Source organism: Phoenix dactylifera, unplaced genomic scaffold (assembly GCF_009389715.1).
Source record: "Phoenix dactylifera cultivar Barhee BC4 unplaced genomic scaffold, palm_55x_up_171113_PBpolish2nd_filt_p 000583F, whole genome shotgun sequence".
NCBI classification, from domain to species: Eukaryota; Viridiplantae; Streptophyta; class Magnoliopsida; order Arecales; family Arecaceae; genus Phoenix; species Phoenix dactylifera.
In genome coordinates this window covers 119,972-192,060 of record NW_024067983.1, presented here as the reverse complement: position 1 = coordinate 192,060, position 72,089 = coordinate 119,972, and the positions used below count along the sequence as shown (strand labels likewise).

The 72,089-nt window shown below is 39.7% G+C and overlaps 2 protein-coding genes across 3 annotated transcripts; both read left to right on the top strand.

The window, feature by feature from the left end:
* The first annotated feature begins 46,572 nt into the window (after positions 1 to 46,572).
* LOC120106622 lies at positions 46,573 to 54,556 on the top strand. The gene is made up of 6 exons (XM_039119608.1): positions 46,573 to 46,635; positions 48,016 to 48,093; positions 49,293 to 49,370; positions 53,596 to 53,969; positions 54,049 to 54,348; positions 54,544 to 54,556. Exons 4-6 carry the CDS (start codon positions 53,689 to 53,691, stop codon positions 54,554 to 54,556), a joined length of 594 nt encoding a protein of 197 aa, XP_038975536.1. The 5' UTR covers positions 46,573 to 46,635; positions 48,016 to 48,093; positions 49,293 to 49,370; positions 53,596 to 53,688.
* A 2,620-nt stretch (positions 54,557 to 57,176) lies between these two features.
* On the top strand, positions 57,177 to 60,465 carry LOC120106623 (ABC transporter G family member 44-like). Of its 2 annotated transcripts, XM_039119609.1 has the most exons (4): positions 57,177 to 57,543; positions 58,180 to 58,239; positions 59,262 to 59,391; positions 60,173 to 60,465. In XM_039119609.1, exons 1-4 carry the CDS (start codon positions 57,541 to 57,543, stop codon positions 60,367 to 60,369), a joined length of 390 nt encoding a protein of 129 aa, XP_038975537.1. In that variant the 5' UTR covers positions 57,177 to 57,540; the 3' UTR covers positions 60,370 to 60,465. The 2 variants fall into 2 exon arrangements, with proteins under 2 accessions (XP_038975537.1, XP_038975538.1); XM_039119610.1 differs by lacking the exons at positions 57,177 to 57,543; positions 60,173 to 60,465 and adding an exon at positions 57,848 to 58,032 and having other exon boundaries at positions 58,114 to 58,239; positions 59,262 to 60,043.
* The last annotated feature ends 11,624 nt before the right edge of the window (positions 60,466 to 72,089 follow it).

Below are 72,089 nucleotides of genomic sequence, written 5' to 3'. Positions count from 1 at the left end.
AGGGTGATCGACGGAGGAGGTGCTGGGATTTTGATGGCGTAGAGGAAGGAGATCACGGCTTTGGAAGGTGCAAGCGGACAGGATTGGAAGGAGTTGGGAATCCGGAAGAGGAACACGGATGGGATGAATCCTTTCTTCTCCCCTTCTTTCGCACGGATGAAGCTGGGTGCTGTGCCGTTGAGGTGCGCTGATTGCGCGTTGGGGACGAGCTGGCAGCGACGCGGATGGAAGGTGGGGACGCGGGCTGAAGAGGAAGGATGTGGCCTTGCTTGGATCACGAGAAGGAAGGAGACGCGGGCGTTGCGGACGAAGCAGGGACGCGTGAAGGCTGATCCGGCGGGAACACTGCGAGAGGAAGAAGAACATTAGTATATTTTTCGTAACACTGTTCATATGAACAGTATTTTCTCGTAACACTGTTCATATGAACAGTGTTTTCACGTAACACTGTTCATATGAACAGTGTCATCTCGAACACTGTTCATATGAACAGTGTTTTCAGCCATGAATAGAAATTTTGGGAATAAATAGTAATTTCAGCTTTTGTTCATGGGATTGGAGGTTAAAAAGTTCTTTTTCTTTGTGATGAAGTGAGAGTGGGAATCACCAAGTTCCGTCCAATCAGTCATATAGATAAAATAAATAATGTGATATGAAATTTGGGTTGTAGACGGATTCGTCACGGGTCATCTATTCTCACTGGAGGTCAATTGCAAATCTTTTAAGTCATGGGTCACCCAGCACCTTATAGTTATGATATAGCCAATTTAGATTTGCCCAAAATTATTTTCAAAAAGCACAAAAGAAATGGACCCGATTCGGACCCAAACCCGACTCGGACCCGACCGCTCTTCAAACGGGTCAGATCTGGGAAGGGATCCTTTTTTAGTCAAATTTGTACTTAATGTGCATTTTTATCTCTAATTTATGAAAATCTGTGCCAAACCCAAATATAATATTAATCCAGTGAATTTATCATTATCGTTAGCAATAATACTAATTTAGGTGACATGTAGGTCGCACTTTTGTGCTCTCATCACACCCCCAACTAGCTTATTGCTAGTCTCTAGCAATTTAGTGTGAAAATGATAAAATGAGAGTGCAAAAGTGTAATTTATTATTTAAAAATAGTAAGATAAATACTCATTTTCGTAGAGCATTACGATTGCACTTAGCACGTGCAACAAGCCTTTAAACCCCTAGGTTACCCTAGTGGACGAGTGTTGTCTCGTGAGGGTTTGCAGTGAAGTTACCTACAAACTTCAATCCCAAAATAAAATTTATTTTATGAAATGAAAGTCTAATTTCAAGTACATAACTGATAAGAATTTCGAAAGCACACAAGGTTTTAATTACTAAGTAGCCCAAATTCTAGGTTAGTATGCAATTTAAGTTGAAGTCATTAAGTTTTCCGTTAGGGAGTTGTAAACCTTATTTATACTTGAGTGCTCAGTGAAGTTTGGACCATGCACAAGCTAAGGTTTTGGATCTCCAAATATCGCTAATATTCAGTAGTTTCCAGAATTGGTCGGACAAGACCTATTTGCTGAATCAAAATCATCTTTCTGCAGGATTTCGAGAGCTGTGGATGTTTACTTTAAATACCTCATGGGCTTTATATGTAATATTCCGGTTTTACTCGAATTTTACAACGACGGGCTTTCACACTATTGGTTTTTTTAAGGTCAATATACATTTTTTTGTTTTTTCATTTTTTTTTTCTTCTCTCTTTTTTTTTTTTTTTGAAAGAGAAATGATAATGTATATATTGTGCACTTTTTACTCTGTGATGATTCCTCCATGTAGCGAGCAATTAGTCGACAATTATCACACCCAGTTGGCATGAGGTGTCGGGCATCAAGACTCCCCTACGGACCTATGCTCGGTTCCTCATCACAACGCCCGCTGACCTTTGACAATAGGTAAGCCCTTTTCGATGTACCTGACTAAATCATTTTTTTTTCTTTTTTTCTTTTTTTTTTATGGATCAGGAAAAAGATGTTCATCAGGATTCGAGATTGCTACCATATTCTCAACACAATGTCGAACCTATACCTTAGAAAGTGCAGGCCAGATGTGTTGTGAAATTCAAAGCAATTAATTAGCTTACAACTCACTAAAAGAAACTTAATAAATAGAACTCACTTTGCACTACTTCCAACTAGTCATTGGGCTCTTTAGATTTATATACCTTGTGTGTTGTAAATTTTTTTTTTTTCAAAAATTTTACCTAAAAACTCTTTTTTTTAATTTTTATAAAAACTCTTTTTTTAATTTTTATAAAATTTCAAATGCTTAAAATACCCCCCAAACCTAAATCTAACATTGTCCTCAATGTTAAAGAAAATTTAAAGCAGTAACGAGGACAGAGGAGAAGTACCTGATATGGGTGGGTAAATTGAAAGTTGGGGCAAAATCTCCCAAACCTGCATGTTAGTAATTTATTGATGATTTTTTTTTTAATAAAAGAAACTTACATGTTGGGTTGCCTCCCAAAGAGCGCTAAGTTTTATGTCTTCAGCCAGACAAAATGTAAATCCTCCTTTTTTCAATCATTATCTAAGAATGGTTTTGGAAGAGTCGATGAAGAACAGTCGGCTGATGACGATCTATGCTCATAAGGGGAACAGAACTAAGAGGCGCATGCTTGACCCTTTCCTCGGAATGGGCAAGGTAAGCTTCTAAAGGGTCTTTATTATAAGTTTGTAAGAAAGTCTCCTGAACCAGACTTTCAATCATATCAACTTCATTGATTTCTTTGTCGTCTGGTGGTTGTTTACTTATGTTGAAGACATTAAGCTCGACTTTCATGTTGCCAAAAGATAACTTCAGCATCCCATTTCGACAGTTGATCACAGCATTTGCTGTGGCTAAGAAAGGTCTACCTAAAATTATAGGTGTGTGACTGTCTGGATGTATTGCAGGTTCAGTCTCAAGAATAACGAAGTCCACAGGATAGTAAAACTCATTTACTTTCTGAAAGAGTAGAATGCCCTACAAGCCAATCGGCAATATGTATTGCGAAGGATTTTTCTTTTGATTTGTCCAAATCATGTACATGACATTTAAATATGAATAAAGGCGTTATGTTTTATCATATGCTGTTGATTATATTTATGATAAACTCCTTAGATTAGGGCAATGGTTTTAAGACTATGATGAGATCATACTAGTGAGACTTAAAATCCTAAAATCCTAATCTTAAATATTCCCAGTCATTGGTACATTGAGTCGGGGATCAATGATTACCGAAAAGACTGCGCATGTCTTATGTATGCTCGATGCAGAGGATGATTGATCTCACAATCATTTGTGTGGAGACACTAATACAAAGATATGGGTGCTCATTAGAAGAATGAGTTCACTGAATTGACCCTACAAAAGAGAAATCTTATGAAGTCTTACTACATGTCAAAAAGATGATTCTCTTAGTGGGAGTTGTGCAACTGATCCTTTGACCTGAGATCACCATGGTATCTTGTGCACATGAACCTATGTTTCGGTTTACACTCATTCATGACAATAAGTTATGTACGAGGTCTTCTGGATCATGGTGGATTGTGTACGAAGATTATGAGTAGATCAACAAGGAATTAATCACTTCTAGTAAGAGAAGATAGCATGCCTATTTATTCTAATCATTATGATAATTCAGGAAGCCTTTGATCAAAGCAGAATGAAAATTAGAAAGAGTTTCTAATGTTCATTATTTGAATTATCATTAAAAGATTGAGAAAAATATAAATATGAAATTGAGTTTGACATATATTCATACTCATATACATATTTGGGATGCAGTTTGATTAAAGGATTGAATTGCCCCATAGTAACTTGCCACTGAAGGGTATTTTTGGTATTTCCACCAAATTCACATATTTTCCGGATAGACATGACACGTTGCTAGACGTCAATCTTGTCTTATAGGTTTGATCGAATTAAAGAGTTTAATTCGATCACCCAATTAGAAAGGATTCTAATTGTTAAGTTCGGGTTCGCGAGTTGGACTTAAATCGATTAGAAGAGTTTCTAATCAAGTTGGGTCAACTCGCACTCACACCTATTGCTGGCTAAGTATGGAACCCAATGGGTCACACACAAGAAAACTTATCAAGGGTCTAATTGGATTAGATCATGTTTGCAAGATAAACATCCTAGCAGGTGTTGCAAACCTTAGCTCCCTGATTCGAACTGGATTCGAATCTGATTCGAATTGAATTCGAATCTGATTCTTAATTGATCTAATTTGATTAGATCATATTCTAATATGGGTTAGCCAAGAGTTGGCTCCTAATTGGCTTGGTTTGAGTCTAATTGGGATTAGATTTGATAAATCATTCATTTTTGACCGTTGGATCAACATTTGGATGAAGAGATGGATCAAATGGATGGCACCATGAATTGGAGCCATTGGATTTTCATCATAGGATGATGGGAGATCATGATGACGTGATGGATATCATTGGGAGGCGTGGAGATGAAAAATAGGTGAAGGAAAGAGAGAGAATACGTGAAGATTAAATGGATAAGGATGAACCATTTATTTGATCTTATCCATTCTCTCTCTCTCTCTTCATCACGCCTAAGGGATATATGGCGCCTTCTTTCATGGCCTTTGGCTCATCATCAACCCTTGATGAATGGATAAGGTTGGTTCCTATTTTTCTTGCGTGAGAAGAAGTGAAAAAAGGGAAGAGTACGGCGCATTTTCATGAAGAGGTGCTTAGGGAATCAAGCGCCACATCATAAGCGCTTGATCTTATCATAACCACTTTTGATACGCCTCTCCCTATTTTTGTGGCGCCTTCTCTCCTCTTATCACGCCCCATCTGAAGGATGTGTGGATGGGATGCATCCTTTGGTGATGCATCCCCACGCCATCTATAAATAGGAATGCTCCCGATGTTTCTAATCATCGAAATCAATCCAACTCTCTCTCTCTCATATCCCTTCTTTCTTACATTAGTTTCTTTCTTTTCTAACATTGCTTCTAGTGTGTCCTAAGCCAAGACAAGGTGGTCTTCCTTAGGACAAAAGGATTAGAAGTGATTTTTAGAAGGCTAAAGAAAAATAGAAAGGAAGGAAAGCAAGCCATTAGAGTTCTTTAGAAGAATTCTGCATTAAGGATCAAAAAGTCTTTGGAGCTAAAGTCTTGATCAAGTTTTCATGTGGATCACCATTGGAGGGGCGGACACTTGGACGCCTCGTGGAGATTGTACACTTTGGATTAGCGTTTGAGGTATTCTACTAATTCTGTATTTATTTTATATTATTTGATTGTAATCATTAAGGTGATCTAGGCTTAAAAAGGGTTTCATGCATAGGGACTTTATTAAGAAAATTTTAAAATCCCTAGCTTCCGCTGCCCCATTATGACATGCTAGAACCCTACAGTGGTATCAGAGCTATCCTTAATTGGTTCAATCAAATAATAATGCATGATGTATGATTATTAATTTACTATGAGATAGTAATGTCATATGCTTAATGAAATGCTGAAATATATGATTCATATATGATATGATATGTAATAAAATGTCATGATATGAAATTTTCCATATGAAAATATGTTGAAGCATGTTAATTAGTTGCTTATGATTTATACATGCTATGAGATAGCTATGATGCATGATAACTTATTTTAGATATGTTAAATATATGTTACAATTTGAGAATGTGCTAGAGACTAGTAAGCCCTCAATAAAAATTATATTAAGTCATAGTGTTAAAAATTTTGAGCTAACCCATTCTAGAACAATTAATCTAATTGGTGTCTAAGGAAAGCACTAAAGGTGGTTACTTAATTAGGACCTTACTCTTTGAGTAAGGGGAGCCTCCCACCTGCTTACCTGGCCAATTGTTTGATTGTCTATTATGGAGAAGCTTAATATTGATATAACACTATTGATAGCCTTCCTTCATGCCTCGATATTATTATGTCAAGATTCATGCTAGTTTGTTGTGCTAACACAAAACTTGCAATGGGACTGATGTTATACTGTCTTGGTGCATTAAGATGCTTATGGCATATTTTTAATATATTGCCTTGTTGTGTAACCACAAGGGCAATATTATTCGAATATGACTATATGGAAATGAAGGGTTTGACTTAACTAAAATATTATTGTTTGTTGTGCTAACACAAGGCAATAAGTATTTTAAGAGGACAAGATAAAGTTGAGAATTGCATGAGATGCAATTGGAAAGAGTTTTCTACCTTTGAACTCATAAGAGTTTGTTGTGTAAACACAAGGCTTTTTATGATGAATTAGGATCTCAACCCTACTAAGAAAAATTATATTTTCACGTTTATCATAAGAGAGGGCTATGATATTCGATAAAAATAGTAGGAGACAAATTAGATTAAAGTCCTTATCTAGTTGCAAACATGTCATCATGATTGGTCTGCTTATATTAGTTATGTTCTTGCATATGTAGAATTATTAAATGGCTTCACTTTCACTAAAAGGCATCTTAGATGCCAACAAGTTGACCGGACCAAATTATGTGGACTGGTTGAGGAATTTAAAGATAGTACTCACTCAGGAGAAAATTTCCTATATACTTGAAACCCCTGATCTTGGAGATCTAGGGGATGATGCTACAGAAGAGGAGGTTGCCACACATAAGATGTGGAAAAATGACAGTTTGACTGTCAAATGTATCATACTTGCCTCTATGAGTAATGAATTACAGAGGCAACATGAAGGCATGGACACTCAATCCATACTTCTCAATCTAAAAGAGTTGTATGGAGAACAAAGCAGGACTGCTAGGTATGAGATATCTAAGCAGTTGTTCCGTGCTAGAATGAATAAAGGAACTCCAGTGCAAAACCATGTTCTTATGGTTATAGACTTAATCACTAGATTAAGTCAATTAGGTTTTGCTATGGATAGTGAGCTCAGTCAGGATTTGATCCTGCAATCACTGCCTGATTCATTCTCTCAGTTTGTTGTGAACTTTCACATGAACAAGCTGAACACCTCCCTGCCCGAGCTGTTAAATATGCTCAAAACAGCTGAAGGCCATATTAAGAAGGATAAAGGTCCACTCCTTCTTATAGATGGCACCTCTAAGAGAAAATCGGACAATAAGGGTTCTAAGAAACGATTGAACCCTAAGAGTAGCATCAAAAAGAAAAAAGGAAAGAAAAACTCCGGATCAAGTACCTGTTTTCATTGCGGCAAAGCTGGCCACTGGAAAAGGAATTGCAAGAGTTTTCTTGCAAGTATGAAGACCGATGCAAGAGTTGCATCAAAAGGTATGTTTATGTTACATGCCAACTTGTCATTAAGTTCTTCAAATTCAAATTCATGGGTATTGGATACCGGCTGTGGTTTTCACATTTGCAAATCTTTGCATGGACTACAGAAAATTAAAATTTTGAAGAAAGGTGACTTCGAGCTGTATGGCGCTGGAGGAGAGTCCATCCAGGCTGAAGCTGTTGGAACCTACAACTTGGAGTTACCTTCGGGAGAGCTCCTACAATTAGAAGATTGTTATTATATGCCCAAAATTATTAGAAATGTAATTTCCATTCCTTTGTTGTTAAAGAAAGGATTTGAAATTAATGGAAAGGGCAATGGTTGCTCTATTTATTTTTCTAATAAGCATCTTTGCAATGGCATTATGGAAAATGGTCTTCTTGTTTTATTACTTAATGACAATGTCTTTCATATTAATAAAAGCAATAAAAGAAAGAGAGAGGAAGTAAATAACACCCTTCTTTGGCATTGCCGACTTGGTCACATAAGTGAATCAAGAATCAACAAGTTATACAAAGAAGAGTTCTTTGATCCTTATGATTATGAATCATTAGGAACTTGTGAATCTTGTCTTATGGGTAAAATGACTAAGTCTCCATTCACTGGACATAGAGAAAGGGCAAGTGAGTTATTAGGACTTATACACACAGATGTATGTGGTCCTATGACAACTCCAGCTAGAGGTGGATACTCTTACTTCATCACATTCACTGATGATTTATCAAGGTTCGGATATGTGTATCTTATGAAACATAAATCCGAAGCTTTTGATAAGTTTAAAGAGTATCAAAGTATGGTTGAAAAACAAACCGGAAAGTGTATTAAAATCCTTCGATCTGATCGAGGAGGTGAATACCTTTCTAGTGAGTTTTTAAATCATCTTAAAGAAAAGGGCATTCTCTCCTGAATGGACACCTCCGTATACGCCACAATTAAATGGTGTAGCTGAACGGAGGAATCGTACTTTATTAGATATGGTATGGTCCATGATGTGCTTTACTGATCTTCCTATTTCCTTCTGGGGTTTTGCCCTAGAGACTGCTGCACTAATATTAAACAGGGTACCTTCTAAGTCTGTACCTAGCACTCCATATGAGATATGGAGAGGAAAGAAGCCTAATCTTAAGTATCTTAAGATATGGGGTTGTCAAGCTTATGTCAAAAGAAATTTTGGACACAAGCTAAGTGCTAGATCAGATAAATGTATTTTTGTAGGTTATCCTAAAGATAGTATAGGATACATCTTCTATCATCCTACCGAACAAAAAGTTTTTGTAGGTAGGCATGCCATTTTCTTAGAAAAAGAGTTTATCTTAGAAAAGGGCAAGGATAGAAAAATTGAACTTGAAGAAGTTCAAAACCTACAAATAGAAACACAAGAAATTCTTCAACCAGATGTACCCATTGATGAGGTACAACCACAACACACATCTCCTCTCCGAAGGTCAGATAGAGTGCGAAGAGCACCTGAGAGGTATGGGTTCATCATTGAGAATGATGAAGCCCACATTGTTCAGAATAATGATCCTCTGACCTATTCGGAAGCTGTCATGAGTAGTGACTCTGACAAATGGCTAGAAGCCATGAAATCCGAAATAGATTCTATGTATACCAACCAAGTATGGACTTTGGTTGATGCACCAGAGGGTGTAAACCCTATAGGTTGCAAATGGGTCTATAAGAAAATGATTGGAGCAGATGGCCAAGTAGAAACCTACAAGGCTAGATTGGTGGCAAAAGGTTTCAGGCAAAAGCAAGGAATTGACTATGATGAAACTTTTTCGCCAGTAGCTATGCTCAAATCTATTCGGATTTTGCTTGCAATAGCTGCATACTATGATTATGAAATCTGGCAGATGGATGTCAAAACCGCCTTCCTTAATGGTTATCTTGAGGAAGAGGTTTACATGACACAGCCAGAAGGATTTGTCTCAAGTAAGAGAGCAAATCAAGTATGCAAGCTTAAGAGATCCATTTATGGATTAAAGCAAGCATCGAGGAGTTGGAACATCCGTTTTGATACAACAGTCAAAGAGTTTGGTTTTATCAAAAATGTGGATGAACCATGTGTGTACAAGAAGACTAGTGGGAGTGCCATTGTCTTCTTAATATTGTATGTAGATGACATACTGATCATTGGAAATGATATTCCAATGTTACAATCGGTCAAGACTTGGCTGTCAAAAAGCTTTTCCATGAAAGACTTGGGAGAAGCATCCTATATACTTGGTATAAAGATCTATAGGGATAGATCTAAAAGGATGCTAGGCTTGTCCCAGTCTAGGTACATAGATAATGTGCTGAAAAGATTCAGCATGGAAGAAAGTAAAAGAGGTTATTTGCCTATGAGTCATGGCATACGTCTCTCTAAGAAGATGTCTCCTAAGACATCTGAAGAGAGGAATAGAATGAATTCTATTCCCTATGCTTCGGCAGTAGGATCGATTATGTATGCTATGCTATGTACTAGGCCTGATGTTGCTTATGCCTTAGGCATAACAAGTAGATTTCAGGCTGATCCAGGAGAGGATCATTGGATAGCTGTGAAAAATATTCTTAAGTACTTGAGAAGGACTAAAGATATTTTTCTAGTTTATGGAGGATCTGAGTTGAAACTAGAAGGATTTTCTGATTCTAGTTTTCAATCAGACCCAGATGATAGCAAGTCCACTTCAGGGTATGTCTTTACCCTAAATGGTGGTGCAGTGAGCTGGAAGAGTTCCAAACAGCAAACTGTAGCTGACTCAACTACTGAGGCAGAATACATTGCTGTAAGTGAAGCCGCTAAGGAAGCTGTCTGGATGAAGAAGTTCATCTCTGAGTTAGGAGTAGCTCCCGAGATTGCTGGACCAGTCCCAGTTTATTGTGATAACACTGGAGCAGTTGCTCAAGCGAAGGAACCAAGGTCTCATCACAAATCCAAGCACATTCTAAGACGCTTCCATCTTGTTCGAGAGATTGTCGAGAGACAAGACATAGTCATTGAACGAGTAGACACCAAGAACAACCTAGCAGACCCGTTCACTAAAGCTCTACCACAACAGCAGTTCGATCGCCACCTCGATTGTATGGGGATAAAATATAAGAGCGATTGGCTTTTGTGCAAGTGGGAGATTGAAAGAGTAGATGCCCTACAAGCCAATCGCAATATGTATTGCGAAGGATTTTTCTTTTGATTTGTCCAAATCATGTACATGACATTTAAATATGAATAAAGGCGTTATGTTTTATCATATGCTGTTGATTATATTTATGATAAACTCCTTAGATTAGGGCAATGGTTTTAAGACTATGATGAGATCATACTAGTGAGACTTAAAATCCTAAAATCCTAATCTTAAATATTCCCAGTCATTGGTACATTGAGTCGGGGATCAATGATTACCGGAAAGACTGGCATGTCTTATGTATGCTCGATGCAGAGGATGATTGATCTCACAATCATTTGTGTGGAGACACTAATACAAAGATATGGGTGCTCATTAGAAGAATGAGTTCACTGAATTGACCTACAAAGAGAAATCTTATGAAGTCTTACTTACATGTCAAAAGATGATTCTCTTAGTGGGAGTTGTGCAACTGATCCTTTGACCTGAGATCACCATGGTATCTTGTGCACATGAACCTATGTTTCGGTTTACACTCATTCATGACAATAAGTTATGTACAAGGTCTTCTGGATATGGTGGATTGTGTACGAAGATTATGAGTAGATCAACAAGGAATTAATCACTTCTAGTAAGAGAAGATAGCATCCTATTTATTCTAATCATATGATAATTCAGGAAGCCTTTGATCAAAGCAGAATGAAAATTAGAAAGAGTTTCTAATGTTTCATTATTTGAATTATCATTAAAAGATTGAGAAAAATATAAATATGAAATTGAGTTTGACATATATTCATACTCATATACATATTTGGGATGCAGTTTGATTAAAGGATTGAATTGCATAGTAACTTGCCACTGAAGGGTATTTTTGGTATTTCCACCAAATTCCATATTTTCCGGATAGACATGACACGTTGCTAGACGTCAATCTTGTCTTATAGGTTTGATCGAATTAAAGAGTTTAATTCGATCACCAATTAGAAAGGATTCTAATTGTTAAGTTCGGGTTCGCGCAGTTTGGACTTAAATCGATTAGAAGAGTTCTAATCAAGTTGGGTCAACTCGCACTCACACCTATTGCTGGCTAAGTATGGAACCCAATGGGTCACACACAAGAAAACTTATCAAGGGTCTAATTGGATTAGATCATGTTTGCAAGATAAACATCCTAGCAGGTGTTGCAAACCTTAGCTCCTGATTCGAACTGGATTCGAATCTGATTCGAACTGGATTCGAATCTGATTCGAACTGGATTCGAATCTGATTCGAACTGGATTCGAATCTGATTCTTAATTGATCTAATTTGATTAGATCATATTCTAATATGGGTTAGCCAAGAGTTGGCTCCTAATTGGCTTGGTTTGAGTCTAATTGGATTAGATTTGATAAATCATTCATTTTTGACCGTTGGATCAACATTTGGATGAAGAGATGGATCAAATGGATGGCACCATGAATTGGAGCCATTGGATTTTCATCATAGGATGATGGGAGATCATGATGACGTGATGGATATCATTGGGAGGCGTGGAGATGAAAAATAGGTGAAGGAAAGAGAGAGAATACGTGAAGATTAAATGGATAAGGATGAACCATTTATTTGATCTTATCCATTCTCTCTCTTCTCTCTTCATCACGCCTAAGGGATATATGGCGCCTTCTTTCATGGCCTTTGGCTCATCATCAACCCTTGATGAATGGATAAGGTTGGTTCCTATTTTTCTTGCGTGAGAAGAAGTGAAAAAAGGGAAGAGTACGGCGCATTTTCATGAAGAGGTGCTTAGGGAATCAAGCGCCACATCATAAGCGCTTGATCTTATCATAACCACTTTTGATACGCCTCTCCCTATTTTTGTGGCGCCTTCTCTCCTCTTATCACGCCCCATCTGAAGGATGTGTGGATGGGATGCATCCTTTGGTGATGCATCCCCACGCCATCTATAAATAGGAATGCTCCCGGTGTTTTCTAATCATCGAAAATCAATCCAACTCTCTCTCTCTCATATCCCTTCTTTCTTACATTAGTTTCTTTCTTTCTAACATTGCTTCTAGTGTGTCCTAAGCCAAGACAAGGTGGTCTTCCTTAGGACAAAAGGATTAGAAGTGATTTTAGAAGGCTAAAGAAAAATAGAAAGGAAGGAAAGCAAGCCATTAGAGTTCTTTAGAAGAATTCTGCATTAAGGATCAAAAGTCTTTGGAGCTAAAGTCTTGATCAAGTTTTCGTGTGGATCACCATTGGAGGGCGGACACTTGGACGCCTCGTGGAGATTGTACACTTTGGATTAGCGTTTGAGGTATTCTACTAATTCTGTATTTATTTTATATTATTTGGTTGTAATCATTAAGGTGATCTAGGCTTAAAAGGGTTTCATGCATAGGGACTTTATTAAGAAAATTTTAAAATCCCTAGCTTCCGCTGCCCATTATGACATGCTAGAACCCTACACTTTCACTATTACATCCTCTACAATCCCCTTGGGGTACTTCACTGTCCTATCTGCTAAGGAAAGGGTAATATTTGTAGGCTTTAATTCCTCCAAACCTAATTTTTGGTACACATAGTAGGGAAGTAGGTTTACACTGGCTCCTAAATCTAATAGAGCTCTCTGGATGATCGTCTCTCCTATTTTTATTTCAATAGTTGGGCAACCAGGGTCTTTGAATTTTGGGGCAATCTGTTGTTGAATGAGAGATGAGGCTTGTGCAGCCATAACAGCTTGCCTAGGAATACTGGTTTTTCTTTTGACCGTGGTGAGGTCTTTCAAGAATTTTGTATAGGAGGGAATTTGTCTTATGGCATCGAGAAAAGGTATATTTATTTGAACAGTTTTAAAGACTTCCATAATTTCATCAAAGTTAGATTGTTTCTTGGAGTCCTGAAGTCTACTGGGAAAGGGAACCTTGGGTTTGTATGTTTCTATGGGTTCTTTCCTCTTTTCCGGTTTGTCCTGTTCTTGACCCCTCTTCTGAATAGGGTTCTTATCGGATTCAGTTTTATTTTCTTTTTCATGTTCAGGAAGTTGGACTTTATTGTCCACTTGCTTGTCAGACCTTAAAGTGGTAATTGCCTGGACTTCATAGGTCGGATTTTCATTAGAATTGATTTGATACTGACCTATCTGACCTTGATTTTGTTGTCTACTAGGGTTAGGCACTGGTTGACTAGGTAGTTCACCTTTCTTCCTATCCCCTAGAGAGTTAGCTATTTGGCTCAGACTAACCTCAAGTTTTGCAATTGCTTGCGCATGGAATTGGTTAGTCTGGGCTTGGGCTGTATTGGTCTGTTGTTGTTGCTTGATAAAATCTTGTTGTTGTTTCATCATATTAGCCATCATGGTTTCTAATTGTGAAGGTTGCCGTGGGATAGGGGCATTATAAGGCGGTACAGATGGAACCAAAGGTTGGTTCATTTGTGGTGGACCTATCCTGGGGAAGTTGTTCTGAAAACCTGGTGGACCACCTTGATGCTGAATAGGTTCATTTTGCTTGTATGAGAAATTTGGGTGGAACCTATTATCAGGGTGATAAACTGGGCTGAACGAGTTGGGAGTGGGCTTCTTAAAGGCACTATATGAATTTAGAGCATTTGCTTGCTCGGCCTTTATGGTGGGCAGATTAGGGCAGCACTCCACTAGATGCTCAGGACTGTTACACAAAACACATAAACTATATGACTCGTGATCCACTTTCATGACGGGATTTGACTCTTTGTATGAACTCGAACTAGTGAAAATAGTGAAAGCATCAAACTTTTTACTTAAGTTGTTCATTCCAGTCACCAGATTGGACATGACATTTTTGAGTTCTGGATCTGCTTTCATTTCATAATTACCTGGTTTTCTAGACCCGAACTCATCTCTATTTACTTCCTCACCATAGCTACTCCAATTTTGGGCATTTTCAGCTAAGTCAACAAGAAATTCATAGGCTTGATCCGGGGTTTGGTTCATGAACCTACCCTTGTGCATGGACTCAATCATGTTTCTATGTGCTAGAGGTAGTCCTTTATAAAAGAAGTGGACCAGATCAGCCTTATCAAGCCCATGGTGTGGGCATTTGACCAACAAGTCATGGAATCTTTCCCAAAGTTGGGAAAATTCCTCCTCAGATTTGCCTCTAAAAGTTCTTATGGCATCCTTAATTTTTTCAGTCTTTACCATAGGATAGAACTTAGCCATGAACTTCTTAGATAGTTGTTCCCATGATGTGATGGAATTTGAAGCAAGGGAATACAGCCATGCAGCAGCACGATCCTCTAAAGTCATGGGAAACAACCTAATTTAATACCCTCTTCATCTAAGTTTTGGTTTCTAAACGTTTGACAGATTGTCAAAAATTTGTTCAGATGAATGTAGGGTTGTTCACTCTTGAACCCATGAAACTTGGGTAACATATTTATTGTTGCAGCCCGAATCTCGAATTGGGCTGCATTATTGATTGGTAATACTATGCAAGTAGGGGGACTAGCAGATGCGGGTGCGAATAATTCATTCAGGGTTCTAATATGTTCACCCATTGTAGAGATCGACGGTTGGTTTACAGTTCGCAGGTTATGATGAAAAGTTTTGTCAATCTCAGGATCAAATGGGGTTAACTTATCCCTTAATGACCTTCTACCATGCATATATTTTCCACAACTTAATTAGACTCAATTTTTTTTAAACGAAATCCTAAAAGATAAGAAGAAGGGCTAGACCAAGATGACCACAATCAACACCACACAACAATTTGACCCTATTAGTCTTAGAGCTAAGTGAGGTTTAGTAGGTTCTTAAATCTAGTTGCATAGAGACTTATCAGGTTAAAAAAGTTCTTGAAATTCTCTCTAGATTAGACAGCTCCTAATCTCCCTTTCAGATTAAGCTTGAGCTTACCAGTTAAGTGATCTAGTAACCAGTGACCAGGAAAGTCCCGGGGTGTGCAGTGGTCCCAGAAGGGATACACCGATACCACAATACCCGTAACAGTTCTCACTGTTGTAAAACTTTCCTAGATATCACCAATTACTAAATCCTCACTGGAGTGGCTTTCAGCCGCTTCTTTCCAAGAGCCTAATTGAGCTCGAAAATCCTAAGGCCGACGTCTAATTTGATTTTAATTTAATTTGGCTTAGGATAAGTATGCAAGGTGGCGATTTTTGGGCTAAGGACAGGTAATGACTTCCCGACCTTATCTTTTTAATGGGTTTTGCCCTTAATTACTTTATGCAAATGCTTAATACTAAATGTAGCAAATAATCAATATTTTTTTTAAAGTTTATGCAATGTCATTAGGTTGTACTGATTAAATGAGCAAGCAATTTTTTTTATTTTTTTTATTTTTCTTAATTTTTAATTTTAATTTTATGTTGTTTTTTTTTAATTTTTAATATAGGAATAACTTGAATGTAAACTAAAACTAATCCTTATGTGTCAGTCAATCTCCGAATGCCCGTTGAATAAGCTCTGGAGATTACTCCGTGAGGAGTCCCAATAGAGGTATGATCACCTCGGGGGATTGCACCCTATCAATTACTAGCAAAAATAATATTTTTTTTGAATTTAATTAATTTTTTTTTATTTTTTTTTTTAAATTTAAATTTCAAATTTCGAATCACAGAATTCAAATTTTGAATTTAAATTTTTGAATTCTTGAAAATTTTTTTTAAATTTTTTTTTTAATTTTTTTTTTACTTTCTTTTTTAGAAAACTTTAATTACGAATTTCAAATTTCAGAATTTAATAACTACGAAATTACTAACTAAAATAATCAAAATAAGAAAAATTAATTAAAATAAAAACTTACTACCGGAGTGCGTTCACTCCGGGCATCCAAAATCTAATTTGATCTTCGTGATCGTTCTTGCTTCTCGATTTGCCTCCCCGGCAACGACGCCAAAATTTTGTTCGTCCCTTTCCTGTCTACCTAAAAATATGCTAGACAGATCGTTGTTAGAACCGACAAACAAAGTTTAAATTTAATTCTACTCTTACCTTTCCTACTCGAAGAATAGTGGTTGTAAGAGGTCGATCCACAGGGAGGCGATTGGAGTTGCTTAAAAATAAAAACGTTCACTCGGATTCAAAATCGAGTTTTTGAATGATCAAAGGAAAATATTACGTCGGGGATGTTTGAATTCTCTAGTCTACCGGAGAATATTTTTTAATTGAAATTAACTAAAAGACAGGTATTTAAATTCGAAAAGCATTTATATATTTAACTAATCAAAGAAAAGCTTTGGCATGAATTAAAATGGATGGAAACAAGAAGATTGAAGTGAACACAAATTGCATAAAGGAAGATTTAATGTATTGCATAAAAAGAAAAATTAAAAGATTTCATAAAAAGAAAACAGAAATTAACTTGAACCTAGAACAGGGATTGCATGAAAGAAAATTGCTAGGTTTCATAAAAAGAAAATTGATTACAAAAATAAAATGAGGATTGGAAACTTAATGCTTCCTCCCTTCTACAAAACAAGACATAAAAACAAAGAGAGAAAAAAAAGAATAACAAAACAAAACAGAGCTTTCTTCACTCCCCGTTCAAATTAAATATGCTTTCTTCTCCGAATGAAACAGAGCATGGCTCTGTTTCCCTTTTTTTTTTTTTCCTCTCTCTTACAAACAAACAGAGCTTTCACTCCCCACCGAGAGCTCCCCCTTGGACCCGCCGGCCACCACCCCTCTCTCCCCTCTCCCCGATGGCCTCTCCCTCTTTTTATAGGCCCTTGGAAATGTGGTGGAGGCGAGATCAGCGGGATCGGCGGAATGCTTGATGCGGAAGGTGGGGACGCGGATCCGGGCGCTGGGAGGAGCTGATCACGGAAGAGCTGGCACGGACGTTTGGATGCGGAGGAATCCGGACGGGATGATGGCGGGATCCGAGGTTTGGATGCGATCTGTGAGGTGGCTCCTTGATGGCTGCTGATTTGGGAGGCTCGGGATCGACGGGATGCTTGAAGATGGCTTGAGATGCGGACGGGCTGATGCGGAAGGAAGGCGCTGGGATCTCGAATCCGGCTCGGCCGCGATGCTGGGAGCTGAGATTTGCTGGCTGTGAATGCGTTGATGGCGTGGGATAGCTGATGATGAGGCGGAAGAGGAAGATGGCTGCGTGATGCTGGGGATCCGACGGGAGCTGGCACGGTGGCTGGCACGGAATCAACGGGAGGACGTGGATCCGTGGGTGCAGAGGCGGAGGCTGCCGTGGGACCACCGCTAGCATCACGGGAGGGTGATCGACGGAGGAGGTGCTGGGATTTTGATGGCGTAGAGGAAGGAGATCACGGCTTTGGAAGGTGCAAGCGGACAGGATTGGAAGGAGTTGGGAATCCGGAAGAGGAACACGGATGGGATGAATCCTTTCTTCTCCCCTTCTTTCGCACGGGAAGAAGCTGGGTGCTGTGCCGTTGAGGTGCGCTGATTGCGCGTTGGGGACGAGCTGGCAGCGATGCGGATGGAAGGTGGGGACGCGGGCTGAAGAGGAAGGATGTGGCCTTGCTTGGATCACGGGAAGGAAGGAGACGCGGGCGTTGCGGACGAAGCAGGGACGCGTGAAGGCTGATCCGGCGGGAACACTGCGGGAGGAAGAAGAACATTAGTATATTTTCGTAACACTGTTCATATGAACAGTGTTTTCACGTAACACTGTTCATATGAACAGTGTTTTCACGTAATACTGTTCATATGAACAGTGTTTTCAGCCATGAATAGAAATTTTGGGAATAAATAGTAATTTCAGCTTTTGTTCATGGGATTGGAGGTTAAAAAGTTCTTTTTCTTTGTGATGAAGTGAGAGTGGGAATCACCAAGTTCCATCCAATCAGTCATATAGATAAAATAAATAATGTGATATGAAATTTGGGTTGTAGACGGATTCGTCACGGGTCATCTATTCTCACTGGAGGTCAATTGCAAATCTTTTAAGTCATGGGTCACCCAGCACCTTATAGTTATGATATAGCCAATTTAGATTTGCCCAAAATTATTTTCAAAAAGCACAAAAGAAATGGACCCGATTCGGACCCAAACCCGACTCGGACCCGACCCGATCTTCAACCGGGTCAGATCTGGGAAGGGATCCTTTTTTAGTCAAATTTGTACTTAATGTGCATTTTATCTCTAATTTATGAAAATCTGTGCCAAACCCAAATATAATATTAATCCAGTGAATTTATCATTATCGGTTAGCAATAATACTAATTTAGGTGACATGTAGGTCGCACTTTTGTGCTCTCATCAAGAGTCCTAATTGGATTAGGACTAAAAATTGAACAAATCCTAATTGGATTAGGATTCCTTAAGTTCTAATTAATTATTAATCTAATGAATCAACATGACTCCTAATTGGATTAGGATTGAAGAGTTCAATTGAGTCATGGTTCATTCAAGTTCTAATTGGATTAGGACTAGCATAGATTGAACCCGATTGATTCAATCCTAATTAGATTAGGACTAAACCATGAGAAGGGCACCTAATCCTCCTTGGAAGAGGATTGGGTTAACCAAGTAAGAGGGGCATAAGCCCCTCTCATCTTGATTAGGTGCGGCATGAAGAGAGGGGGCCGGCGCCCCCTCTTGGAAAGTAGTCAAGGGCTCCTAACTTGTAGGAGCCCTTCATGCTTATAAAAAGGAGGCTAGGGCCGGCGCCCTAGGTGAACTCTTCCTCTCCTTCCAAGCCGTGGCCTCCCTCCCCTCCTCTCCTCTTGGTTCAGCCGCAAGCAAGGAAGAACTCTCCAAGGTGTTGGCGGCATCCTCTTCCTCTTTTCTTCCTTCCAATGCAGGGAAAAGAAAGAAGGCTGCAGGGGCTGTGTTCTTCTTCCTTGGTTGCTTCTTCCTCTTCCTCTTCCTCCTCTCAAGCACAATTAAGGGTTGATTGAAAGAGAGGAGATCAGCCATCAAAAGAAGTCTTTGCAAGGGAGCTAGCACCCCGGGAAGACAAGAAAGCTTTGATCGGTCCTCTGCTTCGTGTGGATACCCGTAGAGGCCGGGCACTTGAACGGCTTCAAGCGAACCTTCATCCAAAACCACGATCATCAGTTTGTGGTGATCATCTACCCGCACAAGGTGAAGATCTGATCTTCCTAAAGGTTTTAAAAGTTTTTAATTCTTGCCTAACTACGAACGGTTCATGAAACAACGTTCATGCGATGAACGTCGATCCCGCACATGCCTCTTCCGCTGCCATCTGATTTTTTTTGAAATATCAGCGGCATGGGCGGGTTCCCAATAGTCCCCTCCTTGGCAGCCATGATAGAGATGATTGCACACCTGAAGGAGGAAATATTCAATGTACGAAGCCTAGTTCAAGCTCAATACTGGAACATGAGTGACGTCAAGGACGACACAAGAAAGATGCGAGACAGCATCAGACATGAGCTAGGCAACCAGAGTCAGGGTGCAGAGCGGCTAGCTAATGCGTTGATCTTCAAGCTTGACACCCTCCAGGAGAGTGTGAACGAGATTTCCTCGACCCAGTCTAGGGATACCTCGGAGATCATAGCTCAACTAGGGAACGTTTCAGAGGGGCTCAGCTTGGTCTTGAAACACACAAGACTAAGTACGGGAACCACATCCTCCAAGAAACCTTAGTGTAGCTCTTTTTTCCTACTTTATGATGTATTTCTTTTGCTTACACTTGTATTATGTACTCACATTTGTACTCAAATTAACATTAATACAATGAGTAGACATTTCTCTTTCACAATTATGCAATTGAATTTTTATACTTGTATGCCTTCTGCCTTTTTGCTATGATGACAAAAAGGGGGAGAAAATATGATGAATTGAAATGTAAAGGGAATCACCAAAAAGAAAATCCTTAAAGCAAAAAGTAATTTGTTCTTACTGGATTCGATACCTCGAGGCTCATTATCTCTCTGTTGGGGCTCCTCAAGGAGTAATCTCCAGAATCTATTCAAGGAATATTTGGAGATTAGTTGAATCATACTCAAGAACAAATTGTCAGATTTTCCCTCTAAAACTAAAAATTTAAGCTTAAAAGCTTCAAGACATTAAAAGAAAATTCAGAGAACCTAAACAAAATTGAATGCATATGTTGAGGGGGAGAATCTGAAATCTTAAGAAAGCAAATTCATTAAACACATATAAGCCAAACAATTGATTGCATGATATGAAGGCTTATATAATTCCAAATAAAAGGGGGAGCTTTAATTTCAGGATTTACTGTTTCATACCTTTCAATTTTGGATAAATTAAAAAAACTAGACATTTAAATTCATTTCAAAACCTTACTATGAATCACTTCTTGGTTGAGCAATTCACTTTACAAATACTCAATGTTTTGTCATCATCAAAAAGGGGAAGATTGTGGAGTGATTGATTATAACCCTATTTGATTTTGATGAGCTCAAAGCATTTGAGTATATCTTATGTTAGACTAATGAATTCAATCTAGTGTTTCAGGCAAATATTTGTGAATTTATGTTTAAGTATCTCTAGCTTTGGTTCAATATATTTTGGCTAAGTATGGAACTTAGTTTGAACCAAAGTCTGAAGCTCGAGTCGACTCTGGAAGATTACGAGTCAACTCCAAGTGTTTCAGAAGTTCTGGCATATGCTCGAGTCGACTCCGGTACACTACGAGTCGACTCCGACTGAGAACTGACAGAAGGACAGAAAATTGATTTTCAGATCCTGTCAGCGAGTCGACTCCAGAAGGTTCGAGTCGACTCCGACGGTTGTCGAGTCGACTCCCGACGTTTCCGAGTCGCTCCTAAGGGTAACAGAAGAAAGACAGAACGATGTATTTCAGACCCTGCAACCGAGTCGACTCCAGAAGGTTACGAGTCGACTCCGAAGTTTGGCGAGTCGACTCCTAAACAAGCACGAGTCGACTCTCAGAGGAAAGCAGACTGAAAGGCAGAAAACCAAACAAAGGGACTCTGTGAACGAGTCGACTCTGAGAATACAAGAGTCGGCCCCAAGTCAGCCGAGTCGACCCCAACAAAGTACGAGTCTACTCCGAGGCAGTGCAACTCGAAAGACAAAGGATCAGTTTGCGGACTCTGAGAGTCGAGTCGACTCCAAGATAATCCGAGTCGACTTCGAGGCAGTTCAACTCCAAAGACAGAGGATCAGTTTTCGGGCTCTGAGAGTCGAGTCGACTCCAAGATGATCCGAGTCGACTCGAGAAAGAAATGCAGAAAAATAGATCTCTGGAACCCTGAGAACGAGTCGTCTCCAGAGGGCCGAGTCATCTCCGGATATTGGCGAGTCGACTCCAGAACGGGATAGCACTTTAATTCAAATCCTGAATAGTGGGCGAGTCATCTCCAGTAAAGCATGAGTCAACTCTAGCAACAGCCGAGTCGACCCCAGATCGAGCGAGTCGACTCCGACCCCAACGGATACATTGTCAGGAGTTGCAGATTGTGCAGAACGGCCACAAATTAGTGTAACGGCTAGTTTTCAAAGGGGACTGCTTAAATAGCCAGAGTGAACAGTAGTAGAAAGATAGAGAGCTATTCCATTCAAACAAAAAGGGATTTCCACCTACCAAAGGCTCTTAAGAGTAAATACAAGAGAAAGAAGGAAGAAGCACATTGAACTCCATCCAACTAACTCTTTCCTTCGCATTTAAGGCTCTCCTCTGACATCAGATCTTCAGTGCATTCAAAGAGGAGACTCAGAGTTCGAGAAGCCCCTTCTTCCTCTTCCAAAATCTGTTTGAGGGCTTCTAACTCTTCTCTTTTCATATTGTTTAATATTTGCTTATTAAGAAGCTTTCCTTGTAACTTTTCCAAAACTATTTTCTTACTTGATTCAATCAGGGGATTGAATCAAGGGTTGTAAGGTTTGTTGGTGAGCCAAGGTTAAAACCAACGGTGTAAGGGTTCGATTGTGATCCCGGAAAAATAATTGGGTGGTTCTAGTCGGTGAGCCTGTGAAAACCGACCGAGTTCGTTGTGATCTCATAAAACAACAAGTTGGATTGTGAACTTGTAAAACAACCGGCTGTAATCCGAGGGATTATAGTGCACTCCCAAGTGTAGCTTGGGGAGTGGACGTAGGAGCAGGGGTTAGCTCCGAACCACTATAAATTATTTTGTGTTTGTGTTGGTTGCTGCACTCTCTCTTACACTCTCTCTAATCTTTCACTGCATATAGTTACTTAACCGGAATACTTGCAATAGAATTGAATATTAACCAAATGTAGTTTTTAATTGGTCGAAATTTAAATCATAACCCAATTCACCCCCCCTCTTGAGTTGTTGTCACGACCCCCGCCCCGTTTCCGGCGGGCCGCCGCGACGGTCCTAGGGTGCGGGTAGGCATAAGGCCACCAGCCAACATGTAGAACCCTACTACCTATCAATCATCAATAAATTCTGAAAAATTTTGGCATGATGCATGCACAAAATGATCACCTTTCCTATGGTGACCTGTCAGGATTATCTCATTACATACAACAACACTACCTGTCAGAGCAGCAATCACATAACCTGTCACATAATGAACCTGGACAATATATATCAATACATCATCACAGGCGTATAACTCATCTGTATAAAAATCTGGTTCCCATTCCATCCATGGTCAAACCCATATCCACAACAGGATCTATGACTGTAACTATATACTATATACAACAGAAGGTTTATAATACACCAAAAGGGTATAAACCTCTATCTACATTATACTATACTATGGAGCGGCACAGCTAGCAGACAACCACTAATCCTGCTCCTCTCTATACAATACCTGCCCTGCAATCAAAAATATCAAACTGGGGAGTGAGTATATAAATACTCAGTGAGTGGAGTAGAGAGTACTATGCACATGAGACAAGATATAATCATGGCTCGAGGTGAAATCTCAAGAGCATATGAGCAGTCGTAAAGAACAGGGTACAGATAACTCAACATAAGAAATAAGGAGCAAATCATCACAATCCCAATCAACTCATCTGGAGCATATATAGAATAATCAAATAAGTATGTATGATAACGTGAATATGCTCAACAGGTCATAGTACTGAATCATATAAATCAGGTATCAATAGGCTGAATCATCAACAAAACAGCTATCGGGAGGTGGGTTTTACGCCCCAGGCGAACCAGCAACAACTCCCCACTGTCACATGCATATGCAGGATAAGACACCATATCGATAATGTAAATGCTAGACAGTTGTCGGAAGGTGGGTTTTACGCCCCAGGCGAACCAGCAACAACTCTCCACTGTCATATGCATATGCAGGATAAGACACCATACTGATAATGTAAATGCTGGCCAGTATCCAGAACAGAAATCCATTTCACATCTATATACTAAACGGCACCTCGCGGGAATTCTACATCCACGGAAAGCCATACTGCACCTCACGGGGTCTTACTATGCCCGGCGGCAAGCAGAATATAAGTCGTAGGACCGGCCGATCCTACGCCTAGGGCCGTGTCCCCCCAGGAAGGGACTGGGCTCCGCCCACCCAGAAGGCTACTATGTGCATACAGGCCGATATCTAACCCCATCGACTATAGGTGTCCTGTAGATACTGCCAAGCCATGCATAAATGCCAGAATGCACCCTCCCAATACTCTACTAAAAAGGAGTATAATCAAGACTACCACTCACTCGACCACGACCCAATCATAACTAATATCAGGGTTGTGAGTGAGAAGTCAAGGGAGTGCGATGCAATTCAATATACCACTAAGAAGGGCTCTACAAATCTTTGAAATAGAGAAATGAAATCAATTTACAAAAGAAGTCATTTCACAATTCAGATCCAATATTTAATTACTCATAAAGGAGTGTAATCAAAGGTACCACTGACAAGTCTTTGAAATAGAGAAAATGAAATCAATTTACAAAAGAAATCATTTCACAATTTGGAACCAATTTGATTACTTATCAACCCCTCGTAATTCCTCTCAATGTTCCCTCAAATGCATGTACAGAATAATCAAGCATGGAGAACAAAACATAGAGGAATCTACCACAACAATTAATCAATAAGCTCAGGTGGAATCAAGTCACACTTGGCAACATTCATGAAAATGAATAAGGAATGTGCTCATGGTGCAAAGTACAAACTCTCACTCACCTGTCAATCCGGCACAGCCCTGATACGCCTCCAAAAATCTACAGCAGGCAGTGGAAAACTTCTTCCTCTTGTTTCCTAGCTTCTTGCCCAACTGTGACATGCATTTACAATACATTTAGTCTTGTATCAAGGGCCATAATCTACGTGCCAATTATAATATAGGGAACTTTAATTGATTCAACTCCCCCGTTCCCTAAATCTTTTCTTTTCTTTTCTTTCTCTTTTTCTTTTTCTATTAATTAACTCATCATTTATGTGTATTAGGGACTCCCTTGCACGAGTACAAGGTCTCCCTTAGCCTAATCTAGGCTTAATGCCCTATTTTGGCATAAAATTTCTTATTTTCCCACCCGGATGAACAGTAACCCGGACCGACAGCCGGTTACTTCATCCCGGGTTTGATCCACTTTCCAAACTCCAGATTTGATGAAATTTTTATCTAACATTCTACACTCATAGAGAATTCCAATGAGGTAACATGCATTGCTATCGGAGGTCGTTTGACCCCCTAAATAATTTGCCGAAGTTGGAACTTCGACACAGTTTTTCCGTAGTGCCGGAAAAATTTGTCAGAATCCGATTCTTCCTCTGTTAACTACCTCTACAACCCTTATCCGACCCCTCTAGACTATATCCACCCTTTGTATAGCCTAATTTCATCAAAATACTAGGTAGGGATGGATATTTACCTTTTTCTCTTCGGAAAATCGAGGTCTTTGCGTAGAGGGGAATGAGACCTACACTTTTTCCTCCTGCTGGCAGCGCAACCGGAGCTTCCTTGCACCTCGAATCCCCTCTCTCTTTCTTCTTCTTCTTCTTCTTTTTCTTCTTCTTCTCTTTTTCCCTCTCTCTGTGTTTCCACCGCCTGAGACTTCCCCTCTTCCTTCTCTGTTTCACGTCTGAGCCACCAAACCCCCCTAATTAAGTCACATCACACACTATTCACCCTTTGTTTAATATTATTAAATTTCCATTTTACCCCTAACACTTCAACATATCTGCTGTTATGCCATTAACTTTTGATTCCTTCCAATTTTACCCTTGCCACTTCAACGCATCTACAACTATGCCATTATCTTTTGATTCCTTTTCAGTTTGCCCCTTATATCAATTTAAAGGACTATTCTATCCCCTTTTTATATATAAAAAAAATTTTGGGGGTTATTACATCCTTCCCCCCTTATATAAAATTCGTCCTCGAATTTAAAAGAGTAAATTACCTGATTACTCAAAGAGGTGAGGGTATTTGCTCTTCATACTTTGCTCCGACTCCCAAGTGCATTCTTCAACATTGTGCCACTGCCATTAGACCTTTACCATACATATTTCCTTATTTCTTAGCTTTCTGATCTGAGTATCATGGATAGCTACAGGAAGCTCTTCATAAGAAAGGTCTTTCTCTACTATAACTTTCTGCACTGACAGCACATGGGATGGATCTGGCACATACTTCCGAAGCATAGATATATGGAACACTGGATGCACATGGCTGAGGTTTGGAGGTAGTGCTAGTCTGTAAGATACAGTGCCAACCTTGTCTAATATCTCAAAGGGGCCAATGTATCTGGGACTAAACTTGCCTCTCTTTCCAAACCTCATTACCCCTTTCATAGGAGAGATCTTTAGGAACACATGATCCCCCGTGCCAAACTGCACATCTCTCCTTCTGAGATCTGCGTAGCTCTTCTGCCTACTAAACACTGTCCTCAACCTTTGCTGTATCACTGCCACCTTTTCTGATGTCTCTCTGATCAAATCTGGTCCTTCTAGGTGCTTCTCTCCAATCTCAGACCAGCATAAGGGAGATCTACATTTCCTTCCATAAAGCGCCTCATAAGGTGCCATACCAATAGTGGAGTGATAGCTATTATTATATGCAAACTCTACTAAAGGTAAGTACTTGTCCCCGCTACCTCTGAAATCCAGTACACACATTTTGAGCATATCCTCGAGGGTTTGAATGGTCCTCTCTGATTGCCCATCTGTCTGAGGGTGAAATGCTGTACTGAAATTAAGCTGAGTTCCTAATGCTTCATGGAGCTTCTGCCAAAATCTAGAGGTAAACTGTGAACCTCTATCTGATATAATAGAAACTGGCACTCCATGCAGAGACACTATTTTATCCACATATATTTCGACATACTGAGCTACTGAATATGTGGTTTTCACCGGTAGAAAATGGGCTGATTTTGTCAATCTATCCACAATCACCCAGATGGAATCATATCCTTTTTGTGTTCTGGGCAGCCCGACCACAAAATCCATAGTTATCCTTTCCCATTTCCACTCGGGTAAAGGTAACTCTTGCAACAGTCCTGTTGGCTTCTGATGTTCAAATTTCACTTGCTGACAAGTCAAACAAGAAGCCACATATTTGGCCACATCCCTTTTTAATCCGTTCCACCAATATATACTTTTGATATCATGATACATTTTGGTGGAACCAGGATGAATGCTATAGGGAGTGTTGTGTGCTTCATGCATAATCTTCTGTCTCAGATCTCCCACATTTGGCACACATAACCTACTGCCACACATCAACATCTCATCCACAATCTGAAACTTTTCTGTCTGTCCTGATTGCACTTCTCCTTTCAGTTTCACAAGGATTGGATCTAAATCTTATGAAACCTTAATTTCATCTATCAACCTCGGTTTCACCTGAAACTGTGCAATCAAAGGACGAACCTCTGATACCTCAAAAGATAGTCCCTGAGCAAATAAATCTGCCAGATCTCTGACTATCTCTCTCCTCTGGCCGAAGATGTGAGATAAACTGCCCATTAATTTTCGGCTCAATGCATCTGCTACAACATTAGCCTTGCCCGGATGATACAGGATTTGGCAGTCATAATCCTTCAACAGCTCTATCCATCTCCTCTGTCTGAGATTCAAATCTCTTTGCTGCTGAATGTACTGGAGGCTTTTATGATCAGTATATATTTCACATTTCTCACCATATAAATAATGCCTCCATATCTTTAATGCAAATATGACAGCAGCCATTTCCAAGTCATGAGTGGGATAGTTTACTTTATGCTTTCTTAGCTGTCGGATGCATATGCAATCACCTTGCCATTCTGCATCAATACACATCCCAATCCCACTCTAGAAGCATCATAGTAGACTACAAACCCGCCTGTATCTGTGGGTAGAGTCAAAACTGGAGCTGATGTGAGGCAATCTTTCAGCTTCTGGAAGCTCTGTTCACAAGAATCTGTCCAAGTGAACTTAACCTGCTTCCGAGTCAGCTTTGTTAATGGGGTAGCTATTTTTGAAAAGTCCTTTACAAACTTCCTATAGTACCCAGCCAGACCCAGAAAACTCCTGATTTCTATTACATTTGTTGGTTTTGGCCAATCCATAACTGCCTCAATCTTCTTGGGATCCACCCTGATTCCTTCCTTACATATTATGTGTTCCAAGAATCCAACTTCTTGTAGCCAGAACTCACATTTAGTAAGTTTTCATGTTCTCTCAATGTTTGTAGTGCTATCCTCAAATGCTCTTCATGATCAGCCTGACTCTTAGAATATATGAGGATATCATCCATAAAGACTATCACAAATCTGTCAAGATAGGGTTTAAAGACCCTATTCATCAAATCCATGAATGCTGCTGGGGCATTTGTCAGCCCAAATGGAAGCACTAGAAACTCATAGTGCCCATATCTCATTCTGAATGCAGTCTTCAATATATCTTCCTTTCTGATTTTTAACTGATGATACCCAGACTGCAGATCAATCTTCGAGAAGTACTCAGCCCCTTGTAATTGATCAAACAGGTCATCTATCCTGGAGAGTGGGTATCTATTTTTGAGGGTCACTTTATTCAGCTGTCTATAATCTATACGTAATCTCAGCGACCCATCCTTTTTCTTCACAAACAGAACTGGGGCATCCCATGGTGATGTACTGGGCCTAACAAACCCCTTGTCTAGCAGATCCTGCAACTGCACCTTCAACTCCCTCAGCTCTGTAGGTGCTATACGATAGGGAGCAATCGATATAGGGTTTGTACCAGGAAGAAGTTCAATACTGAACTCAATTTCTCTATCAAGTGGCAATCCTGGTAATTCCCCTAGAAATACATCAGGATACTCCCTAACAACTGGAATCTGCTGCAGATCCACAGACTCTACCTGGGTGTCCATCACATAAGCTAGATAGCTTTGACACCCCTTTCTCAGCAGCCTCTTTGCTTTTACTGCAGACACCAAATTCATTGGGATCTCACTCTTGTCCCCTTGATATGTAAATTTCCCCTTATCTAAAGGTCTGAAGATAACACACTTTTCTTGGCAGTTAATGGTGGCACGATTGTCTGATAACCAATCCATGCCCAGTATGACATCAAAGTCTAACACTGCCAACTCAATCAAATCGACTGGGAGTGTCTTACCTTCTACCTCTACCACACAGGTAGGATACACATATCTCACTTCTATACTATCCCCTATAGGTGTGCTAATAACTAAGGGAATATGCATCAATATCTTATCCTTAGCTAACTTTTTAGCAAAATAAGGGGACACAAATGAATGGGTAGCTCCAGAATCAAATAACACTCTAGCTTTAATCTTATCAATGAGGAGCATACCTGTCACAGCTGCATTTGATGCCTGTGCCTCCTGTGGATTTACCGTGAACACCCTTCCTTGCCCTCTGCCTGCTGGAGCTAACAGCTGAGATGGTCCAACACTCTGCTGTGACGCTGGTGTCTGACCTCTGCCTCTGCCTACAGGCCCCCTACTACTAGGCCTGTCCATCTGCACAGAAGGGTAGGATGTTAAAGGCACAAACTGCTGGGTGGCACCCTGCGGGCATTCTCTGGCAAAATGACCCGGCTGTCCACATCTGTAGCACACTCCCTGACCCATTCTGCATCTGCCAGGGTGCTGCTTCCCACATATGCCACACACTGGCCATGATTGGAACTTGGATTCAGTTCTGCCCATAGTGACCGGAGGACGAGGTGCTAATGGTAGAGAAGCATCCTGTGACTGACCTCTTCTCCTCCACTTCCTCTTACGTGGGGCAGGTGGAGCTGAGCGTACAGACTGCTCCGTCGGGCCCTCCGGAAGACTTGCTCCCTCAGATCTACCTCAGCTGCTTTGCCCTTTCCCCTTACTTATTTTCCTCTGTTCTCTTTCAGCTCTTTTCTCTTTGTTTCTGATCTCCCACTGTTTTGCTTTATCAATCAGCCTAGACAAGGTGGGGACCTCTACTGCCAGTACTGCATTATACAGCGGGAAAATCAAGCCCCGCTTGAATCTTTCTATCCTGGCAGCTTCAGTGGGGATGATGTAAGGAGCATACTTCCCCAATCTAGTGAACTCACGAGCGTACTCAGATACGCTCATTCCGGGCATCTGCTTCAGCCTCTCGTATTGAAGAGCCCGATTCTGCCTCTCAGCCGGAGACAAAAACTCATCCATCACTGCTTGCCTGAACTCTTCCCAGGTTGGAGGATTCCTACTGTACAATCTGTCTTCCACGTGCCTCTGGTACCAGCCCCAGGCATCTTCTTTCATTGTGAGCCCTATAAGTTCTATTGCCCTTGCATCAGAACAGGGCAGTCTCCGTATCATCTTTTCAGTCTCCTCCAGGAATCTCTGAGGATCTTCACCTTCTTTCCCCTTAAACTCTGGGGTTCTGAGCCTCAGAAATTTTTGTACAGTAATCCCCTCATCATCTAGAGCCCGCCTGGCCAAACTTCTTGGCACAGCTACAGGAGGTGGGATGGATACTACTGACGGGGCAGGAGATTTCTCCCGAGCAATCTGCTCCCTCAGAGCCTGATTCTCCGCCAGTAACTGTTCCATCAATGCATCTCTACTTCCTACCTCTCCTTGATCATCAACCCTCCGTCTATCAGCAGGAGGAGGTTTTTCTCTTTGGGGCTCGACATGTGCAGAACCCGCATCCAATGCTATATCTGGCTCCATTTTTCTTGGAAGTATTCTTTATATGTCTCTAAAAGAGTCAAAAAGAGAGGGCGGTCGTTACACAGAGCCATAATATATTTTACTGAATTGAAAATGACTCATAAAATAACATACAGAAAAATCCTACGCTCCATAGTATAATCCTATACTTAATCCTAACTCATCCTATTGCTCTGATAGGACTCTTCTTTAACCTTTGCTCTGATACCACTTCTTGTCAAGACCCCCGCCCCGTTCCCGGCGGGCCGCCGCGACGGTCCTAGGGTGCGGGTAGGCATAAGGCCACCAGCCACCACGTAGAACCCTACTACCTATCAATCATCAATAAATTCTGAAAAATTTTGGCATGATGCATGCACAAAATGATCACCTTTCCTATGGTGACCTGTCAGGATTATCTCATTACATACAACAACACTACCTGTCAGAGCAGCAATCACATAACCTGTCACATAATGAACCTGGACAATATATATCAATACATCATCACAAGCATATAACTCATCTGTATAAAAATCTGGTTCCCATTCCATCCATGGTCAAACCCATATCCACAACAGGATCTATGATAGTCAATTTTAAAGACCACGCAATAGCACGTATCTGGTAGGATAGTGATTACGGGTATCGATCCACAGGGATTGGGGTACAGTTGTTTTTCTTTAAAAAAAATAAAATATTTAAAAAGGAAGAGTTGGTGAAGAAAATTAAACTAAGGAATTTTAATAAAGCAAAATGCAATTAAAATTATATCAGTTTGGGGAAAACCTAGGGCAAGGAATTCACCACTAACATCAGAACAAGGATTATTTATATTTTATTTCATTCTTGGATTAACATGCAAATTGGCTACAAGCCTAATAAACATTTAAATAAAAATTCACAAAAGTAATTTGGGCATAATCCATCTTCAGTTGGCATGAAATGTCTATCCTAATCTATGGTGGTAGCACACTGCATCTTTCTTAAGCATGGACTATCTTATATTTACTTAGTGATCATGAAGAACAATTGTATAAACATCATATTTAAAATCACAGAATTCAAATATGGAATTAAAGAAATATTCATTAAGATCAAAGAAGTTTATACAATTCCAAGAACATAAATCAAAAATACAAAACCCATGTCCCTGTGTTAGGGCTGCATCCAGCCCTAGAGAGGAGATCAGCCTTCCATGGAGTGGTGGACGGCAGCAGCAGCACAGCAGCGGGCTCCCATTCCTTCCTTCTCTTTCTCCTTTGAAATATTTCCAAAATAGCCAAACCTCTCTCCCTCCTCTCTTTTTTTTTATTTTTTGTGGGAACTCCCTGAGAAGAGCCAAGCACTTCTTCTCCCCGTGGGGAACTTGGCCTCTGAGGAGAGATGATGGGAGCAGCCCCCGGTGGGGGAAGAGGGAATGCCCCCCCGGTGGGGAAGGAGGAATGAATCCGAGAGAAGAGAACTCCCCTCCTTTTATAGCTTCAGCATCCCCTCTCTCTCTTCCTCTCTAGTTGTTCCGATAAGGATGAAGACGTGAGCTGATCCGGGCGTTGGATGGTTGCTGGTTCTTATCCTGATGCTGAGAAGATGTAGATGAATCGCGGACTGGGATGCAGGGATTTGGATGGATGTGATCCGTGGAAGCTTTGGAAGGAATGAGCTGGGAGTTATCTATGGGTGGTTGAAGGCTATCACGAATGGTAGGGGGCTGCGGACGTGGATACGGCTGAAGGGGATATTGCTGCTAGGATCAAACGTGGATGCTGGGATGATCTTGGATGAAGATGGATCACAACGGGATGAAGGTGCTTCACGAAGTTTGCTGGGGTCAATCCGACAGAAGAGGATGGGTTGGTTGGCTGGGATGTGATCCACAGAATGGGAAGATGACTTTGTTCTGTTTCCGAAACAGGGGAGGATATGTTTGATTGCCGTGAAGCTCGCAAGGATGGAGCTGATCCGTGGAATATTGGGAAAGAAAAGGATCTCGGCTGATGGCTGGGGGGTTTGGGATGCTCACGGGATGAGGATCACTCCTTGGGATCAAGTCGGAAGATGGGATTTTGTTTTGGGATGCAGGGAATCCGGAAGAAGATTGCTGGCTGGGAGCAGGGGATGCTGTTCACGGTTGAAGAGATAATCTTTGTAATCAAACGGGAAGAAGGCCGTGGACGTGGAGGGAATTTGGACGCGAAACTTCACGCGAAACAGGGGATGCGGATGAAGCTCACGGCTGATGGCTTGGAGCTAAGATTGGATCTGCGGATGATTCGAGAGGATGAGGAGATGGAGTGCGGGACATTGGGATCAATCCAGAAGAAGATTGGTTCGATTCTATCCCGTGGATCATGGAGGGAATTTGGACGCGAAACTTCACGCGAAACAGGGGATGCGGATGAAGCTCACGGCTGATGGCTTGGAGCTAAGATTGGATCTGCGGATGATTCGGGAGGATGAGGAGATGGAGTGCGGGACATTGGGATCAATCCAGAAGAAGATTTGGTTCGATTCTATCCCGTGGATCATGGGAGAGGGGTCTTGGATCTGTTCTGGAACAAAGCTTTGTTTGTTGGACTCGGAAGAGAGATGAAGTTCATCCGAAATGACGTGGGTGGGGAGATGAGCTGGGAAGAAGAGATGGGATGAGGCTTTGGGATCCGTGCAACTAGATGGTATGCTTTGAGATCTGAGAAACAAATAATTGAAGGGATTTTATTAAAATAGGAGAATTGGATCATGTGGAAAAAGAGTTGGAACGAGTGGGAAGAAATTTAAGTGAACGTGTGAAGAGTCAGGAATTAATGGAAAGCACTGGGTTTTGGAGAAGAGTTCTTGGAGTCGACTCTGGAGGATGTAAAATTGTGAAATGATGCAGTGTAGTTTAGGCTTTACCTAATTAAGCGTGACTTGACCTGCATACATTAAGCTCAATCAGTAAATAAGTAAAACTCGAATTACCTTTAATAATTTATTAAAATGCAATGATGAAGGTAACACAATTTTTTAATTGAATTTACAAAATATGTGAATTAAAATAATGATAAGTGCTATGAATAAGATATTAATTTATGCATTATTTAGCACTTATCACACCCCCAACCTACATTTTGCTAGTCCTCAAGCAAAATAATAAAAAAAAACTAACTCACTTTCGCAGGAATCGCAATTGCATTTACCGTATGCAATAAGGCTTTAAACCCCTAGGTGGCCCTAGTGGACGAGTTTTGTCTCGTGAGGGTTTCCGGTGCAGATACCCACAAACTGCTGTCGAAAGAATTTATTTTTTTTTTGTTTTATAAAATCTAATTTCAAAATGCGTTAATGCCAAGAATTTCAAAAGCACAAAAAATTTTAATTACTAAGTCAGCCCAAATCCTAGGTCAGTATGCAACTTAAGTTGAAGTCATTAAGTTCCTGTTAGAGAGTTGTAAGGCTAATTTATACTTAGGTGCTCGGTGATATCTGGACCATACACAAGCTAAGGCTTTAGATTCTCCAAAATACTGCTAAAACTAGTAGTTTCCAAGAATTGATCAGATAATACCTATTCACTGATTCAAAATCATCCTATCTTGCAGGATTTCGAGAGTTGTGGATGTTTACTTTAATACCTCATGGGCTTTATCTGTAATATTCCAGTTTACTCGAATTTTTACAACGACGGCTTTCACACTATCGTCTTTTTCAAGGTCAATATTGTTTTCTCTTTCTTTTCTTTTTCTTTTTTTTTTAATATTATATTTTTTTTATTTTGTATTTATAAATAATTTATGCACTTTTACTCTTGTAATGATTCCTCCGTGTAGCGAGCATTCAGTCAACACTCCCACACCAGATGGCATAAGGTGTTGGGCATCAAGACTCCCCTATGGACCTATGCTCGGGTTCATCATCACAAGCCCGCTGACCTTTGACAATAGGTAGCCCTTTTCGATGTACCTGACTAAATTCACTCTTTTTTTTTAGAATAATAGTGAATTAGATAGGTATGATTCATCAGGACTCAAGGTTGCTACCAGACTTAACAACATAATGTTGAACCTAACCCTTAGAAGTGCAGGCCATGTGTGTTGTGAAATTCCAAAGTAAAAATGATCTTACAACTCGCTAAAAGAACCTTTAATAAAAAGAACTTAAATTGTCTTACTTCTGACTAATCATTGGGCTTTTAGATTTTATATACTTCGTGTGTTTATCATTTCAGCACTAAGGCATAGAAATTAGGTTTTTTTTTTCTTTTTTTTTTCTTTTTTTTTTTCGAAAAACTTATTCAATAATGCAAAAATGCAAAAAAAAAAATTTCTTATAAAATTCGAATCTTATACCCCCCAACTAGAGGTGATCACGGGCCTTCTGGCCCACCCAGCCCGCCCAGCCCGGCCCAAAATTTTTCGGGCTTGGGCATTGAAAAAGGGCCCATTGGTCGGGCCTGGGCAGGAAAAGCGGCCCGACCAAAAAACTCGGGCCGGGCCTGGAAACTGTTAAACATGGCCCGGTTCGGCCCGGCCCGGCTATAAAACACTGATATAATACATTAAAAAATTTTGAGAAACCCTAACCCCCCTTCCCTCGCTGAGACTGAGAGCCGCCCCCCCTCCTTTTCCCTCGCTGAGAGCCGCCGCCCCCCCCCTCCTTCCTCGCCTCCTTCCTCGCTGAGAGCCGCCGCCCCCCCTCCTTCCTCGCTGAGAGCCTGATAGCCGCTCCCTATACGCCAGTTTCCCTGTAGCCGCCGCCGCCTCTCGGGGTCGTCGCCTCTTCAACGACCGACCGGCGGCTCTTCGCATCCTTCTCCCCCGGACGGCAACCTCTGCGGCTCCGGTCACCGACTCACAATCACCGATAAGATTTTTCTCCTCCTTCTCCTCTTCGAGCTCGATCCCGGATGGAAGAGAGAGAGAGAGGTGGGGGGGGGGGAGTGAGAGAGCTCGATTTTGGGAAGTTGGGGACAATAGTTTTGTTTTGGGTGGAGACTGGAGAGAAAGGAGGAGGGATTTGCTTGGCTTGATTTTGGTTTGGTCTTCGTTTTCCTTCCCTCACATTGCTCCGGTTCCAGCTGGGCCATCAGGAAGAAAGATTGATTTTCTCCTCTCGCCTCTTGGTTTCTTCTCCCCTGAGAGGCTGAGATGAGCTTCTGATTTTTTTTTTTTTCCGGTTGGATGGTTCGGTGACTTCGGTCATTTAGATATTCTATTAATAATTCTAATAATTATTCATGTTCAATCATTAACGATTGCTAATGTTTCAATTTTGTGTTTGTAGATTTTGAGAGTTAGAAGATGCAAGGATGTTCTTCTACAGTTTTCTATTATGGAAGTGGCTTCAAGAATTATGATTACATTTACTTTTGAATGCACAAAGATGCATGTTTGTTATAATGTTAATGGGACAATGTAATTTGTATTTTGTCTAAATATGTAATTATCTAAGTTTGTAGTTTTTATTGTTGGATTGTAATTTTTAGCTGGACAACAGTATTTCATACATTTTATTTTCTTTCTATTGGCTTGAAGCTGCAAATTTTTTCTTTTTTAATGTTTGTAGATATATCCAAATTCCAAAGTTTGAAACCACCACCAACACTATCTATTTGAAATAGGCTAGTTATATCCTTAACATTAATTAACCATTGGAGAAACAAAATAAAGATAGAAAATACATCCAGTTTTAGAGAGTCCATTAAGCTGTTGGGCCATTTTGGCCCATTTCTAGCTTCCAAAAAAAAAAAAAAAAAAAACGGGCCTGTCGGGTCGGGCCTATCGGGTCGGGCCTGTCTGGTCGGGCCTGTCGTGTCGGGCCTGTCGGGTCGGGCCTGGGACTAGATTTATAAGGTTGGGTCGGGCCTGGACAAAAATTTAAGCCCGACAGTCGGGCCGGGCCGGGTCTGAGCATAGCCATCGGGCCTAATTTTTGCTGTAGAGCCCGGCCCGAGCCCGGCCCGAGCCCGGCCCGGCCCGGGTTTTGATCAGCTCTACCCCCAACCTAGATCAGACATTGTCCTCAATATTTTTTTTTTTAGATAAAAAAAATTATTATTTTATTCTATTTTATTTTGGACGAAAATATGATGCATATAGAGGATAGAAGCATTTTACCTTAGTTGCATCAGTAATATGAGGACTCCTGAAAAAAATGCGACAAGAAAATATGCAAAAATAACCTATGAGAATTGGGTTGCCTCCCAACAAGCGCTAAGTTTAACGTCTTCAGCTAGACGCAGCGCATCCTTATCAAATCATATCGGGTATAGTTGATTCTAATGTTCTGATCTCAGCTCGAATATTCCTTAGGGTCCGTTCTATTTCAGGGTTAAAAGGTAATAGTTCAGGAGATCTGGAACGACACCCTAGCATGCACCAATACTTTTCGAATCAGTCACGTACAGTCAAGCATGCACTAAAAGAAAAACACATCAAATCCTTGTATTTGCCCTAAAATCACTAGACAGCTCCTAACTGATTTAAAGAGGGCACCTAAGCCTCCAATTCGGTCTAATGAACTTAGTTGACCAGGTAAGCTCCCAGGTAAGTGGGGGGTCACGATGCGTTGCAAAGGTCCCACTTAAAAACCACTTGCCTCGAACAGATGAACTGTCTCCCTTGGGACAAAGCTTGCCTAGACATCAACTGAGCCACAGAGCGAAATTGGTGCAACTTTCGGTGATCTTCGTCCTATTGAGCTCGAATGTCCCTAGGGGCCAACGTCTAATTGATTTTAATTAAAGTGATAGCTATGTGCGAATTGGTTCATCTAATTTGGTCAAGAATCTGGTGATGAAATCCAGTTCTTATCTTGTTGGGGTGATTGCCCTTACTATGTGCGGATTAATTGGTGTATGTGTATCAAGCATGCATTCACACTTTTGCTGAAATTAAAATTAAACAATCACCACAAAAATTTTTTTTTTTGTTTGGCTAATTGGGAATCAATCTAAATAAGAAAGGTTTAGAGGTTACCAAAGGGACTTTTTCCAGCAATTTTTTTTAAAAGCAAACCTCTACAGCATTCCTTTTCCAGCAATTCCCTTTTTGATCATCCCAGACTTTTTTTTTCTTTGATTCCTGATCAAATAATATCAAAAGAAAAATCAAAAATTAGTGAGAGGTAAAAGAGATAAGAAAAGTAACAAAAATAGAAAATATTTTTATTTTATTTTAAATATATATTTTTTTTGAAAGTTTTTTTTTATGAAAAGAAAAAAAACTATACTAGCAATCCCCGACAACGGCGCCAAAAATTGATAGTCAATTTTAAAGACCACGCAATAGCACGTATCTGGTAGGATAGTGATTACGGGTATCGATCCACAGGGATTGGGGTACAGTTGTTTTTCTTTTAAAAAAAATAAAATCTTTAAAAAGGAAGAGTTGGTGAAGAAAATTAAACTAAGAAATTTTAATAAAGCAAAATGCAATTAAAATTATATCAGTTTGGGAAAAACCTAGGGCAAGGAATTCACCACTAACATCAGAACAAGGGTTATTTATATTTTATTTCATTCTTGGATTAACATGCAAATTGGCTACAAGCCTAATAAACATTTAAATAAAAATTCACAAAAGTAATTTGGGCATAATCCATCTTCAGTTGGCATGAAATGTCTACCCTAATCTAAGGTGGTAGCACACTGCATCTTCCTTAAGCATGGACTATCTTATATTTACTTAGTGATCATGAAGAACAATTGTATAAATATCATATTTAAAATCACAGAATTCAAATATGGAATTAAAGAAATATTCATTAAGATCAAAGAAGTTTATACAATTCCAAGAACATAATCAAAAATACAAAACCCATGTCCCTGTGTTAGGGCTGCATCCAGCCCTAGAGAGGAGATCAGCCTTCCATGGAGTGGTGGACGGCAGCAGCAGCACAGCAGCGGGCTCCCATTCCTTCCTTCTCTTTCTCCTTTGAAATATTTTCAAAATAGCCAAACCTCTCTCCCTCCTCTCTTTTTTTTTTATTTTTTGTGGGAACTCCCTGAGAAGAGCCAAGCTCTTCTTCTCCCCGTGGGAACTTGGCCTCTGAGGAGAGATGATGGGAGCAGCCCCCGGTGGGGGAAGAGGGAATGCCCCCCCGGTGGGGAAGGAGGAATGAATCCGAGAGAAGAGAACTCCCCTCTGTTGCCCAGAGATGGTCACCCAAGAGGGGGGTGAATTGCGTGTTTTAAAACTTTTTGTCCAATTAAAAATAAAACACACAAATGTATGAGCTAAGATAAAAATAGAGGTATGAAAACAGACAATCGCAAACACAAGGTTTTATAGTGGTTCGGAGCTTCCACTGCTCCTACATCCACTCCTCAAAGCACCTTTGGGAATTTCCACTATAATCCAAGATTACAGTTCGGTAGTTTTGCGAGTGCACTACCCAACTCGTTGTTTTACACCGGGCTAACAACGAACCCTACAACCCCCAATTTCACCTAGGCTTGGGACGCCTTTCCCTTGTTCCAAGTCCCTTGACTGGAACAAGCACAATAAACAAAGGTTTTACAAAAGATTTGAAAGCTCTAAATAAGCAGATAAAACAGTGAGAAATAACAAAACCCGGAAGAACCCTTTTAGCCGTTGGAAGCGTGGGAAATGGTGGTTCTTCCGATGTGGATCGCGTTGTCTTGAATGTGAGCTTTGAATGCCGATCGGGAGAGAGAAGTTGAGCTCGAAATCAGTTGGAAAGCTTGAAAGCACTTGATTTCTTCACTTGAATGCACTAACTCCCTTGAACCTCTTTCTCTTACTTCTCTCTTGAATGATCTTGTGTTGGGTTGGTGAGAAGTTGTTGGAAGGCACTTAAGAGCTCCCTTTTATAGCCCAAAAAGCAAATATAGCCGTTAGACACAAAAAAAGAAACGTTTGAAATTCAAACAAACCTGCAAAAAGATGTCAGTCACGTCCCAGGCGCTCCGGAGACGTCTCCGCTTCAACGTGAGACGTCTCGGTTGTAAGATTTTTCTTTTGACGTTGTTTGGGGTCGACTCGGCGCTTTACGGGGACGACTCTGATGATGAACCGTTTGAATGCTTGTTTTTCTATTTTTCTGAGAGGGTCGCCTCGGCACTTTACGGGGACGTCTCGGGATATTTGCACTTTTTGCATGGGGACGACTCCGCTGCCTCGGAGACGACTCCGCTGTTTTATCTTCGAAAAACAAGTCCTCTGGAATTCTCTGAGAGAGTCGACTCCGTTTTTTTAGGGGACGTCTCCGCTGTTTTATCATCGAAAAAGACATCCTCTGGAATACCCTGAGAGAGTCGACTCTGCTACCTCGGGGACGACTCCAGAAGTCTGCTTTTTACTCGCGGGGACGACTCCGCATCCTGTGGAGACGACTTGCGCGCATCCCTTGAAATCAGCCTTTCTGCCGTCTCTGAGAGAGTCGACTCCGCCTCTGAGAGAGTCGACCCGACCATGGCGAGACGCCTCGCCAGGTGCCGGGGACGTCTCCAGACGTGCCAGTTCTTCCTGTTTGTGCCAGAGACGTCTCTGAGACAACCCGGAAACGTCTCGGCTGTCCCTGATCTATTTTCTTCAACTCAAAAATTCTTCAATAAATTCTTAAAAATTATGGAAACTTGCCTAGTCATTTCTTAACAATATTGTTAATTAATCACCTGAAATTCTCAAATAAATTGTTAAGATAAATGGAATTATACTCTAGTGTTTTGTATTCATCAAAATCCATTAGGGGGTCAACAATCTCCCCCTTTTTGATGATGACAAAACACTGAGTATATGCAAAATTCGAAATTTAAACATATACACAGTATTTGATCAGATGTACAAGTATAATGTTTTGATTTGAGCTAGATACAGTGTGCATAATTCAAAATAGTCAACTTTCAGTTCCATCCTTATGCATAAGATTGATCTTAATAGCTCTTAAGCAATTTTAGCATATCAACTGAATTTGAATCAAGTTAAAATTTAAATTAATGAAATATTGATGCTAAAGACAATTGAAGGCTAAGTTCTTTTTGACTCCCCCTTTCTTTTCCAGAAAGGCAATTATCTTAAAGCCAATATTCTTCAATTTTATCTTTTTCTAATTCAATTTTTTTTAAGTATGAGTGTAAATTTTGCATTCCATATTTAGGTTCTACTCCATATACTCCATATATATATATCTACTCAATACACTCCATAAATTTTGCATTCCAATATATCCAATATCCATATTGGTTCTACTCTCCCTTTTTGTCATCAACAATGAAGGGGACAAATTATCCTTAGGTACTTAAAACTCAATTCCTAGTAGAATTCAGCATATTACTATGAACCACTCAAGGATATTCAAGTTATTTTTATTAAAGAATTCAGCATTCATTTCACTCCCCCTTTGTTTTGGAATTCATTTCAGACTCCTCTTTTTGTTTAAAATAGTTATCACAAGATGTGCTCCCCCTGTTTTATATGCATTGATAAATTGTGTCAAATTTGAACACTTAAGGTATGTTATGAGATTTTTATGGCACAACACAGAATCACATACATAAAGTTTGATTCCACAGGATTTGAAACAAACACAAGATTTCAAAAGAGATTGTATGTCATTCATATGTCATTGCAATCATTTGAAGGCATTACAAGGTTGAAAAAAAGAGGAAATCATTACAAGTATTGATTCCTAATACAAAAGAAGTGTCACAATGAGCCTAGGTTTTTACAAAAACAGATGAACCCTAGATGTCTACAAAATGTCCCTCATCGGCGACGTTGCTCATAAGCCCTAGTAGCTGCATCTATAAATGCATTAATTGAATCTAGCAGTGTTTTGAACTGATCTCCCTGAGACTGATGGAAGGCTGCCACTAGTGCTTCAAATTCAATGCTTGCCCTTTCAATTCTTCCTCTAAGTTGGGCAACCACAGTGCCCACATTGCCTCCAGGGCTTGTCAATTCTTGAAGGCTTTTTGATATGCTCTTCAAGTCATCCTGTAGCTCAATTGATCTGAAGGATTGGGTGGCACTCACATGAACTAGTTCTGTCGCTATAGCTTCTATCTGAGCTCTAATTTCCTTCAACTCTTGTAGAAGCCCTTCATGTGAGGTTCTGATGGGGGCCAACTCAGCAGAAATCATCGATCTCATCTCCTCCCTCATCTGCTGGCATATTACAGATGCTAAAGTGCGCATCTGTTCTTCTGATAGGGAGAAGGGCCCACTGACTGGAGGAGGAGGAGGCACAGATGTGGAAGGTCCAGCTGAGCTGGAGGGTACATCAGGGAAGGCCATGTGGCTATGTAGAGGAGAGTGGTGGTCAGGCTCCTGATGTGGGATCTCGGGCTCTAAGGTTTGAGATTTTCTTTTTGGTACCTTGACCCAAGACCCATCTACCTTGTGAAACTCCATTCTACGCATTGTGCTTTCATTATAGTAGTCGGTGTTTCTCAAGGGTTTTGCAGGCTCATTTTCTGGAATTTGAACCTTGAAATGTTTGAATACTAAGGTAAAGATCATCCCATAGGGTATGCTAAACCTAGAATACCTATGACATATAGAAATATAGTTCAGCATAAGTCTTGGGAGATTTAGGGGAATCCCTAGTAGGATGTGGTGCATGATGACTAAATCTCGCTCCGAAACAAAATCGAAGCGACCGGTTTTTGGAAACAAGACCCGGTTGACAATACTCAAAAGTAGTCTCATCTTGGCATTTAGGTCTTGTGAGTTAACCACATCAAGAGGGCCGCAGTCCTCTCGTCCTAAAACTAGGTTTAGGGCTATTTCCCTTTGGGGATGTGAGGTCGGAGCCTCACCGTCTTTAGGGATTTGTAATACACTAGATAGGGTATCCTCATTGATCTCTATCAATGTCCCTCGGACATAGGCAGTGTACCCCGAGTCCCCTAAGGCCATATTACTAAACATCTCTCTAACTAGACCGGGGTAGGTTGATGTGTTGAGAGTACAAAGATATTTCCAACCTTGGGCACGGAGTCTCTCTCCAATAGAGAACCCCTCACTCTCTAAAAAGTGGAAATCTATAAACCTACCCATGGTTACTGTGCGATTCGCACAGGAAATGGTCGAGGTTGGCGGAGCAACCGGAGGAGACGGTGCGGAAGGTTCTTCCCTCCGTTCCTCGGCGTCGGTCGCTACCCTAGGACGCCTCCCACTTGTTCTCCTAGCTCTTTTGGGTGCCATGGATTAGAAACCCTAGGGAAATGGGGAGTTTTGGTTCGGTTTGAGGTGGAGAGAAAAATGGAGGCTAGGGTTTTGTGTTTTGTTGGGGACGAAAGGGATAGCTCGGGTCGGCTCGAGCTGTTTCGACCTATTTAAAAAACCTTCGTTCGGTCCCCGAGACGTCTCCGCGACTAACGCGAGACGTCTCGCCAGGGGGACGTCTCTGCGATTTGCCAGAGACGTCTCCGGTACTGAAAAATTTCAAACTGAATTCTATCTTTTCCCAATTTATTTCATTTAACCACACTAATCAACATGATTTCTTTTGGTGAATATAGGGTGAGTTTGTTTGTGATCCTTCCCTTTAATAATATACCCTATAAAAGTTTGATAATAATTTTTGAATTATTAATATTGAAATGAGGAATGTTTGACCAAATTTCGAATACCTATGAAATAGGCTCTGAAAATATCTCCATGAAGAGTCCAAGGGAGGGTAACCATCCTCCGGAAAGTCAAACAGTTCGTCATTTAACTTAGATAGATTCATGCTTTTACTTAATGAATACTAGGTTTGCTATTTGTGACTTTGAGGTGGATTACAAGTTTGAGTAGCAAAGCATTGCAATACAAGTTCAATTTATTTGCTGGGATCATACAAGCTCAAAGCATTCCTTAAGAGGTTGAACCTATCTTTACAAAGGGGCTTTGTAAAGATATCGGCCAATTGAATTTCAGTACATACATACTCAATCATCACATCATTTTTCAGCACATGATCCCTTATAAAGTGATGCCTAATCTCTATATGTTTTGATTTTGAGTGTTGGACAGGATTTTTTGTTAAATTAATTGCACTTGTATTATCACATCTAATTGGTATATTGTCCATTTTGATACCGAAGTCTTCAAGTTGTTGCTTAATCCAAAGAACTTGGGCACAACAGCTTCCAGCTGCAATGTACTCAGCCTCAGCTGTGGATAAGGCAACTGAATTTTGTTTCTTGCTAAACCAAGAAACCAAATTAGCACCCAAGAATTGACATGTGCCACTTGTGCTTTTTCTGTCGAGTTTGCACCCGGCAAAATCAGCATCGGAATAAGCAATTAAATTTATGTCAGATTGTTTAGAATACCATAAGCCTACATTAGATGTCCCTACTAGATATCTAAAAAAAATTTTAACAGCTTGCAAGTGTGATTCCTTAGGACATGCTTGGTATCTAGCACACATACAAACACTGAATAATATGTCTGGTCTACTAGCAGTAAGGTAAAGTAAAGAGCCTATCATACCTCTGTACAATTTGCAGTCTATACTTTTACCTTTTTCATCTTTGTCAAGCTTGCAACTTGAGCCCATGGGTGTGCTGATTTCTTTGCATCCTTCATCTTGAATTTTTCCAACATTTCCTTGATATATTTGGACTGACTGATGAAGATTCCTTCCTCTGATTGTTTTATTTGTAGCCCAAGGAAGAAGTTGAGCTCACCCATCATGCTCATTTCAAATTCTCCCTGCATAAGCTTGGCAAACTCTTGACAAAGACTATCATTAGTAGCACCAAAAATTATATCATCCACATAAATTTGTACAAGCAATAAGTCATTTTCTTTTCTTTTAATGAAGAGGGTTTTGTCTACATTTCCTCTCTTAAATTTATTTTCAATTAGGAAATTACTTAATCTTTCATACCATGCCCTAGGGGCTTGCTTCAGTCCATACAATGCTTTATGTAATTTATAAACATAATCTGGATGTAAGTGGTTTTCAAAATCTGGAGGTTGTCCTACATAAACTTCCTCCATTATATAACCATTTAAAAAAGCACTTTTTACATCCATTTGATAGAGTTTAAAATTCATGAAGCAAGCATATGCCAAAAGTAGCCTAATAGCCTCTAACCTAGCAACAGGAGCAAAAGTTTCATCAAAATCTATTCCTTCCTCCTGATTATAGCCTTTGGCAATTAGTCTAGCTTTGTTTCTTATAACTATTCCATCTTCATCTAGTTTATTTCTATACACCCACTTGGTGCCTATGATTGAAACATTAGGGGGTCTTTTCATTAGAGTCCAAACTTGATTTCTTTCAAATTGATTTAATTCCTCTTGCATAGCATTTATCCAATTTTCATCCTTTTCGGCTTCCTCTAGTGACTTAGGCTCTATTTGTGAAACGAAAGCAAGATAATTACTAGTATTTCTTAGAGAGGATCTTGTCCTTACCCCTTGTGAGGGATCACCAAGGATTAAATCCCTTGGATGACCATGTGCATACCTCCATTCCCTCGGAAGATTTTGATTTCTTGCTTGAGGTTGATCTTCTTCATCTTGCTGAATTGTATCTTCCTTGACTTCATCTTCAAGTTGTTTGTCTTGTATGGAGAACTCCTTCATTCTGTCTTCAAGTATACCTGCATCACTATCTTCTTCTTTTCTAGAAGAATCTCCATTAGCTTCATCAAAAACAACATGAATGGATTCTTCAACAACGAGAGTTCTCTTGTTGAAGACCCTGTATGCTCTACTAGATGAGGAATAACCTAAGAAGATCCCCTCATCTGATTTAGTACTAAATTTACTTAGATTGTCCTTTCCATTGTTTAAAATAAAACACCGACAACCGAAAACATGAAAGTAACATATATTTGGCTTCTTATTATTCAGCAACTCATAAGGTGTTTTCTTTAAAATAGATCTGACTAATGCACGGTTTAAAATGTGACATGCAGTATTTATTGCTTCAGCCCAAAAATATTTTGGTAGATCCGATTCGCACAACATGGTACGAGCCATATCTGCTAGTGTGAGATTCTTCCTTTCTACCACCCCATTTTGTTGGGGTGTCCTAGGGGCCGAGAAATTGTGATTGATACCATTTTCGTCACAAAATTTTTCAAAGTATTGATTTTCAAACTCGGTACCATGATCACTCCTAATTGATTTTAGTTTGAGATTGAGTTCATACGAAACCCTATTATGAAACTTGATAAAAGCGAGAAAGGACTCATCTTTATGTGCAAGAAATGAAACCCATGTAAAACGTGAAAAATCATCAACAATTACAAGACCAAATTTCTTACCCCCTAGACTAGCAGTTCTAGTGGGTCCAAACAAATCCATGTGAATTAGTTCTAAGAGTTTTGATGTTGAGACTATGTTCTTAGACTTGAAAGAACTTCTTGTTTGTTTCCCTAATTGACATGCAGCACAAATTTTGTTCTTTTCAAAGTCTATTTTTGGTAGTCCTTTGACTAGATCTTTTGTAATTAATTTAGAGATTAAATCCATGCTAGCATGCCCTAACCTACGATGCCATAACCAACTAGTCTCATTGACTTTGGGATCCATGGCTACAAGACATTGGCCATCCTTCATGGTGAGATCATCAAGATCTACCACTACAGTAAAATAATAAAACGCCGACGCTTATCTGCCGACGCTAGGAAAAAGCGTCGGCAAATTCCGCTCCCGCGCCCCATGTTTCCAACGCTTTGTAGGAGCGTTGGTAATTCGAAGCAATTAACGACGCTTAAAAGCGTCGTCGCGGACCGAACACCAAACGACGCTTATAAGCGTCGCCGAAGCCCACTTAATACCCAGCGGCCGACCCCGAGCCCGCAAAATTGCCCTAGCCCCCATTCCTCTCAAGCTCATCTTCCTCGTCTCCGGCGCGGCTTTAGCCCCCATTCCTCGTCTCCGGCGCTGCCTTAGCCCCCATTCCTCGTCTCCGGCGCTACCTCCTCTCCGGCGCGGACCGATCCCAACCCGCTCCGCCGGAGGTATTTTTCTCCTCCTCCCTCCTCTCCCACCATCTCGCTTGTTCTCCTTCTTCTCCTCCTCCTCTTCTTCGGGTGTTCTGGGTTTGTTCTCTCTCCTTTCCGGCGTCGACCGACCGGCCCCAAGTCCCGATCGATTCAGGCCCGCCTCCGCCCGAGGAGAAAACTTGGATCCAACCCACCGCCTATCTCGGGGTAGAGGAAGGTACGGATTGGAAGTTCGATGTCCTGTTGGAGTTTATATTTTAATTTAATTCAATCCAGCGTTCTTTTAAAGCTAAGATAGGGGCTGAAAATCCTTGGTCTGCCGCAGATCCACATCCTCTCCGTCTCAGCGATCGAAGAGAGTTCGCAGCCATTTTCGGCTCCAGCAATCGTATGCTCTCTCTCTCTCTCCCTTTCTTTTGAGCAAGCGGATATTTATCTTGTTTCATTGCTATTGATGTTCTATTCATTATTCATACTTTGGCATAAATAGCAGATTATGCCTTGATAAAGTTGTGGTTTATATTGCGAAAGGTTAGATGCAGAAATTAGCATATTGTCTTACAGGATGTGGATAGCCGACCAGAATCTTAATTACGCGAGGCAATTCTTATGCTAACTGTACCATTTAGGTATAGGGGTTCATACAAATTATGGGTGTAACAGAGAATGTTCTGTTAGGAAGAACAATGAACAATATCCTGATATTTTTATCAATATTTGGAGGTATAATACCACTTCTGTGCATTGAATTGCAGGGAATTTAGGTTGATTTTTAATTCCTCGGGATTAAAGCACATCTCAGACCATGAGGATTTAGTTTGAAACTTTAGAAGGTTATCAATATGACTCATTTATGTGAATAATTATGGGATTCAATAATGTTACTAGGTATATCAATGATCCTTGATATTCAACTGGTTCTTTACTCTATCATGCCACATACTGTGATATTGAAAAATAAACAAGTATAGGGTTCTGGGAAATACAAACTAGTGATAGCAAAGCTTGTCAGCATCACACTGCATGATGTGCATTACTAAATCGAAAGATGGATTTTAATAACTTTATCTTTGCTCTCCCATACCTGAGTTGCAAGCATCCCCTCTACTATTTCATATGAGCTCTTGCTTCTATTTCTCTTCTTTCTGAAGTTCATTGCATAAACAATTTATTTTGTATATTTATTTAAGCCACTTTTAAGTAAAACTAGTATTATAGCCCTTCATATTGTTGGACTGAATTTGATTGGTAATGATATTTTACTACTAAAGTATCTTTTAATATGATATGTCCGACTTTACTAACATCTTGTTCTAACAGTTCCAACATACTTTCAGGCCTTTAGTTCCCTGTTCTTGCATTTGAATTTTCACCCGTTCCCTCTTTCATTTTCATGCTGCTATTATTATATCCAGTCAACATAAAATATTGTTTCAAGTACAAGATTTTCACAGCGACCTTACTAACTAGAATATGTGTTAAGGTTCAAAATCTTTTATTAACTTTGCCAACTGTTGACTATAGTGCATGACTTCATCGCATGCTTTGGTAATTATATATTCTCTTATTCATTTGAGTATAGTTATGTGTGCAAGGACCAAGCATCATTAACTTTGTATAAGTTCTTTTGGATCCAAAAGTCCATGCTATTGTGTAAATTGATGATTCATTATATTGGTAAATTGAAAGCTCGTCTTGTTTAAAGAATTAATGTTGCTTCCTTTGTTCAAATTGTTCTCTCTTTTGATTTTCTTTCACTGCACTGCAGGTTCTGCTTACAACACCCACAACTCCAACAGAAAGAGTGAAAGCCATCGTAGAAGCTTCAGAAGGTTTCATATATCTTGTAAGTTGTTCTGTGAAACTGGTTGAAATCATTATGTTGCCCTGTTTAATGGACATTTTTGTGTTAAATTACATAAAATCGTACACCACCAAACCACCATTCACCAAGCACAAGCACCAAACAGGAAAATCTAGAAAAGGCAAATGCAATTTCTTCTACCTTGAAGAGGTTATTTATCTTCTGATATTTCAGGTTAATTGTTGCTGCATCATTAATAGATTTTCTGTTGTTTTTTTCCTCTTTTCTTTGGCCTAATTTTGCTGCAAGGAAACCCATTAATTGTAATTTATTTTAACATTAGCTTATTTTATTGCAGTTTTGGATTGTTCAACTTATGTTTTTAGTGCATCACTAGATATCTGCTATAGTGCTTTCCATGTGAAGTCCTCTCAAAAATCCATATAAGAGAAACTGTTACAACTTGTATGAAGTTTCTATCTGGATCGGTAGACTGGTTCCTCTCTTGACAAGATCAATTTCATGTTGTTTATTGGGCTCAGGTCTACTGACATGGTAGCTTACTTTGCATTTGATTTAAGTCAAACTAGGATTGCTTCGCTCCTTTCCAAGAGGAACTGTATCAAGACTTAGAAGCCAACACTCACAAATTCTGCGTTTGCATCACTCTCCTAACATATAATAAATCACTACTAACATATCATTAACGTAGGTTTTAGTGGATCACTAGTTTTGTTTGAACTTGCTAATTTGTGATAAATGCCTTACTAAGGGGCAGTAAGGGCTCGGCCTGACTGATTTGGGGGGCATGCCGCCCCTCCCATAATGGCTACCTACTGGCTGTATGTCCTGCTGATTCCATGATGAACGTGCATTACATTTGGTGGCGGTTTTTTCTGACATATAGAACCACTATTCTGATGCTGTAGGATCCCGTGTAGATCATTAGTAGTCCAGTGCAATTGTGAAATATATGGACCACTCAAGTCCTTATATTTCAAATCTAACAGTCATAATAATGCTGAGGCAATTCCTGTTACAAGATCTTTTCAGCCTTAAGAAACTTTCCTCTTCCCTATTGAGGTGATGACATAGAACCTTCCATCTTCCTCATGTAAATTATAGAACCAGTTGGGCATTGATACAGTACTGAAATCGGTATTGAAAGCTTTGATTCGAATAACTACTACATTAATTTTAACTTTTTTAATTGTTGGATTTGTTATATATTTTTTATATAGGTGAGCTCTGTTGGAGTTACAGGTGCCCGTTCATCAGTTAGTTCACGTGTTCAACATCTCCTACAGGAACTTAAAGAGGTTTGTCTCCCTCCTTTCCGTTTCCTTCATTATTGCAAAGCAAACCATCTGTCACTGAAGTGGTCAAATTTAACATTGACATTATTAAATATAGTGTGTGATGTCGAGTACTCTGAGCATGTAACTCAGTATTATTAGCAAATGTTAGTACTAACATGAGTACATATTTTTTAGGTTGGGAAGGATCACGATTTTGTTGTTTGCAAATTTTACTTGACTTGTGTACCAACAGTTATTTCATGGATTCTTCTGGTAAAGCCACATGAATGATTTATGGTTGTCTGGTCAGCCAGCAACTATCCTGTCTGTTAACTGAGGACTCTGTGATAAGATATAGTGGAGTTGAACAGTTGATGACAGGTCTCTGATTGAAGAGGAAAGTTCAATATGTTTGTTTTATCATATTCTAGTGGAAGGTTAATTGCCCTATTACCCTAGGCCAAATTAGTTTTGTTTTAAAACAGTGACCTCTGTGTATAGAATTCTTATGACCTATTCAATCACTCATTTTCTTATTATGCATTAGCCACTCTTTTGTAATGCATGGTACTTGCTTCATAAGTTGTTTTACAGTATTGAAATATAAGAATGGGATCCAACTCTGTCCTAGTAAGTCTTCTTTTTTTGTTAAAGATTTGTTTAAAGGTTTTATTGTTTTAGTGTGTCAATGCCCCTTGAGGTTGTGCCTATGTGCTATTTTTGTTATATTGTGGCTGTTCTCACAGTTTATGGTCTCAAAAAGTTATATACATGTTCATCTTATACTTCAGGATGATGCATCTTATATGCTAATTTTTTAGGACCTACTTCCATGCCTGGCTCCCATGTTTGTGTATTATACTCCACATGGGTGAGAAGGCCCGAATAGAGTATGTGCATAGAGGGAGAAGAGCATGGGATCAAGGCCCGCCACCAGTTTTGCAATCATGAGAATTTTGGCTAGTAGAAATCAATTTTTTAGATGAATTCCTTCTGAGAATCTCGTCATTGAAAAATCAGCAGCCTCATCTAAGCTAGCCTACAAAACACTAGGTCTCTTCCCTGAGCTATTTCTCGGTTCTCACCTATGTGGGGCATAGCAAACAGCCTCCCAAGTTATACCAAAATTGTCTTATTGACACGTTAACCAGGTTTTTGCTCAAAAAAGACATGTTAACTAGGATCAAGTAGGCAACAATACAACAGAAGATCTTGGATCTCTGTATGTTCTGGTGTTATATCCTGAATGTTGATCATCCATGGGATACCTGCAAATGTTTTTCATTTCTACTGATCTGCTGGTTGATGGTTATTGCATAGAGTAAGAATCCAGGATTGTTGCCATGGAGTTTCAAATCACTGCAGTAACCAGAGTGAAATGCATAATAGTCTTGATCCAAGTTTTAGGGACAGTTTGAACTTCATTTCATTAAATTTAAATCCAACTACTTTGTCTGCTTTTAAATCCAATTTAAACCATAAGGAATTCCCACCCCATATAGGCAGTTGCCCACATTCCCCTTTGTAACATAAGTGGAAGAAACCAATAAGCTGAAATTTCTATCAAGAGCCAATATTGTGGAGCACTAAAAAAGAGTACAGACATCAAAAGAAGAATAAAAAACCTCAGAGATCAGAGACCTTGATAGATTCTTGGCTGCAACCTAAAGGAGAAAGGAGCAGGATGCAAGGACTAAAGAGGAACAAGGGTACATCTTGGGAAACTTTATCTTTTCATTTAGTTAATAGAACTTTAGACTAGAAGGCACTCCAGAAGTCAGACAAGCATGGGAGAGAGAACAGACTTTTGCAGTGAAAGCCAAAATTAACTTTTATGCATTACTTTGATATAACTTTGATGCATTATGCATTACTTGCCCTTATGCATATTAGATCTTGATTCGTAATATCTTGGATTGGTGCACTTACCCTTATGAGAAATGATAAGATCAACTTTAGGCTCCTATGAAACTACATATGTAAGGTAGGTTTCTTAACAAGCTATGGTTTTGTTTTGAGAATGATTACAGCGCATTATTTTTGTATTTTGAATGTCAGGCAATATATTGTGAGGTTATAGTAAGTGTCACATGCTTTTCTTCATGCAATTTATATGTAGTCCATCCTTCTAATAGTGTTTATCTTTTTTATATGAACTGCAGTTCAATCGGTATTCTAATAGAATGGACAAAAGTTGGATAAATAAGTTAAGATCCAGTGCCGAATATTTGGATGGAGTTCAGAATTTCATTAAGTTTGCCTTTGAGAAATCTAATATGAACGGAAAAATTTTATGTCCATGTCAAAAATGTGTAAACGGTTCTGCTCTTGATCCAAAAATTGTTGAAGAACATTTGGTATGGAATGGTTTTCTAAAGAGTTATACTGAATGGGTACTCCATGGAGAGTTCATACCTTCATGTAACCAACCCTCCGATCTAGAAGACACCTTCAATTTTGGATGTAGTGACACGGGACAAAATTCTGTAGAAGAAGATGATATAAGGGGCCTACTTAGAGATGCTCTTGGACATAATATCAGAACTGTAGGAGAAGATGAGCGTGCAGTTATTGATCAGTCCATGCATGTTGAGGAATCTATACATGCTGATGACACAGCTCATTATGATAACTTGGTGAAAGATTGTGATCAAGAATTGTATCCGGGTTGTAAGAATTTTACGAAGATTTCTTTTCTTCTGCATTTATTACATTTGAAATATTTGAATGGGTGGTCCAGCAAGTCTTTTACCATGCTTCTTCAATTATTAAAGGATGCATTTCCGGAAGGTGTTACTCTGCCATCATCTTCATATGAAGCCAAAAAACTGATAAAAGAGTTGGATCTTGGATATGAGAAGATACACAGTTGTCCGAATGACTGCATTTTATATCGTGATGAAAATAGGAACCAAGAGTCGTGCCGAATATGTGGAACTTCACGATGGGGAAAACATAAAGATGACGAGAATGATTCGTTGACTGAAGTGGATGCTGCACCGACTAAGAAAAAACCGGCTAAAATTTTGAGGTATTTTCCTCTTATACCAAGATTGAAAAGGATGTTTGCATCACCGAAGACGGCTTCCTCGATGAGATGGCATGACGAAGGCCGTACAAAGGATGGAATGTTACGACACCCAGCGGATAGTCCCGCATGGAAAGCATTTGATGATAGGCATCCCGAATTTGCTTCTGATGCTCGCAGTGTCAGACTGGGTTTGGCTACTGATGGGTTTAATCCCTTTCAAACTATGAGTTCTACATACAGCACTTGGCCGGTTGTTTTGGTTCCATATAATTTACCACCATGGATGTGTATGAAACAGTCTTCACTCATTTTGTCAATGGTTATTCCAGGTGATAAGGGCCCAGGTAATGATATTGATGTTTTTTTGCAGCCTTTAATAGAGGAATTGAAACAGTTATGGGAGGGTATTGATGCATTTGATGCTTTTGCTGGCCAAAATTTCAAATTGCGTGCAGCTCTTATTTGGACTATCAATGATTTTCCTGCATATGCTAATTTATCTGGTTGGAGCACTAAGGGGCGTACTGCATGTCCTTCTTGTGGAGATTCAACCCATTCGTATTGGTTAAAACATGGAGGAAAGTTTTGTTATATGGGCCATCGTCGGTGGTTAGAAGCAAACCATCCATTTCGATTTCAGAAAGACTTGTTTGATTGTACCATAGAGTTGCGATCTGCCCTTGTTCCACCAACTGGAACTGAAGTCTTCAGACAAATGCATGACACCAATTATATACCGGGTAAGGTCGCCAAATGTTCAAAGAAGAGGGGGAGGGAGCATGTTGGCAGCACAATGAATGAAGGATTAATAGCAGAGGTTGCTGAGGATGCTGACAACTTTTTTGAGAATGAAGACAACATATATGGTCAGAAAAATGATGATGACTCAATGGCAGCATCTACACAAAAATAACTATGGAAAAAAAAGAGCATTTTCTTTGATTTACCTTATTGGGAGTATAATCTTCTTCGACATAATCTTGATGTGATGCATATAGAGAAGAACGTTTGTGATAACCTGATTGGAACATTGTTAAATCTTGAAGGGAAGACTAAAGATAACTTGAAAGCGCGTCTTGATTTGAAAGATATGGGCATAAGACAAGAGCTTCATCCGACAGAGCTTGCCAATGATAAATTTTATATACCTCCTGCATGTTATACAATGTCTACTCAAGAGAAGATCTTTTTCTAACAGTTCTGAAAAATTTGAAGGTTCCTGATGGGTACTCATCGAATATTTCACGATGCGTAAATCTCAAAGAGCGAAAACTTTCAAATCTTAAAAGTCACGATTGTCACATTTTGATGCAAGATATCTTTCCATTGGCTTTAAGATCGTCAGCACCGAAACAAGTTTTTGCAATTGTTTCTCAATTATCATCATTCTTTAAGGCATTATGTTCCAAAGTTCTTGATCCTAAGGAGCTTGATCAATTGGAGTCTAATATTGCACTTACACTATGCAATATGGAAAAGATCTTTCCTCCTGGGTTTTTTACTATTATGGTTCATCTACTCATTCACTTAGCGGCGGAAGCTAAACTTGGTGGCCCGGTTCACTACCGATGGATGTATCCTATTGAGAGGTGATTTTTCTAAACTCTAATATAATTATTTTATAATCAGTTTGATTTTGATATTTATTTTAAAAATTTATTGTTGAAGGTTTCTTATGCGCTTAAAAGATTATGTACGCAATCGAGCCTATCCCGAGGGCTCGATTGCTGAAGGATATATTGCTGAGGAGTGTTTGACATTTTGTTCGAGATATCTTGAAGGTATTGAAACGGTTTTCAATCGACCTCAAAGGAATTGTGATATCATAGAGAATGCAGATGTTTACAAGTTCTCATCTGGCGGAAGAGTTTTGGGAAAAGTTGAAAGTGTTGTTCTTGACCAGAAATCGTTGGCACAGGCATATCGCTATGTCTTACTTCATAGTGATATAATATCCGAGTCTCGCAGGTTAGTACGGTTAATTGAAATCTAAATTTACTGTCATGTCAGGAGAATGTAATATTGGTATTTAATTAAAGATAACCTTGATCGTGCAGAGAATTTTTAATAGCTCAGCGAAGTCTCAACCATAACATTCGTCCTACACCAAGGATTGAGCAACGATGGTTGGTTGAGTTATTTCCAGAATGGCTTTTCAAACAGGTTAGATGTCTAATATATTAAGCTTTTTTTTAAATTTTATAGAGAGAAATTAATCATTACTTCTATAATTCTTTTTAGGTACCAATGATGATGGAGAGGAATTGTTCCGAGGAGTTAATAGTCATTGCTCGAGGTCCGAATAATATTGTCAACAGATATGGTGGGTTCATTAAAAATGGTTTTAAATTTCATCCTAAAGAGCGTGAGAAATTTAGAAAAACCCAAAATAGTGGGGTTATGGTTGAGGCGGATGGAAAAAATTATTATGGTGCTCTAACAGATATTTATGAGCTGGATTATTATGGAAATTTTAAGGTAGTATTATTTCGATGTGATTGGGTGGATATAAACTCACCTAGAGGTTTGAGGCAAGACATAAATGGATTCACACTTGTAAATTTTTCAAGGTTGATACATACTGGTGTGTTATTGAAAGATGATCCATTTGTTTTTTCATCTCAAGCTCGACAAGTATTTTATGTGCAAGACTCAAAAGATAAAAATTGGTCTCTCATTATTAAGACGAAACCTAGGGACTTGTATGATATGGGAAAAAGGTTGGAAGAGGAGGACGATGATACTTATACTCAGTGTATGCCTTATAATGTTGTGCCAACTGATGAAGTAAATGCGCCAACGAGTTTGATTAGGATGGATGTTGAATGAGAATGTAGTTTCATAATGGTAAGTAAAATTTATGAAGCATACGTTGAATGATTTATTATATTCTCTTTTATTAGCCCTTTATTTAGTATAAATTTATCATTTAACCAAATATTGATTCTTTTTTGTACATACCAGGTAACAATATGCCCCGAGGGAGGCGATTTAGAGATGTGGAGTTCCAGCATTCTCAGGTGGGATCTACTTCTGAGCAGTCCCTGCAGTCCCAGCAGCCATATGAGCACCAGCAGCACGAGTCAGGATCTCAGCGCGAGCCTCCTGCTGATTGTCCGGAGGATGAGCTCCGGATCCAGGGTAATTCGATTTAAAGTTCATATTTTATGTTCATATTTGTCTTCAACTTTTTAAGACATTTTATTTAATTTGAATAGATGGACAAGGGACAATGAGGACGAGACGGGGACCCACTCAAGCAAAGGATGTGTGGAAGCTTCCTCCGGGTGAGAAGATCATCATCCGATGCAACGAATTGGGGCAGCCCATCAATAGAGCTGGAAGTCTTCTATCAAGCTTTTTAGGATCGGTTGCATGCAAGGGTCAGCTGTGTCCGCTCAACTATACGAAGTGAAATGACATGCTTCCTTCGTATAAGGTTGAGCTTCTTAGACTCATAGAGGTAATGAATTGAATTTGTTCTTTTTAATTTGACACCTCCTGCATGTTATTTTGCTTACTGCCATGATTTTACTTTTGAGGTTTAATATTATTATAACATTCTGTATCTTGTTGTAGGGTAAGTTTGTACTCCCTCCAGAGAGCCATGATTGGGTGCTAAAGTCCCTCAACCGCAAATGGAAAGAATATAAAGCAAAATTGAAGACGGACTTTAAGCGTGAGGGTATGACAGAGGAGGAGGTTGCTCGTGTGACTCCTCCTGATGTATACCCTCAGCAGTGGAGGGAGCTTGTTCACTACTGGTTTTCTGAAAAAGGACAGGTCACGTATATTGTTTCAATATCTTATATTATCTTTATTATTAATATAGATTGCAAATATATACATTGAATAATATTATACTGTGTGCTTTTATTTTGGCAGACATATTCTAATATTGGTAGAGCTGCACGAGCATCTCAAGCAGTTCCTCATACTTCAGGCTCGAAGAGTTATACGAGACGTAGAAATGAATTCGTAAGTTTGTTTGAAACTATTTGAAACTCTACTAATATATAGCACGTATCATGATATATAGTTTGGCAATATACTTTCCATATGTGTAGATAGTAGAGCATGGAAGGAAGCTTGGTGAGGTAGAGTTTTATAAGATGACCCACACTCACCGAGATGGCAGCTTTGTCCGGGACGAGTCGAGAGATATAGTTGTATGTATTCATTTTTTATTTGATCATAATTATTTTATTAATTTTACTTCCTTTAAATTATTAATGTGACTGTTTATTTTTTTGAGAGAGATATAGGAAAGAGCTACAAATCTCATTTCAGAGCGCATCGGAGAGTCATCATCATCCGACGCGGCCAGTCGCGTCGAGGCTCAGGTCTATGCAGAATTGATGGGCCCAGAACGTTATGGACGCGTGAGGGGTTACGGTATCGGAGTTACCCCCACTCAGCTGTCTGCAGTGAGCCGATATACCCAAGATGCCAGACAAGGTACTAGCACTGCAGAGGTTTGTAGTTTGAAGACAGAGATGGCACAGTTAAAGCAGTCATATGAGACAAGGATAGAGGAGATGAGGCAGAGTCATATGACTGATATGGCGGAGTTGAAGCAGAGCCAAGAGTTGAAGATACAATCTTTGCAGGATCAGCTTGACCATATTTCATCTTTTTTGCAGAGATTTGCTCCTCCGGTACATAACTAAATATATTTGAATATTTTATATAATTATAATGTATTCTTGTATGAGCGTGATGACTTTCGTATTTTTAGTTTTTAAAGTATTTTTTTCTTGTAGGTTGCTGATACTTCATCTACTCGTAGAGATGATGATGCCGTCGACTCTTGATACATCGTAGATTGTGTACTTGCGATTTTGAGATGAATGTTTTTAGATTGTTTTAATTTTTTTTTTTGATACTCACCTCAATTCTGCAAAATACGATTATGCCAGAACTTTGATAAGTATAGATCTTGGAAAGGACTTTAATTAGTATGTTCTATGTTGACTTGACAGGAACATGGTTTCCAAAATCTTATGTATAACAATTAGTTTGTAGAGTTTGATCGGTTTAAGATAGATAATGCAGATTCGGTCAACCTCAGCCAAAGGAAGAAACACTATCTAGACACTCCACTCCATTTTAGGTCCTAATGGGCTCCAGGGCCAATAGACCGGTCCCATTACTGGTATAATGGTATAACCCTTGCACTATTGACAAGTCTTCTCGCTCTTTTCTCTGCAAATTAGTGACTGACATGGATCATTTGCTGCTACTTGGTACAGGTCCAGCATCCCAGTAATGCTGAGTTAATCCATAGTGGATTTGCAGGGTGAGAATTTTTAACACGTATTACTATTGCTTGATCAATTGAAGTATTGAATTGGCATCATCCAGCCAAAAAACATGCATTTGTTAGTTATAGAAATTTAAGTTGTATGCCATATTTTAGGTGGTTAATTTTGTTTAATTTCTCCTTAGCTTTCTAACTATATATGGACAAATACTTCCACAAAAGATGTGTTTCCACAGGCATGCCAAGCATATGTACAAGGTGTGAATCTTGTTTCCACAGGCGTGGAATTTTTACAGAGGCCAAATGGTACTGGATTGGTACGGGTGCATTGGCCGGATATACGATCCTTTTCAATATCCTTTTCACTGTGGCTCTTACCTATATCAAGCGTAAGTAGTTCCCCCCCTATATCTTGGCATCAACTCTAGCTATGTAGCAATCTCGCATACCTTACTTTGTAATGCTTGCAGCATATGGGAATGCTCAGCCAAGTTTATCTGAAGAGGCATTGCATGAAAAATATACAAATATAACAGGAGAAATGGAGCCATCATCACTTACAGAAAGGAGCACTAGCACAGATTCCACATCCAAAAGTAAATCAATTATAACATTACTAGTTTGCTCATTAATTTCTGCCAGTTCCCTCTCGCTGTTTATCAACTTAATTTACATGTTCTTCTTTAGTTTGCTTTTAGCAAGATATTCTCTAGTTTTTAGATCTCGGTACAAAATATTCTCTAGATTCTGTGAAAAAGCTCTCTGCAGTATTAAATATCTACTATGATAGAGATGAGCCGCACAGAAGGATTATACGGATCTTTTTTTATGATGGTTCTATTATTCTATCAATCTGAAAGGAACAAGTGCTGACCCATTTGAATGCAACACATAAAATAGGTGGTGTTCTAGCTTGTTTAAGCTATATTTTCATTTGATTGTTCTCTGTATATTTTGAGCGATGACTTTGACAGACTGTCTATGTTTGCATGTATTGTATTTTGCTCCACTGCTTTTGCAATGCAGTCAGGGATAAAACAAACTGCATTGTTTTTATATTATTTTTATTGATGAAGATTAACATGATGTGCTTGTGTTCCTTCATCCAGGTCTCAACTGATAGGTCCGAGGGAAAAGCATAACTCTGAGTTACTGCCTAACACAGTTTGCATGAGAGAAGCTGAGGACTTAGAGAATTGCCCTGACCCAAGTTGCAAATAAAACCCTAATTCTCTTTGAGAATGTAGATACTGTTTTTGATGAAGATCGTGGTTTTATTTCTACTATACTTCAGCTGGCTGAAATTGCAAAGCGACCCATAATACTTACAAGCAATAGTGAGTAACTAATCAATCCATGGTAGAGATTGTTAGCGACTATAAATTTCTTATCCCTTGTATATTTATCTGATATGTAGATAAGAATCCTATCTTACCACAGCTTCTGGACCGGGTCACTTTGGAGTTCAAACATCCATCATCTGAGGAGCTGCTGTCACTTGTACACATGGTAAAAAAATTGCAATTTTGAAATCATATATCTGTCATTTCTACATGCCTTGGGTACCTTGGATGTGTTAATTGGTGTTCCAAATTGTTCATTCTCAATTTTTCTGTAGATTTGTGCTTCTGAGAAAGCTCAAATTTCTGCCCAATTGATGGAGCACTTAATCAGATCTTGTCTAGGTGATATCCGTAAGACTCTTATGCTTCTTCAGTTCTGGTGCCAGGGCAAGAGAGACCATACAGGTTAGCAAATTATAACAAGACAAGTATTTTGCTCTTTGTTGAGAAGGCCAGGATTTTAGTTTATATTGCTACTGTATATATTTTGCTGCCTTGAAGCTGTGTTTGTTTACTGTATTTTCTTGTGTACGCAGATTGATCCTCTGATGAGAGGATCAGCTTATAAATTTCATGTTATCTCATGCCATGAACTGTCTTATTGCTTGGTTCTGGAATCCCATTGTCTACTTTTCACTGTGAAGATTAAACATTAAAACCTAGTGGCAGGCATTGTTCCTGTCATAGATTTTTCTGGTGACTTTAGCTAGATGCCCCTAGATTGCGATATGTTTATTCGACTCTCACTAATCACAGAACTAGGCCTTGGGTATTTGTAAATGATTATGAGTAATTAAGAAGTTGAATTGTATCAAGTTATGGTGTTATATTACCTTTCTGCAACTCTTATCTTCTGTTTCTAAGCTTAACAATCATTTGTTTTCCCAGTTCACTTCTACCTATGTCAAATTGCATCTACTTCTACTGAAAGTTTGTTAATAAGTTATAATATAGTGTTTATCATACTCTTCTAAATAATTATTTAGTGATTTCTACTCTTTCTATCCTTCAGACTGGAAAATGCAATTCACCACATACAGCCCCCTCCCATTTGATATTGATGTTGCACATCTCATATGACTTAGGAGCAGTAAACTTTCCAAAATTTAGCTCTTGGATCAATTGTTTTGAAACTATTGTAGTTTTTTTTTTTTACCTTGTGTAACTTCTGAATTTCTGTAATCAGAATGCCCCTCTCAATGCTCAAGGAGATGCTCGAATACCCAATACCACAACCCATGCATGTTCTTCTGCCAGAAATGCTGCATGAAGTGCCTCTGCGTGTCCCCAGGCTTCTATGGGAACAAAGGTGTCTGCCCCTGCAAGCAGCAGAAGGCTTCTATGAGAACAAAGGGTCCCGAGCAAACAGCAGAGCTTGGTTGACTGGGCTCGCCCCAAGCTTAATGACAATATTGTAGAGATGATGATGCCGACCCTTGATACATATTGTAGATTGTGTACTTAGAAATTTGACTTGTATGTTTTTAGAATGTTTTTGAAGTACAATGTAATCAAATATGATAATATGAATGTAATCAAAGTTCTTGTTTGTGATTTATATTTTGTTATATATGTGATTCAGTGTATTTGTTTCTATTGTTTTGTAAGAATTTAATGTACACAGAGTATTTAAAAATTACTTTTACAAATTTTTTTTTTTAAAAAAAATTTAATGCCGACGCTTATAAGCGTCGGAAAATGCAACAGGAAATGTAAACCTAATGGCAGGCCTCTAACGACGCTTTTAAGCGTCGGCATAACCCGTAGTAACCATCCCTTCTCGCCGACACTTATAAGCGTCGGAGTCTGATAGAAGAAACGACGCTTAAAAGCATCGGGAAAAAGCAACAGGAACGTAAACTGGCACGCCTTTAACGACGCTTTTAAGCGTCGGCATAAAGCCGTAGTAACCAACCCTTCTTGCCGACGCTTTTAAGCGTCGGAGTATGGTAAACGTAACGACGTTTAAAAGCGTCGGCATAGACCAACGACGCTTTTTTGACGCGTCGGGTTAAACCCGACCCACGCCCACCTGCCCGACATCTGACCCACGCTTTGGGAAGCGTGGGCTGGGAATTCGCCGACGCTTATAAGCGTCGGTAGAGACAAAAAAAAGCGTCGGGAGTTCTTCCTTCTTTTGTAGTGTACCATGTAAACATTTCCATGCCTATGTCCTGTGAGTATGATCTCATTGTCAATTGGACTACTAATTATGCATAGTGATGATTCAAATGACACTTTAAATCCCTTGTCACAAAATTGACTTATACTTAATAAATTATGTTTTAGTCCATTAACTAACAATACATTGTCAATAAAAGAGGAGGGTGATATGGAGATTTTACCAACACCAACGATTTGACCTTTAGCATTATCTCCAAATGTGACTACTCATCCTTCTTTTGATTTCAAGGTGGCGAAGAGACTCTTGTCACCAGTCATATGCCTTGAGCAACCACTATCAAGATACCACATTCTCTTTCTATTTCCGGCTGCAAGGCATACCTGCAAAATAATCAAGTGATGCTCTTAGGTACCCAAGTCTTCTTGGGTCCTTCTTGGTTAGTATAGTTGGTTCCCTTAGGCACCCACACTTTAGTTATGTTTTTACCTCTTACAAATGTACTCTTGTTAGTTTGAATCTTTCTTTGAATGCAAGAGTAGGCTTTATGTCCACTTTTTCCACAATGAAAGCATGTAGGTTTTTCAGATTTGACATCTTTTGCTTTCACAAAGAAATTCTTTAGATACTTTTATTGTTTGCTAGTTTTATATCCTAGACCGGCTTTATTAAAAACAGCTCTTTGATTGGATAGAATAAGATTTAACTTTTCAGAGCTATGTGTAAATTTTTCAACAATTGGTTTGTACTTATGTACCTCATTCTTGAGATCCACATTTTCTTTAACTAATTCTTCCTTATCCTTTTTAAGGAGTTCAACATTTTGCGCAAGTAAGGTATTACTATTGAGTAGGAATTTAACTTTTAGATTTAATTCCTTAATTTGTGTTTTTGCCGTTTCATTTTCAATGCTAAGTTTTGAATTTTTATTTTCTAGGTCAATGGTATTAACATTTTTGAAGCTCTCCTTCTCAATCAATAGGTTTTCAATATCATCCTTTAGTTTTTGATTGGAGGCTTTTAATTCTTTATTCTTTGCTCCTAACATACTACAATCACTCATGAGTTCTTGAAAAGCTTCATATAATTCTTCTAAAGTAAAATTTGTAGTTGAGCTATGACTTACCTCATCGTCTTCGAATGCCATGACACAAATTGGCGGTCTCTTCCTTCTCTTCCTCAGAGGATGATGTGTCACTATCATCCCATGTTGCTTTCAATGTCTTCTTCTTCTTCTTTCCAAAATGTTTCTTCTGTTGAGGGCATTCGGAATGGATGTGTCCCGGTCTCTTGCAATCATAACAAATGATTGGGTCTCTTTCCTTATCTTTTTCCTTTTCCCAATCATTTCTCCCTCCAAACTTCTTTCTTGGGAAGGGTTTCTTTCTTCTCATGAATTTCTTAAATTTCCTTACTATTAAACCCAAGTCCTCATCTTCGCTTTCTTCTTCACTCTCACTACTTTCTTCTTCACACACACTCGAAGTAGCCTTGAGTGCGATTGTCTTCTTCTTTGGCAACTCTTCTTCATGTTGCTTCATTGTGAGCTCATGCGTCATCAATGAGCCCAATAGTTGTTCAAGTCCCAATGTGTTGAGGTCTTTAGCTTCCACGATCGCCGTGACCTTCGCTTCCCATGCTTTTGGCAAGGACCTGAGAATTTTACTCACAAGTTCTGGGTTAGTGTAGGATTTGCCCAAATTCTTTAGACCATTTATTATATCGGTGAAGCGTGTGAACATGCATGAGATGGTTTCGTTGGGTTCCATCTTAAATAACTCATACTTGTGAACTAGAATGTTCACTTTAGATTCTTTGACTTGATTTGTACCCTCGTGGGTAACTTCAAGCCTATCCCATATTTCCTTAGCGGAACTACATGTGGAGACTCTATTAAATTCATTCACATCTAGAGCACAAAATAATGAGTTCATAGCTCTAGCATTGAGTTGAACCATCCTGTTATCATTCTCATCCCAATCCTCCTCAGGTTTGGGAATTTGAATGTCATTAACCATGTGAGATGGTTCGTGTGGTCCCTTGATTATGACCCTCCACAAGGCATAATCTTGTGCTTGAATAAAGATCTTCATTCTAGTCTTCCAATAGGTATAATTTGTCCCATTGAAGAGTGGAGGTCTATTGGTTGCCTGCCCCTCAGCAGGAACATTGTTGAAGGGTGTTGCCATCTAGATCTTTGGCCAAGACGGTTAGGTCTTCAAGAAATACACAGAGCACCTACTCTGATACCACTTGTTGCCCAGAGATGGTCACCCAAGAGGGGGGTGAATTGGGTGTTTTAAAACTTTTTGTCCAATTAAAAATAAAACACACAAATGTATGAGCTAAGATAAAAATAGAGGTATGAAAACAGACAATCGCAAACACAAGGTTTTATAGTGGTTCGGAGCTTCCACTGCTCCTACATCCACTCCCCAAAGCACCTTTGGGAATTTCCACTATAATCCAAGATTACAGTCCGGTAGTTTTGCGAGTGCACTACCCAACTCGTTGTTTTACACCGGACTAACAACGAACCCTACAACCCCCAATTTCACCTAGGCTTGGGACGCCTTTCCCTTGTTCCAAGTCCCTTGACTGGAACAAGCACAATAACCAAAGGTTTTACAAAAGATTTGAAAGCTCTAAATAAGCAGATAAAACAGTGAGAAATAACAAAATCCGGAAGAACACTTTTAGCCGTTGGAAGCGTGGGAAAATGGTGGTTCTTCCGATGTGGATCGCGTTGTCTTGAATGTGAGCTTTGAATGCCGATCGGAAGAGAGTAGTTGAGCTCGAAATCAGTTGGGAAGCTTGAAAGCACTTGATTTCTTCACTTGAATGCACTAATTCCCTTGAACCTCTTTCTCTTACTTCTCTCTTGAATGATCTTGTGTTGGGTTGGTGAGAAGTTGTTGGAAGGCACTTAAGAGCTCCCTTTTATAGCCCAAAAAGCAAATATAGCCGTTAGACACAAAAAAAGAAACGTTTGAAATTCAAACAAACCTGCAAAAAGGTGTCAGTCGCGTTCCAGGCGCTCCGGAGACGTCTCCGCTTCAACGCGAGACGTCTCGGCTGTAAGATTTTTCTTTTGACGTTGTTTGGGGTCGACTCGGCGCTTTACGGGGACAACTCTGATGATGAACCATTTGAATGCTTGTTTTTCTGTTTTTCTGAGAGGGTCGCCTCGGCACTTTACGGGAACGTCTCGGGATGTTTGCACTTTTTGCATGGGGACGACTCCGCTGTTTTATCTTCGAAAAACAAGTCCTCTGGAATTCTCTGAGAGAGTCGACTCCGCTTTTTCAGGGGACGTCTCCGCTGTTTTATCATCGAAAAAGACTCTGCTACCTCGGGGACGACTCCAGAAGTCTGCTTTTTACTCGCGGGGACGACTCCGCGTCCTGTGGAGACGACTCGCGCGCATCCCTTGAAATCGGCCTTTCTGCCGCCTCTGAGAGAGTCGACTCCGCCTCTGAGAGAGTCGACTCCGACCATGGCGAGACGCCTCGCCAGGTGCCGGGGACGTCTCCAGACGTGCCAGTTCTTCCTGTTTGTGCCAGAGACATCTCTGAGACAACTCGGAGACGTCTCGGCTGTCCCTGATCTATTTTCTTCAACTCAAAAATTCTTCAATAAATCCTTAAAAATTATGGAACTTGCCTAGACATTTCTTAACAATATTGTTAATTAATCACCTGAAATTCTCAAATAAATTGTTAAGATAAATGGAATTATACTCTAGTGTTTTGTATTCATCAAAATCCATTAGGGGGTCAACACCCTCCCTTTATAGCTTCAGCATCCCCTCTCTCTCTTCCTCTCTAGTTGTTCCGATAAGGATGAAGACGTGAGCTGATCCGGGCGTTGGATGGTTGCTGGTTCTTATCCTGATGCTGAGAAGATGTAGATGAATCGCGGACTGGGATGCAGGGATTTGGATGGATGTGATCCGTGGAAGCTTTGGAAGGAATGAGCTGGGAGTTATCTATGGGTGGTTGAAGGCTATCACGAATGGTAGGGGGCTGCGGACGTGGATACGGCTGAAGGGGATATTGCTGCTAGGATCAAACGTGGATGCTGGGATGATCTTGGATGAAGATGGATCACAACGGGATGAAGGTGCTTCACGAAGTTTGCTGGGGTCAATCCGACGGAAGAGGATGGGTTGGTTGGCTGGGATGTGATCCACGGAATGGGAAGATGACTTTGTTCTGTTTCCGAAACAGGGGAGGATATGTTTGATTGCCGTGAAGCTCGCAAGGATGGAGCTGATCCGTGGAATATTGGGAAAGAAAAGGATCTCGGCTGATGGCTGGGGGGTTTGGGATGCTCACGGGATGAGGATGACTCCCTGGGATCAAGCCGGAAGATGCGATTTTGTTTTGGGATGCAGGGAATCCGGAAGAAGATTGCTGGCTGGGAGCAGGGGATGCTGTTCACGGTTGAAGAGATAGTCTTTGTAATCAAACGGGAAGAAGGCCGTGGACGTGGAGGGAATTTGGACGCGAAACTTCACGCGAAACAGGGGATGCGGATGAAGCTCACGGCTGATGGCTTGGAGCTAAGATTGGATCTGCGGATGATTCGGGAGGATGAGGAGATGGAGTGCGGGACATTGGGATCAATCCAGAAGAAGATTGGTTCGATTCTATCCCGTGGATCATGGAGGGAATTTGGACGCGAAACTTCATGCGAAACAGGGGATGCGGATGAAGCTCACGGCTGATGGCTTGGAGCTAAGATTGGATCTGCGGATGATTCGGGAGGATGAGGAGATGGAGTGCGGGACATTGGGATCAATCCAGAAGAAGATTGGTTCGATTCTATCCCGTGGATCATGGGAGAGGGGTCTTGGATCTGTTCTGGAACAAAGCTTTGTTTGTTGGACTCGGAAGAGAGATGAAGTTCATCCGAAATGACGTGGGTGGGGAGATGAGCTGGGAAGAAGAGATGGGATGAGGCTTTGGGATCCGTGCAACTAGATGGTATGCTTTGAGATCTGAGAAACAAATAATTGAAGGGATTTTATTAAAATAGGAGAATTGGATCATGTGGAAAAAGAGTTGGAACGAGTGGGAAGAAATTTAAGTGAACGTGTGAAGAGTCAGGAATTAATGGGAAGCACTGGGTTTTGGAGAAGAGTTCTTGGAGTCGACTCTGGAGGATGTAAAATTGTGAAATGATGCAGTGTAGTTTAGGCTTTACCTAATTAAGCGTGACTTGACCTGCATACATTAAGCTCAATCAGTAAATAAGTAAAACTCGAATTACCTTTAATAATTTATTAAAATGCAATGATGAAGGTAACACAATTTTTTAATTAAATTTACAAAATATGTGAATTAAAATAATGATAAGTGCTATGAATAAGATATTAATTTATGCATTATTTAGCACTTATCAATCTATGACTGTAACTATACACTATATACAACAGAAGGTTTATAATACACCAAAAGGGTATAAACCTCTATCTACATTATACTATACTATGGAGCGGCACAGCTAGCAGGCAACCACTAATCCTGCTCCTCTCTATACAATATCTGCCCTACAATCAAAAATATCAAACTGGGGAGTGAGTATATAAATACTCAGTGAGTGGAGTAGAGAGTACTATGCACATGAGACAAGATATAATCATGGCTCGAGGTAAAATCTCAAGAGCATATGAGCAGTCGTCAAGAACAGGGTACACATAACTCAACATAAGAAATAAGGAGTAAATCATCACAATCCCAATCAACTCATCTGGAGCATATATAGAATAATCAAATAAGTATGTATGATAACGTGAATATGCTCAACAGGTCATAGTATTGAATCATATAAATCAGGTGTCAATAGGCTGAATCATCAACAAGACAGCTATCGGGAGGTGGGTTTTACGCCCCAGGCGAACCAGCAACAACTTCCCACTGTCACATACATATGCAGGATAAGACACCATATCGATAATGTAAATGCTAGACAGCTGTCGGGAGGTGGGTTTTACGTCCCAGGCAAACCAGCAACAACTCCCCACTGTCACATGCGTATGCAGGATAAGACACCATACTGATAATGTAAATGCTGGCCAGTATCCAGAACAGAAATCCATCTCACATCTATATACTAAACGGCACCCGCGGGAATTCTACATCCGCGGAAAGCCATACTGCACCTCGCGGGGTCTTACTATGCCCGGCGGCAAGCAGAATATAAGTCGTAGGACCGGCCGATCCTACGCCTAGGGCCGTGTCCCCCCTAGAAAGGGACTGGGCTCCGCCCACCCAGAAGGCTACTATGTGCACACAGGCCGATGTCTAACCCCATCGACTATAAGTGTCCTGTAGATACTGCCAAGCAATGCATAAATGCCAGAATGCACCCTCCCAATACTCTACTAAAAAGGAGTATAATCAAGACTACCACTCACTCGACCACGACCCAATCATAACTAAAATCAGGGTTGTGAGTGAGAAGTCAAGGGAGTGCGATGCAATTCAATATACCACTAAGAAGGGCTCTACAAATCTTTGAAATAGAGGAAATGAAATCAATTTACAAAAAAAGTCATTTCACAATTCAGATCCAATTTAATTACTCATAAAGGAGTGTAATCAAAGGTACCACTGACAAGTCTTTGAAATAGAGAAAATGAAATCAATTTACAAAAGAAATTATTTCACAATTTGGAACCAATTTGATTACTCATCAACCCCTCGTAATTCCTCTCAATGTTCCCTCAAATGCATGTACAGAATAATCAAGCATGGAGAACAAAATATAGAGGAATCTACCACAACAATTAATCAATAAGCTCAGGTGGAATCAAGTCACACTTGGCAACATTCATGAAAATGAATAAGAAATGTGCTCATGGTGCAAAGTACAAACTCCCACTCACCTGTCAATCCGGCACAGCCCTGATACGCCTCTAAAAATCTATAGCAGGCAGTGAGAAACTTTTTCCTCTTGTTCCCTAGCTTCTTGCCCAACTGTGACATGCATTTACAATACATTTAGTCTTGTATCAAGGGCCATAATCTACGTGCCAATTATCATATAGGGAACTTTAATTGGTTCAACTTCTCCGTTCCCTAAATCTTTTCTTTTCTTTCTCTTTTTCTTTTTCTATTAATTAACTCATCATTTATGTGTATTAGGAACTCCCTTGCACGAGTACAAGGTCTCCCTTAGCCTAATCTAGGCTTAATACCCTTTGGCATAAAATTTCTTATTTTCCCACCCGGATGAACAGTAACCAGGACCGACAGCCGGTTACTTCATCCCGGGTTTGATCCACTTTCCAAACTCCTGATTTGATGAAATTTTTACCTAACATTCTACACTCATAGGGAATGCCAAAGAGGTAACATGCATTGCTATCGGAGGTCGTTTGACCCCCTAAATAATTCTCCGAATTTGGGACTTCGACATAGTTTTTCCGTAGTGCCGGAAAAATTTGTCAGAATCCGATTCTTCCTCTTTTAACCGCCTCTACAATTCTTATCCGACCCCTCTAGACTATATCCACCCTTTGTATAGCCTAATTTTATCAAAATACTAGGTAGGAATGGATATTTACCTTTTTCTCTTCGGAAAATCGAGGTCTTTGCGTAGAGGGGAAGGAGACCTACACTTTTTCCTCCTGCTGGCAGTGCAACCGGAGCTTCCTTGCACCTCGAATCCCCTCCCTCTTTCTTCTTCTTCTTCTTCTTTTTCTTTTTCTTCTCTTTTTCCCTCTCTCTATGTTTCCACCGCCTGAGACTTCCCCCCCTTCCTTCTCTGTTTCACGTCTGAGCCACCAAATCCCCCTAATTAAGTCACATCACACACTATTCACCCTTTGTTTAATATTATTAAATTTCCATTTTACCCCTAACACTTCAACATATCTGCTGTTATGCCATTAACTTCTGATTCCTTCCAATTTTACCCTTGCCACTTCGACGCATCTACAACTATGCCATTATCTTTTGATTCCTTCCTATTTTGCCCCTTATATCAATTTAAAGGACTATTCTATCCCCTTTTTATATATAAAAAAAATTTTGGGTTATTATAGTTGTCTTCTTGGGCAACACTTCCAATTAAAAACCACCGGTCAAGCTGCCAAACTTACTTTGGACATCGACTGGTTAATCAATTTCGATTTGATTACTTAAATGACTCGGGCTCTACCTCTGAGCCTTAATCAAGTACCATCTTGGTCTAATTAAAGCCATGGAATTGATCAATCTACAACTATTGCAAAATAAACTAGAATTACCTTGACCTAATTTAGTTACTACTTAATTAGATTTGATCAATTAATTCTATTAGTCCATGAATGATTCTAACCTTAGGTCTAACCCAATCTTAAGAACTTGATTCAAGCTAACCCAAATCTCCAAAGGCTTATGCAATTGTCATTTAATTGAGTTACAATTTTAGATCTAGGTTTTTCATATCACTTAATTCTTAATTAAGTGTAAGCTTATGAAAGTTTAGATCTTTGCATAATCCTTTTAATTACACCTTAATTATCAATATTCAGTTTTAAAAATATTTTTTAGATCCGAGTTTGATAATTAATCATGTGTAATTCACCTTTTAATTCATGTTTAAATCATTACGATTTATGTTCATACATCATATATATAAACTGTCATGAATTAATTCAAACATCATACAACTTTTGCATATTTTTTTTTCATTAACACTGCATCACATGCATTTAGATTTCAGATCTAGTTAATCATGCATAATCTGCAATTAAATCAATCATAAAAATACTTTAGATCTAATCTAAACATATTCATGATTCCAAATTTAATTGCAATGATTAAAATATAAAAGATTAAACAAACAACCTAGCTCTGATACCACTGAAAGTGAATCGATGAGTTCTAGTAGTGATAGCATGCTGAAATTTAAAACTTTTTCAGAATCAATGGTTGTACCTGTTCGGGTAGCCTACGTACTCCTTCATAAGAGGGATCAAGCCACATGTAGTTCTTTTAATTTTGAAAATCGCAGTGAAAAAACTAAATTAAACATTTTAATTCTAGCATGCATAAGAAATCAAATTTCAAAGTACCACTACAAGTATTCGTGATCAATATGCCGGGATCGTTTAAATGATTATGCTAAAATCATTGCATGATTAATTTCAGATCTGAAATGAGATTATTAAGTTCTAAACTCAATTAATCTAACACTCAACTAATCTTCGAATGCCCATCGAATAGGCTCTGAAGATTACTCTATGAAGAGCCCCAAAAGAGGTTTAACCCTCGGGGATTGGAATCTATAAGTGATACAACTTTGGATCTAGATTCATACCTTTATGAAATCTAAAAGTGATGACGCAAAGATTGAGTTAAAGATTGATTTTGATGATAACAAAATCTTGAAGTATAATTACTAATGTTTGTGTTGCAAGAAGAAAGATAATTTGTTTTGCAAGGAACAGGCCTCAAAAGCTCTCAAAAAGTTGAAAGAAAGTTATACTTCAGTGGCCCAAGTTTTAAGTTCAAAGGGTTCAAGTTGGAGGAGCAAATTCAAAGAAAGATTCAAAAGAATAGTCCTCGAGTCGACTCCTGAAAGTTCAGAGTCGACTCTGGCACTCTGAAGTTTCAAGGATCAGTGCTCGAGTCGACTCCGAGACTCTGCGAGTCGACTCTGACTGAGAACAGACAAAAAGATAGAAAGTTGATTTTCAGCACTATAGTGCTCGAGTCGACTCCAACTTCAGCCCCTACAGTGCTCGAGTCGACTCCCAGCTATAGTGCCTGCAGACTCCTATTCACGAGTCGACTCCTGTTTCAGCCGAGTCGACTCCTACTTCAGCCGAGTCGACTCCTACTTTAGCCGAGTCGACTCGAACACGCTGGGAGGCATAACGACTAGTTTTTTCTTGACTCTAACGGCTCTATTTTTGTCTCTAACGGCTAGATTTTTGTCCCCACTCCCTCTAAAGCTATAAAATCAAGGGAAAAGCAAGGGGAGAAGATAAGAAAGTGGGAGAGAACACATAGGAAAGAGATTTCAAAGAGATTTCAAGAGAAACCTCCCAAAAGCACAAAAGGGCCATTCAAAGCAAAAGTGGAAGAAGAAGAGCATCCAAGTAAATCCCAAAGCTTCCTCTCCAACTGTGTGTTGCCTCAGTGATCCTCTACCTCATGTGAAATCAGAAGAGGGTCAAGTAAAGAAGAAGCCGAGTTTCCTCATCTACAAAACTTATTTGAGGATTTCTCTTTACTCTATTTGTTTACATTGTTATATTTGCTTGTTTAAGAAGCTTTGATTTGTTTGAAACTCTTGTTTTAATATCTTGTAACTTGATTCAATTAAGGGATTGAATCAAGGGGTTAAGGTTTGTTGGTGAGCCAAAGGAAAAACCAACGGTGTAAGGTTGTGGTTGGTGAACCGGGGAAAACCAACTGGGTTTGATTGTGAACCCGGAAAAACAATCGGTTGGTTCTAGTCGGTGAGCCTGTGAAAACCGACCGAGTTCGTTGTGATCTCGTGAAAACAACAAGTTAGGTTGTGAGCTTGTAAAACAACCGGCTGTAATCTGAGGGATTATAGTGAAATTCCCAAGAGGTCTTGGGGAGTGGATGTAGGTGCTGGGATGCACCGAACCACTATACATCTTTGTGTTTGTGATGCCTTATCTCTTGTATTTCATGCCTTATATTCATACTTGATTGTGTAATATCTCTAGCTTTGTTTTTCTATAGAGTTATAAGTGATTGTTTAGAATTTGCTTAGCTTCCACTCCATTCTTACTATACACATAGATTAAAATTGATCATACAACTATAAGTTAATTTTAGATCAATTGCACCCTAAAGCCATAGTATAATTGCTCTAGCTTAATTTTTTACTGCTTTACTTGTAATTGCCTAGAGCTTAAGTAAATAACATCTTATCATTCCGCTGCATTCAATTCAAAGTAAAAATTAGGGAACATAATTTTTAGAAAACCCAATTCACCCTCCCTCTTGGG

What these genes read in the sequence shown, in the direction of transcription:
- LOC120106623 (XM_039119609.1), top strand. An exon ending in CACAGATTCCACATCCAAAA is followed by an intron (nt 58,240 to 59,261) that starts GTAAATCAATTA and finishes ATTTTTCTGTAG; the next exon opens with ATTTGTGCTTCTGAGAAAGC. An exon ending in GGGCAAGAGAGACCATACAG is followed by an intron (nt 59,392 to 60,172) that starts GTTAGCAAATTA and finishes TTCTGTAATCAG; the next exon opens with AATGCCCCTCTCAATGCTCA.
- LOC120106622 (XM_039119608.1), top strand. Translation starts at nt 53,689, where the DNA reads ATGCAAGATATCTTTCCATTGGCTTTAAGATCGTCAGCACCGAAACAA. An exon ending in TGGATGTATCCTATTGAGAG is followed by an intron (nt 53,970 to 54,048) that starts GTGATTTTTCTA and finishes TTATTGTTGAAG; the next exon opens with GTTTCTTATGCGCTTAAAAG.